This window comes from Protopterus annectens, chromosome 8.part0, assembly GCF_019279795.1.
Source record: "Protopterus annectens isolate FY-2018-M chromosome 8.part0, PAN1.0, whole genome shotgun sequence".
Lineage (NCBI taxonomy): Eukaryota > Metazoa > Chordata > Ceratodontiformes > Protopteridae > Protopterus > Protopterus annectens.
Window position 1 is genome coordinate 744,863,319 of NC_056741.1, and position 72,089 is coordinate 744,935,407.

A 72,089-nucleotide genomic window follows, 5' to 3' on the forward strand; every position below is an offset into this window, starting at 1 on the left:
TAGAAGTTTTGATGCTAAACTTTAAAAACTAGAATTTTATGAAGGGGCAGTTTTTAAGGATTTCCAGATTGCGTACCAATATGTGTACAATGGACCAAGCCTTTGACATTTTAAGTAATGAGTTTGTTGAAATGGGTTATAAGGTACAAGAGGTGTGGCAGGTAGCATCACATGTCAGAGAACTCAGAGATACTATAGGGCAACCATTCTTTTCTGAGAATGGTGGAAAGAGAAATATTAATAAAGAGTCAGAAGGGAAGATTAGGTTGGCTCTAACTTATTCCAACAATATAGTAAACACAACTGGCAAGTCCTATTGATGGATGACAAGATTAAGAGTATCGTTGGAGTCTTTCCAGCATTTGCTTTCAAGAATGCTCCCTCTTTGAAACAAAAATTATGTTATGTGAAAGAATGGAGAATTAGCAGAATATCTGATAGGGTAGGGACATTTTCCTATCATTCCTGTAAAGCATCCCAATATATTTCCAGTAAGAATTATTACAGGAGCAATGTTTAAGTTTAATTTATATGCTGACTGTACCAGTACTGGTTTGGTTTATCTGGCTACATGCATAAAATGTCATGGTTTTCATGTAGGTATGACAGGCAGGAGGCTAAAAGACAGGGTATTAGAGCATTTTGGAGACATAAGAAGTGATGTACCGACCAATGCTCTGAACAAGCATATTAAGCAGAACGAAGGACATTCGTTTGAGCTTATGGTATTACATATTTTTAATGTGAGCCCTAGGGAAGGGGGAGTATCCAGAATAAGATTGAAAAAGAGGAATTGCACTGGATTGTAACTCTGCAGGCTGACAAAAGATGTGGCTTGAATGAAAGTGTACCTTTAAAACCCCTTCTAAAAACACGAAGACTGATTCATTAATAGTTTGCAACTAGAATTGTCTTAACTGATTAATTAGCTGCCTATATTTGTATTTAAGAGTGTTTCTTATCTTTTATGGTCTGATGAAGTTTTGTACGAAAGCGCTTACCTCAATTTTGGATTAAATTAGTATTCTTTCTTATAGCCTTCGTTGTCATATTTTCACCTTGGACTGTATAGAAACTAATGACCTCAGGTCCTACTATATCAGCTTGTGGGTTGTACAAGTCTATAATAGTCACAGCAGTGTATACAACTTAACATATTTTCAAACATAGTACCGAAGAGCATACTAGTGCAGGTATTAATGTGATGCTTTCCACTTTATATCACAGGTGACTTGGGAGGTTGGTCATTGTCCCCTTCACAACCTGAAGCAGTGTCTCCTCAGACTCTGATGATAATGGTGGTGGTGAAAGTGAGGCACAGCTGGGGGTTGTAGGAGCTGAATTTGTCACAAAGGTTTACATCCCTCATCTGCCCTCATCATCACCATAGACAATCAGTATGCCTATGCATACCCAGTCCCCTAAGGCCACAGATATTGGGCAGTTAGAGGGTGGGGACATTGAACAGGGAAGTGTAGCTACTATGGCTGCAGTGAGTGTGGACAGTGGCCATAGCCAAACAGTTGGTCAGATTGATAGAGGTGCTCGTAGGAAGCCTTCTGTCCCTCCACCACCTGTTGCAGGTGTCTCATCATGTGTTACTCGACGTATGTCTAGGGTTCGTCATGGAGGCACAGGCACATTCCAAAAGGAACTCCAGATGAAAGCTCAACATAATGGATGCAGCACAGTCTGACATCTGTGACTGCATCCACCAATGTTGCTGATACCCTGGATCAGTTGACTGACACAGTGGAAAGACATTGGTCTGAGACAGACTGCACAGTATCTGTCTTGGAACACACATTGTCTGTGATGGAACCACTGGTTGGAGTTGACCATCAGACTCATGGACGTAGGTCAACAACTACATCCGCTGAGAGTCTACATGGCCATGCACAATCACACTCCCATAATGGCAGTACATTCAGTGCTGCAGAGGGGAGTGTGCTGTCCACACCAAGACATGGCAGGTCATTGGCTTGTGGTCCTGGGTGGTTCAGTGGGGAACACTGTCCCAGCAGACAGCAGTCAATCTCAGGTAGTAGTCCTGCATCTGACTTTGGGCATGGAGGTGCCAGTGCAACTCCTGGCAGACCCAGATCTCATGTTTGAAGGCAGACATGATGATCTGTCAACTCTAACATGCACGCCTCAAAGCTGTTCAACATACATTCATGTAGGGTTAGCACTGAGCTTGACTGTGTACATGCAGACACTTAAACACCACTGTCACATTCAGTTCACCTACAGACAAACACACCACATTTACATGGTCCATCTTGTCTGCTCCCCTTTCTGACACACACACACACACACATACACACACACACACACACACACACACACACACACACACACACACACACACACACACACACATACTTGACAACCTTTTGTGTCAGCCTAGGCCTCCTGCACTGCCATACAATACCCTGTGCAAGTGATAATACCTGTGTCACATGCCTGTCATCAATCTCAGTGATGCAGAGAAATGAAGCTACGTGCCTGATGCACAGGGTGGCTATCTAAAAATATTTGTATTTGTGTCATCCATTGTTGCCATTGACATGATACTTTTACTGGTCAGTTGCACATATTGTAAGCTGCCATTTGTAATGAGTAAACCACATTATGCTGTGTACAGTAGGTTGGATGCTGTTGTAATGTCTGTGTAGTCACACAGTGAAAGGTGTGTCATGGCACTGTTTAAGTTTCACTTTCAGCATTGTGTAGGACACAGCTATGGATTCACATCTACAATACACCCATCAATGTCAGAGCACAGGATGGAATGACAGCACAGAAGAAAAATGTCATCAGAAAGGTAAAACAGTGTAGTTGCATGGCTCCATATATTGATATGTGTATAATAGGCTAACACAAAAAGGGGCGTCTTTCATCCTAGCCATGAATCCCTAAACTCTGGAAGGTCTGATACCCTTAATAACTTTAAGCAGGGTTTTGGAAGGTGACTCATGGACAATCTGGGCCATGTGAGATGAACCATCTACACTTTATCTGTGTCCATTAGAGACATCTGTCCTAAAGCAGTTAGGATTTTCATGTTTCCTATCCCATCATGTCACTTGCACATGATTTGCATTAGGGCAGAACTGTGCATCACATGCATGGGGAGCCTGTTACATATTGGGTGTAGTGTCTGGGCTACATACCTGTCTCTCTAGCATGTCCTGTTCATAACACAGTCAAGGTGTATAGGACAGGTAGCACTTGTGCTAGTCCTTACTTGGATATGCAGGAGGTACACAGTAGGGTCTGACACCTCTCTGCATGGCAGTCATGCACTTCCTCTCCAAAGCATGTTGTACACTTTCAAGGCAGAATTAATAAATGCAAAGATGAACACGCTTTCTGTGCATGCATAGATATTACATCTTCACTGCACAGAGTGCCTACAGATAGTGGGTTTGAGGTTGTCAACCAGAAGGGGGTTGCAGCATGACTCTAATTTTGCTTAGGTTGAACAGTGTCACATTTTGGGTATGGTACCGTGACCATGCCTAATAACAGAATTATGGTTAATGGTTAATGCAAGTGCCACATGCCTGGTAAAGCATCATACTCAATCTAGCATGTTATGCCACATTGTCAGTAATGTTTTACTTTAATTTTGACAACATACAGGTGATAACATGTTAAAGTTAAGCCTCAGTCTGGCCACTAACTAACCTTGGTCTGTTGTGATGTATAGACAAGCCAGATTCAATTGCTAATGGCATTATCACTGACTGTTGATGAAATGTGCAAAGCATTTCCAGCCCTCTACTCCTACTTCACACCAACACAAAGTGTGATAGATGTGACAATATTACAAACTTTAAGGCCATGCTCTCTCACACAACAGTAAGTACATATTACAATCAGGAGGTTGCCAACATGCACACCTCACCTCCTAATCCACCCAAACCCATATCATACATACCCACATGTATGGAGGTCCTTAACAGACACATAAGTAAACACCAGGCACTTTAGATACCCAGACACAAGCCCGGCACACATAGTCATACCTTTGCAGAACACAATACACATAACAACTCACGCACTACTGTCTCACTGATAAAACACCCAAGGCAAAACACATGACTCATGAGACACATTAATGTGCCTCTCACCAGGCTACATGAGGGAAAGATCACAGTCAGCTGTCTGTGAGGTGCTAGGATATCCCAAATGAGACATGCATTCACATCTGTTAACATCAGGTACTGTTATGAATATATAATTCTTCCTGTTGGTGTGTACGACTTGAGGCATACCTCTCTGGACTGTATGCAGAGACATAACTGAGCTTACAGACTATGTGTCTTAGGCAAGTATGCCCTTGGCCTTCAGATGCATTTTACCATTTAACACAAGCACTCAGGTCACTCCACAGCAACTACAAATATGACTCAGTCATTGTACATGCCGGTGTGAACGACCTGAGATGTACCTCCCTGGACTACATGAAAAGAGACATAGAGGAGCTCTCTGATTATGTAGCCCAGGCCGGTATGACCCTGACCCCAAGCAGCATCTTACCCTCACCAAGAATGATGCCACAGTACAAAGACAAAATGATCAGTTTTAACAATTGGCTTAATTACTGGTGTCATTCTAAGGGGATCCAATGTCTGTCTGCTTGGGATGACATGCTTGACAAGCCACGCTGCTTTGCAAGGGATGGCTTGCACCTGTCACCCCTGGGCTTCCGGATATTGGCCAAGGCTCTTGCCACCCCCATAGTGCCTTTTTTAGGCAAGGCTCAAATGACAAACCTACCTCCCTAGAAAACACAAGTGGAAAAAAACTAAGGGTAATGCTGCTCAATGCCAGAAGTCTAAACCTCAAGATGCACGCCCTCGAAGTGGAGAACATGGATGTCTGTGCAGTGACTGAAACCTGGTTCAAGGCTCCTGAGAGCACCCCAGCACTATCAGGTTTTACCTCATATTATGCTTTCCGGCCCCAAAACTTGGACGACCCATAAAAGGAGGGGGTGTATCCATATTCATCAAAGATACCCACACCTTCAGGTTAGTGGCAACGCACGAAGCATCGGAGACCATCCAGGTGCAACTAACCATAGGCAAAACTGCCTTACAGTTTGTAGCATGCTACAGACCACTCTCTCAAACTCAGGAACCCCACACAGCCTTCCTGAAGACACTGGAGAGTATGAATGTCTCTCCAAATACCATCATATTGGGAGACTTCAACTACCCAAACATAGACTGGGAACATTACTCAAGCCCCAACACACTATCCCAAAGGTTCCTAGAATTCATAAACTCAAATGCAATGGAACAACTAGTCACCATTCCCACAAGAGGAGACAACATACTAGACCTGATCATCACAAACATGGGGACAAAATGCTCCACACCGGAAGTATATCCCTCTTTGGTAAGATCAGACCATAAATTAATCTCACTGGAAATCCACATCCCGCCCCCACCCCCTGCACAAAAGACCACAGTGAAGAACTTCTCAAAAGCCAACTTCACACTTCTTAAGACTGAAGTGGTATCCTTCAAGGCCCCTGGGCCAGTGGAAACCACAACCCACACTGCTGAATCTTTTGCAAATGCCTTCTACGGGCACCTTCAAGAATGCATGGATCATGCAATCCCAAATAAAACCAAGACCCATTCCCCCAAAGGCAGGCACCTGGTCTGGTGGACCCCAGCCATAAACAAACTTTACAACAGGAGGAGGAAGCTAATACATGACAGAGCAAAATCCCTAAAAGGGAAGGCATCTCTGATCAGTGCTAGCAAAAAACTACGATCACTCATAAAATCATCCAAGGCCAACTTTGGGAGAAAAATCGCAAAAGACACAAAAGACAATCATAAGGCCTTCTTTAGCTATGTTAGAAACCTGGGTGGAAACTCCCAGATCTGCTCAGAGTTAGTCCAAAATGACACAAAATACACTGAACCCACTGACATTGCCAACATTCTGGCAGACAGGTTCAGTGCAAATTTCTCCCAAAAGGAGAAATAACTATCCCAGCAGAGTGTAGCCTCCCTAACATCTCGGATGCCCAGGTGAGAGCCGCCCTCTCTAAAGCTAAAAACACAGCGTCAATGGGACCGGACGGTGTCCCGGGCTGTGTGCTACATGAACTCCAAGAGGAACTAAACCCACACATAAGGCTGCTGTTTAATCTTAGCCTTACTACAGGATACATACCCAAAGAGTGGCGTATGGCAACAGTGGTCCCACTTCACAAAGGCGGTGCTTCTACGGACCCTGGAAATTACCGCCCCATAAGCTTGACGAGCCTGGTCTGCAAAGCTATGGAGAGGATCATTATTGAACTCATAAACAAAGACATTGGGGACCTACAGACATTGGGTCCTACCCAATTTGGCTTTGTCAAGGGCAGATCCTGCCTTTTGAACTTGGTCGACTTTTTTGAAACAGTCACTAAGGCCATTGATGAGGGTAAGGCAGTTCACACAGCCTACCTTGACCTTGCAAAAGCCTTTGACACAATACCCCACTCGGGCATCATAGACAAACTCACCAGCTTAAATGTAAACCCATATGTCACAAGATGGGTTGCAAACTGGCTCAAGGACAGAACCCACAGGGTCAGAGTTGCTGGAGCTATGTCAGACTCTAAGCCAGTCACAAGCAGTGTCCCACAGGGCTCAGTCCTGGGACCCCTCTTGTTCGGCATTTATTTTTCCGAGGTACAGGCAAACATAAGAGGATTGTGGCTGACAAAGTTCGCAGATGACTGCAAACTGGGCGCCATAATTGATACTCCAGCGGACACAAACATCCTTCAGAGAGGCCTCATAGAAATGGATAATTGGTGCCAGAGCCATGGCCTTAAGCTGAACGCCAAAAATGTATAGTCATACCCTTTGGGAAAAACAAGGTACCCACAAATTACCACATAGGTGGTAATCCATTAAGTACGGAAGAGGTAATCAGGGACCTAGGGACCAAGGTTGACAGTAACCTCTCATTTGACACTCACATTGCCAAAGTGGTTAGGAAGACCTTCTATATTGCCCACCTTATCATGAAGGGTTTCACATCTAGATCAAGAGAGGTCATTGTGCCCCTGTACTCTTCTCTTATCAAGCCAATGATTGAGTACAATGCCCCATTTGGGATGTATCTTACCCGACACCTGCTGCAGTTGGAAAGACCCCAAAAGTTCCTCACCAAGAGGATAAAGGGTCTTAAACATACGTCATATGCTGCCCGACTGAAAGAACTCCACATCTATTCAGTCGCATACCGCCTACTCAGAGGTGATCTGTGCCTGACGTACAAGGCCATGTCCAATCCGGAATTAATGGACATGCACCACCTCAGAAAATCCAAATCCATCAGAGCCACGAGAGCAAGAGACTTAAACCTCAACACAGAAATAAATAGGACATGCTGGAGGGACAGATTCATAACCCAGAGGCTCCCTACACTCTGGAACAGAATCCCAATCCATGTTAGGCAGAGCCCCTCACTAACTCTATTCAAGAGAAATCTTGACGAGTGGATGGAAGATCGTAGGTTTACCCCAGGGGTCATCTCTGTGTCACTACTAGACAGAGGCACAGTAAACTAAACCCTAAAAGGGCATAGTATTCTCATCCTAAGGGGTGGTGAAAGCCACACACACTCTGGCTAGGCTTATAAATGCCCTAGGGCAAATAGCCTAGTACGAACCTATAAACCTATGAACCTAGGATGATGGCTCATTAAAAAAAGTACATGAGTGACTTTGATAATTGTGTCTGTGTGTGGTGTCATCCACAGGTGCTGTGACCACTGCGCTCTCCTGTCCCCACCACACATACACCATGACATCCACATAACCTGTCCCATACCTTGTATCTTTAAAGAGTACATAGTAAATGGGCTCTCTTTTATGTGACAAACACAGCATGTATTGAACCTGCTAACATTCCATGCTGCATTTTATATGGGATCTACCATGGCTTACTAAAGCCACTGGGAACTCTATGCAATCATAGTGTAACCACTGGCTGCATCACAGCTGACTGGACAATGGCCACTGTTATCCCTTGCACAGAGCTGGTGCGTCAACTAACCATGAGACATGCAGATCTAGTAGCTGACTAACCATATCAGTGAAGCCATTGGGCATACCTTCATGAGCTTTATCAACAAAGACAAAGGTCAACTACAAACACTTGACCCTACACTGTCTGGATTTGTGAAAGGGAGATCATGCATGTTAAACCTGGTGGATATCTATGAGTCAGTCACCAATGACTTGGATGGGTGACCTCTGTACATATAACCACCTGGACATAGTCAGGCCATTTGACATAATCAGCCACTCAGGCATCATTGACAAAACCACCCAGATTGCCATCAACAGTAATATCATTAGTGGGATCACTAAATGGCTAATTGATAGAACACATATTGTGAAAACAGGGGAGTCCAGCTCCCAGTATCAGAGCTGTATCCAGTGGTTCTCCACATTGCTCAGCCCAGGGTACTCTGCTGTTTGGAATCCATTTATCTGAAAGTGTGAACAGAAAGTGAATGTCTGTGGCTGACAAGGTTGTTTGTTGCCTACAAACCAGTAGTGGTCATAGAATCTGCAAATAATGTCAAAATCCTACATGAGGGTATTACGTGAATATATACTTGTTGCTACAATCATGGCCATAAACTACATGCAAATAAATGTAGTATCATTCCTTTTAGGACCAGCAATGTTCAACAAATATAAAATATACAAAAGTTCTGAAAAGACAATCCATATTCAGGAAGCTGGATCCCTGAATTAAAAGTATATAAACATATAAATGTTTTACCCCATTTTTATAATGAAAAACACGTAGAGTTTAGCTCCTCTTAATTTTAACATTGGGGATAAAGAAACCTGATCATTTAACCTGGGGAGACACTAGCATTCAATCTTAACTACCAAAGCAGGAATTATTTTATATAACGTCTTGGTGCTCCTTTTCCAGGGTTCCGTTGTCCGAGGTTTGTGGTAATTAATAGTTTATTCGATATGTTGGTCAACCACAGCTTTTGGTCTTTGGTTGTCAAACATGAAAAACTGTTAAAAGAGAAATTATTTGGGCAATTCTGCAATTGGCAGTAACACTAGAAAAGGTAGAAGAATTTCAGAAGTATAACAATACTGACTTAGAAATGCAGATAATGAAAGGCAATACAGTTAGAAGATGCCACAAACAAGAACCAAAAAACCAAATGCAAACAAAGTGAATTAAAATGTAAGCACCAGTCACCACGCTCCAGCAACAGTAAAACGATCCTTTGTTGTACAAGTTCCACAAATAAACAGTACTGAAAAGTACTTTAAAACACGAAGACAAGGCAAATAAATTATTCTTGTGTGTTATGTTAAGCGCTTTTTGTCCGAATTTTATCCAGACTTCTTCAGAAAATCAGAATACATTCAAATTGTAACTTAAATACCCTCATCATGTAATGTGGACCTATCAGGTCTGTTCTGTTAAAACACTACAAGTTTAAAGGTATACTACCTTGCCGCTCGTTTGAGCATAACCTGAAGTTAATATTGTCTTTATTACAATAATAAACTGAATGTTGACCTTAAAACACGTACTGTATCACTAAGTACATTACTTATCATCTAGTACTGTAGTCTGATTTTATTATACTATGCACGTTCAATTAAATCATGTGTTTGTTTTATAATACTATGTTATGCAGTTTGTGTTATTGTAAAACTGATCCTACTGTCCTAGACATACTCTATAAGTCTATTCAGACTTTGACTCGGCAACCAGTCTACCTCTCCTATAATTGATGTCAAATATAAGTAAATAAATAAATAAAGTACCCTATGTCTTAAACATATCCTAAATAAATAAATAAATAATATACAGTCAACATGGTATTAAACATCTACAGTTTGTCAATATCAATAAATATATGCTGTACATACATAAAAAATAATAATAAAAAATGTTCAATGTGATAAAAACCATGCTACCAATTCTTGAAAGTCAAGTATTCCTTCAAACACTTATAAAATTTTTCTAAAATTTTAATATAACGTTCTTTAAAATTTTTATGAGGTTTTTATGATTTTTTAAAAAATCATGTTTTTAATGATATTTTTTAAAAAAAATAGTATCTTTGAATGGTGTTTTTAAATGGTATTCTTTAAATGCGCCCCTCAGTGTCTATAAACCAGTGTTTGTGTGTATATGTGTAATCTTGTTACTAACTCTAAGTCTAAAGGTGAACCTTGATGACAGACCTAAGAGTTTTCACTTTCACCTGAATAAACTCTTCAATTTCAATACACATGAAATGGAATATGTTTCGTTGAGTCCTGGTTCACTACAGGCATCCAGTCAGAGTTGTCATTTGAGCTCACTTCTTTCTAGTAACAGTATAATCAAACTGTCATCTGTATATTTGTTGTTCACTTCTTGGGTTATGTGAGAAATAACTTTAAACTTGAAACTATGGTCAATGTTAAGGTCACAATGTCTAGCCAGAGCGTTGTCTGTTTTTTTCTTTTTAATAGCGTAAATATGCTCGTAAATCCTGTCCCTCAATCAAAGATCGGTTTTACCAACGTAGAATGCTGGACATTGTTGACATTGGGCTAAATACACAACTGATCTGGTGTTACAGTTGTATTTATCTCTGATATAAAAATTCTCCTTTCTAATGACAAAAAATTTTTCACTGTCTATATATCTGCAGTACTTACATGTGCCACATCTGTGTGTACCCGCATTGTTCCTGTTTGGTTTATAAGGTGTTTCTAGTAAGTTTTTCAAATTGAAACCACGCCTAAAAGTAATAATGGGAGACTCACCTACTTTATTAAACAAGTCTTTGTCTATTGACAGGTAGTACCAATATTTCCTTACTATTCCTTGAATATCTGAGGCTGCTGGACTGTATGTTAAAATGAATGAAAGGGAGAAAATTTTAATGGTGTTTGTAGGTTGATCTAGTCCTTCTGTAGTCCCCCTCACTTCTTGTACTGTGTGTACTTCTTCTACAGTTAAACTGCTTGTTAGTGTGACAATGTGGTTATCCAAAATGGGTTTATACACTCCTGTGCTTCTTTTCACTTTTACTTCATGAAAAATGTTTGATAAAAACCCATTAGGGTACCCTCTGTGTGTGAACATCTCATATAATATCCTACATTCTTCACTAACGTCCTTTTCCATGCTTGTCATTCTTGCTGCACGCACCAGTTGCCCCTTTACTACTGATTTTTTCTGGTGTAGGGGGTGTGAACTGGAAAAGTGCAGGAATGAGTTCGAATAGGAACTTTTCCTGTAAATTTTTGCAGTATATCTACCTTCCTGTATAGTTTTGTACAGTTCCACATCTAAGAAGTGAATCTTGTGTTCTTGGTAGTTTTTAGTAAACTTCAAAAAGGTCCCTGTTTTATTAAAGAATTCCACTAAGCTGTCGGCTGTGGAACTGTCCCCGTTAATTACAAGGAAAATGTCATCCAGGAACCTTGTGTAAAAAACTATTCTTTCCTTCCATTGACTTGTAAATACAAAGTTAGTTTCCCAGTATGCCATCACTAAAATGGAGAAGCTTGCCCCACATGGGGACCCCATAGCTACTCCAATTTTTTGAAGGAACAGGCTATTGTTAAAGGAAATATAGTTGTTTTTCAAAATAATATCCAAAAGTTGTTTGTCAATCTAAGGTCATTGTCAGTTGCCCCTTTATTCTTCATAAATTCAATAACTCATTCTATGCCTAGATCTTGGGGTATAAATGAATAGAAGTCACATACATAAACTGTAAGAAAGTTTAATTCTTCCCTAAATACCATTGTGTTTATTTGTTCCAAAAAGGACCAAGAGTCTTTACAAATTTGTTTTTCTTTACTCACATATCTCTTAAGTATTAAGTCCACAACTTTTGCACAAGGGTATGTAATGGACTGTCTTGCGTCCACTAGTGCTCTTAAAGGTGGATCAGTTAATCCTTTGTGGATTTTAGGTATACCAAATACTTGTGGTAATTTAGGAGATAACATAGTTAAATAGTGGCTTAGATGTACATCTATTAACCAACCAATAAATAGGTCACTAATGAACATTCTAATTCTATTGTATGCTGTGTTTAATTGGTTTATACTAACTTCTTCATAGGTATCCTTTTCTAAAACTGAAACCATTTTCCTATTGTAGTGTTCTTTATACATAACTCCTAGCCCTCCTCCTTTGTCTGGTTTCATAAACCTGATAGGAAGGCTACGGAAGGATGTTAGCAGTTGTTTCTCTTCTTTAGTTATGTTTTCATGTTTTATGGTGTTTTTTATTGTTTGATAAAGTTTGCCTGAACTCATGTTCACATAAATACTCAAACATGTTAATAATAGGGTTACATGGCGGATTAAAGGTACTGGCAACTCTACGTTCATTGTTACCATATGAAGAGTTCCCCATCAGTACAGTCAGGTTCAACTTACGTATAAACAATTTAAAGTCAGTTAGTAATTCTGCAAGGTTACACTTGTTTGTTGGGACAAAGGTTAACCCTTTTGAAAACAGTTCAACTAGTAGTTTGTCAATGTAGCATTCAGTGTAATTGTAAATCCTAAAGACACCGTCAGCATTAAGTACCACATTACATAGTGGAAAGTCAGTTGTTCTTGCTACAGTTATCAACTCTTCTTGTTTCTGTGAGTGTTGTATGTCTTCTTGCAGGGTAAATGTGAGTTGGGGTTCCAATTGTTCCCCCTCCCCCTGCTGTAGTTTTTGTTGTTGTTGTTGTTGTTGTTGTTGCTGCCTATGATGTTGACTGTGGTGTTGGGGAGGGGTTGGACCTTGTTAAGCATGGCCCCTGCTATTATCTGCATTCTGTGTGTCAATAAAATCAACACTTGCATTGATATAATCTTCACTGTTGTTCCCATTCTCCACGTAGTTTAGGTCAAAACCCAAGTTAGAGGTTGTTTGTTGATCCGGTCTAAAGGTATGTCCCTGTGTAGATGGTTGTTCCCCCCTATTCCAAGTTACAACATTCTGTGAACTTGTAGGGTTTGGATATGCGGTACCTTCCACATAGGTTTTTAAATCTCTTTGCAGTTTCTTTATTTTAATGTTTTTCAGTTTGTCCAGTTGTTGAGCTATACTCGTAAAAGTATGGTTATAGTCATATTGTTAACGGTTAAAAACCATGTCTGCCTTAATGTCTTTTTCCAAGATTAAAGTTTCAGAAGCCATCTTATTAACCATCATTTGATAGTGTTTGGACATACACCTTAAAAGGTCCAAACCTTGGTTATTAAAGAGTTCTACCAACTCCTTATGGAAGTCGGACCCTTCTACCAGACCTGTAGGGTACGAACAGTATCTAAGCCCCTTTGGTACTATTTTTTCTTTTATACATTTATTGTATAGAAGATGCCTTCATGAAAAAAATCTATAAGGAAAGTCACTCTTATTTTCTTAAACACAAGAAATAAGTTGTGTCCCATATCTGACAATGATCTATACCACGCAAATTGGGAATTCAGACAATATGTTCTTGAATGAGAATTCAGCCATGGGGCACCTTTTTCACCATTTTTGACAATGGATTGACAAGTGGAAAGAACTGTCAAGACACTGACAAATCTAATGATAAAGAGCTGTAGTGAATTTTTCAATTATAAATATTTTATCTGGTTATTTTATTTCTGGTGTATACTGTGCGATGTCTACTGTTCGCTAGTTGGATTTGTGGAGTGATATTTAGATGCTCCATTTAAAAATCTGATTGGACCCTACGAGAGGCTGGTAAGAAACATTGTAAAGTGAATCCTTATTATTAAGGACTCTGGCTGATGGAAGCTAATTTTTGGCTGGATCCTGAAGACTTTACTTTGATTGACTGTTGGCTTTCTCTAATTTTATTTTTGTGAACTGAGACTTGATACACGCTTTTATAGAACTTTGAGCTGCTAGAAGCAGTTATTTGAGTCAATGGAGTGAGATACCATATGGAATTATTTTAGCTGATATGTTAACTCTTCCGTAAATGTTTTTATCATTTGTATCTTTTTCCTGGTTGGTGTTTTAGATATTTTGCTTTATCCACTTTTAAGAACACTTTTTATTTAATTTATAGCAGTTTTAACACTGATCACTGCACACTAGAATAATGTGAAAATTATTAAACAGACTTGAACACTCCCAGGTTTTACTTGGAAATAATTTTTTGAAATATTTTACAGGATTCCACTGTTCATAGATTTGTTGTAACTTTTTTGCATACCACCTTGGCTTTGTGAAGCGGATTGGCAGTCATTTCTAGGAAGCTTTTCCTCAAGCTCTATGTAATCGATAAACTAAGGGCATAATACTTTGTGTTGTAGGTGAAGCGTATTATTTGGGCTAACTGCTTTTGACTTTTAGCCATATATACTCATATTATTAAAATTTATTTTATTTGTTTTGAGCTTCATTTTGCTCTCATTTTCATACATGATTTTTTGTGCACTTCCAGCTACTCAGTCACTCATAAGCTGACTCCTTGAATACACACTTGCTCTACATCCTTCTAATGCTTTAAGTGTTAAGTCAGCATCTTTCAGTTGTCTGTTTCTGACTTTGTCATTTTGATATAATACACATTTCTGTTATTGATAACTCATGCATGTCACCCAACTCATATTTCATTCAGTTTTTATTTTGAGTCACATAAACATTTACAAACACCTGGATTTCATGATCTTCTAGTGAAAAAATGTCTTACACATGGAATATTCTTTATTGTTTTACAATAGACCTGAATGGACAATTTGTCTTTTTCCTAATCATTAAGGTTATGAATGCTACATACCTTCATGACTTTCTTGCCTGCACATGAAGGAATAATGAATCCTGAATTTTCTGGCTTTGTAGTAGTCACTGCCTCAGTTTTTGAAACTAGAGTTCTATTTTTTGGTCACGTTTCCATACAAGTTCAAAGATGTTGATGATTGCCATAAAGACATTTCAAACCAAAAAAATGAATATTTTTATTTCCACCTCAAATTAGAGTTGAGGAGTAGAGATTTGGTGAGCAGACATCGGTCCTCCTAAAGTTACAGTTAAGGAGTGCCAGATAATAATGGACCTCTTTTATGCTCCTCAACTTAAAGATGAGGGGTGCAGACCTAGCTCCTGATATTAGACAGGAGCACCATATCAGGAGATAGACTGCCAGACTATTTATTTATTTATTTATGCATGCATGCATGCTCTTCAACTTGAGGGGTACCATATCAGGGAATGGCATCGACCCCTAAACAAGCAAGTTGCAGTTCTAATTTTAGCTTGGCTATACAAGAAAAAAATGTACTTGCCTTTAGTCTGATGAAGGCCTCTGCGTAGGCTGAAAGCCTTTATTCTTGGAATTAAACGTTTTCAGATGGATTTTGGCAGAAACCTGGTGCCTTCCTCCACTTTTAGAAGATGTTTTATTTTTTATTTATTCATTTATTTACTTGTTTTTTATCTTCAAGTGGTCTATAACAGTTTGTTGCATAATTTTATATGTAAAAATACTGCATCTTTAGTCATTTTAATGATATACAAATGAAAAACGGAAGAGGAATCATTCATTTTTACACTGAAACTGAAAAATAAATCTGGCATGCTACTACATGCAGATTTGATCCAACACATCCATCTTCTGAAAGATTTTGCAGACTGTATTAAACAGCTTCAGAAGTTTCAGATTCAGTAAAGAATAAAACATAGCATTTAAGTACCATAGTAAGTTCAATGTTGACACTGTGTAGATATGTGTATAGTAAAGTATACAGACACAGACACACACATACAGTCAAGATGATAGACTGAAGACAGTTTAGATATGATGTGCATTTAACAAGCACATTTACTAAACTACTGCATTGAAGTTACATGGCAAACAGACCCAGCTACTGTTAAACTGTCATATGGATGCTTGGATCGCTTATAATAATCAACCTGTGAGGTCAAGATATGGATGTTAAAATCACCTCAAGAGCATGAAGCAAAGCTCCCAAAATGAATCTTGGCATCCATGGTGAGATCACATAATAATAGTTATGATCAGAGAGATCCAGTCAAAATTCTTTGTAGTGTATGCAGTTTTATCTACCAGTCACTGTAAAACAATGTAGGATCTTGACATGTTTTACAGCTTTGAAAGCCATAAAACACTTAGCACTGCCCCATAGATGATGGGTAAAATTGAGGAGCTAATGGATTTAAAAGCTGTCAGATTCTTTGCTCTGTTGCATATTTGTTTAAAACTGTGTCATTGCGAAGTCTCTAACAGCTTTTAACACTATTTTATTTTCTGCTGCTGCTGTTATACTCTGTCATGTGACTAGAGCTTAACAAAGCTTAGAGGTGCTTAATAAAAGTTTAAAAGCATCTTTCTGACACCCAAAAAGAATTTAACAAGCCTGTCTTTCTTCCCAGTTTCAGAGTGTAATCATGGTGTTCCATGCACTACACACACACACACACACACACACACACACACATATATATATATATATATATATATATATATATATATATATATATATATATAATTATTTTAATTATTTTAGACATACACACACACACACACACACACACACACACACACACATACACACACACATATACACATTACATATGTCTGCATATGCTACACAGCTCACATTAGCCTTACCCCAAAACATATGCATGACAGGTCCACTAACTATAATTGGATTTATGACCACTATACCTGGAAGGAGACAGAGAGAGATTGAGGAATTCCATGCCAAAAGTGAGATGCCCTGACCAGATCACTTGTTTAGTTATATATTTTGTTAATTACATTTTTTTCAGCTGGCTTGAGTCACATTTCCAGTGGAGAGCACTATCAATGTATTGCTAAGTGAGTTGCTCAGAATCATGCAGTCATAAAAGTGGCATTTGATAGACTCAAACTCAAAACTGTAGGAAAAAAATTCTTTAACATCTCATAGCCTTAATCCTCTGTACTAGACTATCAGATAACTTCTATGCTAAACTACAAGACAATCATGAAATATAAACCTTTTCAGAAGATAAGCAATCATATTTCTACTCTACACAAAGGTGGATAACAGGCTAAAGAAGGTTATCACTTCCACAGGAAAATGGCTAGGTTTATCCACACCCCAAAAATGAAGATCATCCTGACCTTTGCCACAGCATAATGGATGATCAAGACTCTAGAATTATGTGCAACTAGAGTGCCAGTGTTGTGGCATGTCAACCTAACAGGTTTAAAATATCCTGTATCTAGAAACCTAGCAGTTTCGAAAAATAGGCCAGTATTAACATGGTGCCACTCAATGTTAGAAGCTTAAAGAAAAAGCTGCCTGTCCTTGAAGACTTCCTAACCATTAAAAACATAATCTGCATAATGACAAAAATGTGGTTCTGCTGTAGTGCCAGCACTTTTTCTCTTACTGGCTTTAATGCCTACCACTTCTTAATTAAACCCTCTACTAAGGGTGGCTGTGTTTGCAGTGGCAACATGTTTGTCTTTTTTGTTTTAAATTGCATTGCCTTACATAGAATCCAGTAAGATAACAACCTAGAATGTCTCAATATCTTGGTAATTACAAGCAAGTCCATTTTCCATACAATGAACTACAGAATTCACTCTAACTGCAATGTATGAAACATACATCAGTAAATTAGAATCCCTAACTACTTAACCAACAAAAATAAAACGAATAATCTTAACTATTCCTCATACAGATACAGAGTAGCTGGCTCAACCAGTGCCCTGTGCCACTCCCCATAGCTAGTGTCCCACCCTCCCAAAAAAAGAAGGACTTTTGCAAAACAACGTTCAAGATGCTTCCTGCAGAACCAAATCCATGCACCCATCAACCTGCCCAGTTGAAAAACACAGCCGTACCTTCTACTGGTACACCAGTCAGGTGGCCAGATGCACGACATGCCCACCCAAGTCCCAACCATTCATGTCCCATTTCTGTGCCCTGCCCCTGACCCTCTCTCTGCACTTTTTTTTATTTAATTAAAAAAAAATCTTTTCTTCTTTAAAAAGTCAGTATTGCATTAACTCTTTATATCCGAGTGACATCTCCAGGTGCGTCTGCAGTTAACTCCCATTTAACACCTTCTGATGCCTCTAGGCATCAAGTATTGCTTGTTCATATTTGCATTTATAATTCCAAAACCATGCTATGTACAAGGTTTAAAAAAAATCATCTTAAAGTTTATACAATGGCAAATTCAACTGTATTAATATTAGTCCTCTCTCTAGTGCAGGTAAATAATATTAACTGTTGTTTTTATGATATTAATTTATATAAATATAATTTTCATATTTTTCTAAATATCTCAACAACCAAGTAACAAAGACAGAACTCCTTAGCCTCATATGAAAGCTCTCAGCTAGATGAATAAAATGCTGCTGACAGTATGTGTGCAACTAGAATTGTTACGGAGATATTGTAAGTGGTTTACAAAATATTACAAATGTTACTGTGTTTACTATGACTTATAAAATTTGATTTAAGACCTAGAACCTAAAGAATATTACCACTATAAAAATAGTTTGTGTTGAAGAGTTTGCCATTTATACTTCTTTCATAACCTGTATGATTCCAGAAATATAAACATTTGTTTGAAATTTGAGGGAAAAATTTGATTGTGTCAAAAGGCTTAGGCTCCGCCCATTGGAAGTTACACTGCAAACTTCATGAGCTCCACTGGAGTTAATGAGTTAAAGAGAGGTCAGAATCAGCTGATTGTGCCCCCCACCACACTTTGTGCCTAGGAAAGTTGGCCCTCTAGCCCTGCCCTAGCTATGCTAATGCAAATATTTACAATGATGCCTGAACACCATCAATGCCATCTCTCTCATCCAATCAGTGACCTCCACCTCTAGCCTCTCAAACCTACCAGATTTAGTTCTTATGAATATGGACCACTATATAAAATGCCTGTAGTTATTCCCTCTTTGGTCAAATCAGACCACTATGCCGTAATATTTTCCCTAAGATCCCAATCTAAAGAAGCCTTCAAATCCCACTGTCTTCAGATACTTCTCCAAGGCAAACTTTTTAAATAGTTTCTAGCCTAAGAAGATTTAAAAGATCTCTGTCACATGAGGACCCAGTAACTAAAACTTAGCCCCATAGCTATTCTCTCTCCACTCTCCAAAATACTAGAGAGATGCACACACTCTCAGGTCTCAGACTACCTCCTTACTAACAACCTCCTTTCCAATACTCAGCATGGTTTCCGATCAAACCATAGCACCACCACTGCCTTACTCTCCTTTACTAACACTATCCTTCAGCATAAAAACAATGGCTATCTCTCCTCTGCTACTTTCCTAGACCTATCTAAAGCATTTGACATGGTCCCACACAAACAACTTATCTCTGTCCTCAATAACCTATCCTTCTCTCAATCAGTCACCAACTGGTTTCAGAGTTACCTGTCTGACCGCCAACAATACGTTGTATGGCAGAATGACATATCTCCCCAACTACCTGTCTCCATAGGGGTTCCCCAAGGATCCATCCTTGGACCCCTACTCTTCTCTGTTTTCACCAATAATCTAGCCTCTGCCACCAAACATGGCACACTCATACAATACACAGATGACTCAACCATCATCTGCTCAGCCCAGTCCCTACCCAAACTGCAAAAAGTCACACATGAAGCCTTTTCCTCTGTTGAAACTTGGTTATCCGATGCCCAATTAATACTCAACCCAAACAAAACTAAACTACTCATCTTCCAAACCACTAAACATACTCAAAACAACTCTCACTTTAACATCACAGCAAAAGACAACACCACTATATACCCAACTGAACACACCAAATTGCTAGGAGTGGAAATAGACAATAAACTAAAATTTGACATTCACATATCCATGACCATAAAAAAAGTCCACAAAAAACTAGGAGCATTATACAGAAATAAGCAACTTCTCACCAAAACAGCAAAGATTTCAATAGCAAATTCCACCTTATCTCTACCCTACTTTATGCCTCTCCAATATATACCAACCTAAGGCAATGTGATCTAAACAAACTAGAGACCTGCTACAACAAAAGTGCCAAATTTGCCACAGGGGCATCCTACCGTAGTCACCACTGTCTCTCACTTGCTGAACTGGGCTGGCTTGAACTCCCTCACCTCCTTCAATGGTATCAACTCTCACTCGCCCACAAACTAGTAAACCATCCACTAAATGTCCCATCCCTCCAGAATCTACTCCAACCCTATCGCACCACCAGACCACTAAGATCCAACAACAAAAATCACTTGCAGATCACTAAAGCCAATAACTCTGCTGGTGAAGCACTATTCTCTTGCACCATAGCCAAATTATGGAACTCCCTCCCACCCACAATTACCTCCGCACCATCATGCACCCACTTCAAAACTTTACTAAAAGCGCACCTAAAAACATGCTGGCTATGCTCTTGCAACTCCCACTCTAAAATCACCCACCCCATCCAACCACTACCTTTCTTTCCACTCCACTAACTACCTTGATTATAGCAAGCTCAGATGCTCATGTTTAGTACTTATTATACAGCAGGAACTTCTTATTGTAACATTTGTTAATGTCTGTTATGTACTTCACAGATAAAGATTCTAGTTGTCTACTGATGTACTATGTTCTTCATCTATAAATATGTTGTAAGTAATTGCTATGTTATATTGTTAATCGCTATGTAATCCTATGTAACTACTGTCTGTTTATTTTAACTGTGGAGCATTTCTCCCCTGGCCTTCGCTGCAAATGGCCCTACGTCCAGTTGGACACTCCCAGTCAACAAATGTAAATAAAAATAATAAAATAAATAAAACAGCTGCTTATATCATAAACTTATGTTTCCACCTAAACTCCTGCACAGATGATTCTTTAGCTGTTCATCACAGATACCATATCGAGTTCCGAATCAAACCACTTTATTGGAAATACAGCATCAACAAACTCTGCAAGTGAAAAAAAAAACTAACATCCCTAAGTTTCCACTCTCCAAAAGATACCCTAACAGTGTAAATAAAACACTAAAGCAAAGACTGGCAAAGCTACACATAAATTAAATATTGTTACTGCATTCAAAGGTAACTTATGTCAGGAACTTCAGAAAGTAGATATCCAATGGCCCCACCCATTCTGGCCCTGAGAATACAACAAAAATAGTACCCAAAAAATAGCTGATATCTTTCCCCTCTGCTCCCTCCATACTCCACACACACACACACACACACACACACACACACACACACACACACACACACACACACACACACACACAGACACACACATCCAATCAGCCCCTCTTCCCATCATTATCACAGAACAAGAAATAAAAGCCCTCTCCAAAACCAAAAAAAAGTAGTTTTATGGATCCAGACAACACACCAAACTGTTTTCTTGTTGATATGAAACATGGCTTCACATGGTTCCATGTAAATTTATTCACTGTCAGCCTCTACACTAGTTTTATACCAGATTAGGGAACAGTTGTTGTAGACCCCCCCCCCCCCAAGATGACTCTGTTAACTACAGACTGATTAGTCTTAACAGCCTCATTTATAAGGTACTAGATTATATAATTATGGGATTCATGAATAAGGATATTGGGAGCTTACAATCTCTTGACCATTTGTAAAAGGCAGATCTCTCCTTAACTTTGATGATTTTTTTACAAAGAGCTGCAGAAGCAATGGATAAAAGCAAATTGATTGCATACTGCTGGGATGCAGTCTATCTAGCAACAGCTGGTTCTTCAACTTCTGATAGATTGGAGACATTGTGCCAAAACATCTTTCAGGGACAGTGGAGATTTCCCTGTTCTGCATTGTTGTGTGACCACAGAGTGTATACATATAATTTCTGTAGTGATGCAGTGGGTTTGTTTCCCTGCAAAAAATCTTTTTGAGTATTGCTGAAAGGTGCTTCAGCATAATTTTTCAATCTACTGGCAGTTGACAAAAGAGCTGTTGATAGAAAGACATGAAACCAATACCACCTACCTAGACCTCGCCAAAGCTTTCAACAGTGTACCACATTCTTTCATTATTGATAAACTGTCCCAACTAAATATATACTCTAATGTAACTCATTGGATTGCAGACTAGCTAACAGAGATAACCCATTCAATCAGAGTTGGTGGCACGTTTTCCTCAAAAAGACTCATCACCACTTCCTATATGGAAAGGGAGCATGTGAGGAGTGTTTGAACACAGGCCCTTTTCCTTCCTTGATTAAAACTGTAATTTTAAAGCCACAAGACTAAAGTTGTCAATATAACTTCATCTCTTAGGCTCTGGTGATGCGTTGGTTTATTATTCCTGCTTATATGATGAAAGGAAAGAAACAAAGTAAAAAAAAGTTGATTCTAGCAAGTTAGAGTTGCCACAAGGTCAGGCTGAACCCTGGCCTAAGGAGGACTGTCTTGAAAATAACAGTAGGAATTCACTTACTAGAAAGACTGAAAGCAACATGGAAGAAGAATGATTTGAGTCAATATTGTCCAAACTGAGCAAAGTTAATACTAATTTATCGAATTATATTAAGAGGTCAGGCAAAAAAATGGAAAAAGTTGACGCAACCTTGACTTCTCATTCTGACAAGTTGGTGGATTTGAGGTAGAGCATGAAGGAGATGAAACACATGACAACAACCTCAGAATCCATGCTAGAACTTTTAGAGGTTAAAATTGTGAATATAGAAGATAAGCAGGCATGAAAATTTTCACTTCACAGGTATTCCTGAAAAGGCTGAGGGGCTGAATCGTGGCAAGTTCATGAAAGATTTGTTGGTGGAATGGACTGCTCTGCAAAGAGAAAAGATAGGACTAGAGTGACCCCATAGAGATTTTCTCTCACAGTCAGTTCAGGCAAAGCTTTCTAGACTCTTTTTGGTTCACTTCCACACCTATGAACTTACAGAAAGTATTTTGTCAAACTCTGTTGTTGCACTTTCATCTCTAATACATATAACAAAAAGGCTTGAGGTTTTGTTCAGATGCTTTAATATATACAAACACATCAGGATTGATAGCAGCATCATTAAATATGACCGAACTAGTTAACAAACAGAGCTAACATACATACATGTTCACATCTCAACAGCTAATTACAAAATGGCAGTCAGACTCGCACATGCTCGGTATTTATACTCTAGTGCAAGCCCTTGGATAGCTTCTTAAAGGTATATACACACTCATTGACCTACATCCTTTCTCTTAAAAAGATTGCCCTTTATGCAAAAGAATATCAGAGATAGGCATGCATTACTATGTATATTAGAAACAAAACACAATGTTCATGTCCAAGTTGCTTCATATTTGCTACAGGGTTAGAGATTTGACCATATCTTGTAACATAACTGTTGGAACTAGATTTAGCAACAGGGACACTCTGCAGTGCACAACTCATATCAGGAACGTCTGGATTCGTCATAGGAACAGGAATGTCCTTTGGAACTTCCTCTGGAATTGGAGAACCAGACAACTCACTCTGAGATAAAGAGTCTTTCTCATATGCTGTCTGCTGTGGTATAGGCTCAGACACCAGTCTCAAATGTTTCTGATTCCACCTAAAAGTTGCTCCTTCTGATTCTGTAATGTACGATCGCAGCTCTGGACCAATATTCTTTACAACATCGATCCAGTCATGACCTTTGGATGCCTGCATCGTTACCACTTCTCCCTCTCATAATGGGTTGAGCGGTTTACTGGTCTTATTGTAGTAGGACTTTTGGGATAGGTGCTTCTTCAACACACTGGCTTTCACTCACCGGCTGTTCTTGACACAAGGAACCAACAATTGACTACTGATTGGTAATGTGGTTCTGGTTGGTCTCGACAGAAGTCTCTGAGCAGGTGAATCAAGGTGTTTATCATGAGGAACATTTCTGAGATTCAAGAGATTCAAGAAAACATCACTATTGTCTCATTTAGACTTCTCAAGTAACTGTTTTACACTTTGCACTGTGCATTCTGCCAAACCATTTGGCTGTGGGTACTTTGGACTACTTGTGACATAAGTAAAGTCCCATTCTTTAGCAAATCTTTTGAATTGCTGGCTTGTAATCTGTGTGACATTGTAAGAAATAACTTTGTGCGGACTTCCATGAACAGCAAAATGATGCTTCATCTTAGTAATGACAGTACTATATACTAGGTTAGGAAGTAAGTCAATCTTGAACCAATTAGAGTAAGAGTCTACTAACACCAAATAATGTTGACCATTCCACTCGAAGATATCTGTGGCTACTGTTGACCAAGGTAGTTCTGGGATCTGGTTAAGCTGAAGTGGTTCTTTCTGTTGATGAGGCTTAGTACTATTACATGCTAAACAAGATAAAAGTGATCTCTCAATGTCTTGTGACATAGAAGGCCAAATTACTAGTTTTCTCGTCCATCTTTTGGTAGTTTTGGTTCCTGGGTGACCACGATGCAAGACAGTAATGTATGCAGGTTGCAAGGACATTGGAACAACTACTTTCAGATCTTACCTTTGTCAGACAAAAATTTCATCTCTATATGGAAAATAAGGTTACACTTGTTGAGGTAAACTAGATTGCTTTGACAGCCATCCTTGATGGATAAAGTGGTTAAGCCTTTGTAAAACTGGATCTGTGGCTGTGTTCTCTCAGCTCAAGATATCCTGGAAGAAAAATGATGCACTTCCATGACTTCAAAATCATTAATTGATTGAGAATATTGATTTTCATTCTGTTCAGTGGTAGATCTGGGTGATCTGGATAATGTATCAGAAAGAAAACAAAACTTACCTACCTCACATAGAACACTATATTCAAAGAAACAATTTAATCCCCAAAGATTTCAAACAGAACTCTCACAATACAATTGGACCCCTCTAAAGCACCTCTCTCTCAACAAAGCCGTAGAATATTTCAACTCAGCATTCCTTACAATCCTAAACCACCATGCCCAAAGTCGTACCATTAGAATAAAGACCAGAACAGCACCCTGGCTTACCTCTAATACTAAACAAAAGATCAGGCTTAAAAATAAATCTTGGAAGAAATGGCTCCTCTAGAAACCCAACAGACTATCAAACCTTTAGAGAGCTGAGAAACAAAACCAAAAATGCTATTATTTCAGACAAAAAGAACTACTATGTAGAACTTCAGCAATCCACAAAAAAAGAACCAAAAAGGTTCTGGTCTACTATCAATCATCTACTTACCCCAGGTAAAATAGTAACACCTAACCCACAGAATCTAGACCCTGATAATCCCTCTTTAATAGCCAATAACTTCAATAGCTTCTTTACTACTTCCATACAAACACTAGCAAGCCATTTATCCCTGATGCTTCCCAACTGATCTTAAGTAACCCCAACAACGTCATTCCTTCCCTTCAACTTCAACCCATACCCACCTCCTACATACAATCTCTCTTACAAAAACTTAAACCCACTACCCCTCAGCAGATAAGCTTCCTGCTGAATTCCTTCAGGTAGCAGCAAAAGCTATAGCCTACCCTGTTTCGATCCTAATAAACAGATCCATAAAAGAAAGTGATTTTCCAGCAATCTGGAAGATATCACACATCATACCCTTACATAAAGGAGGCAAATCCACTGACCTCTCTAACTACCAATAGCACTATTATCTCCACTAGCTAAAATCATGGAAAAATGTATACACAAACAACTACTTAACCATCTCCTTCAAAATAACCTACTAGCAAACACTCAACATGGATTTAGACCCTCACATAGTACGACCACTGCACTACTTTCCTTTACTAACACAATAAACTGTAACCGTAATAATAACAAACTAACTGCTTCTCTTTTCCTAGACCTGTCAAAAGCCTTCGACATGGTCAACCATAAACTTCTCCTACACATACTAAACTCACTTGCCTTGGATTTTTCCTCCTTAACGTGGTTCTCATCCTACCTTGAAAACCGACAACAAGCAGTACTCTGGAAAAATTCTCTATCTGCTCTACTACCTATCTCCTTAGGAGTACCTCAAGGATCAATATTAGGCCCACTCTTATTCTCTATCTTTATTAATGATCTTCAATCATCTATCCATAACACTACCTGCATACAATATGCAGATGATTCTACCATCATCTGTACAGCTCCCACCCAATCTGAACTCCAGTCACTCACACAATCTACCTTTTCAACTGTTGAACAATGGTTCTCAAAAGATGTCTCCTTCTCAACTCCAAGAAAACAAAACTATTACTATTCTCACCTACCCACAAATCTCCTCAACTACATTTTACTATTACTGCAGCTGACAATTCTCTTATCTCCCCAGACTCTACTACCAAACTGCTTGGTGTTACTATTGATAATAATCTTAACTATGATTGTCATATCAATAACACTATAAAAGCAGTAAATAAAAAGATAGGTTCACTGTACAGAATAAAACCCTTCCTTACTCCAGAAGCACGGACCACCTTAGCTCAATCACATCTTATCTTCACCCTACTGTATGCTTCCTCTATTTACACCAATCTCTAAAGGTAACCTAAAAACTAACTACATCCTATCATAATATAGCCCGTTTGCCACAGCATCCCAGTACAGAACTCACCACTGTAATAACTTAAAACAATTACAATGGTTAGAACTACCTAACAAGCTTATCTATCAACAACTCTTAATTACACATAACATTCTTTATCAACCAACAAAACACCAGCTCTCAGTAACCTCCTTACTCCCTACAAAACTTGAAACAGTTGATCTGCGAAAAGATACAAGTCACCACAACTAGAATTACAAATTCAGCAGGTAACTGTCTATTTTCAAACTCCATAGGGAAAATATGGAATAACCTCCCCACACATTACCTCACTAGACTCCTTTCAACTTTTCAGAAAACAACTTCTATTACATCTTAACAACTTCTGGCTCTGCTCCTGTACCAATCCAGACTAAATGACTTCTTCGCTCTTCAGCCATACCTCCCTACGTTAAAATCACTATCTTTCCCTGCTATTTCAAATGACTAAATTACTGTACTGTTCTAAAAAAAAAAAAAAAAAAAATATGAATATATAGCTTAGGCTATTTGTTTTTTACCTGTTTTTTTTCGCTGTATTTTCTACTACACTAAAATGTATGCATTGTTGCTTAAATGTTTAACCTTGTTTTAATTGTGGAGCTTTTCTCCCCGGGCCTCCACTGAAAATGGAAATTATCCAGCTGGACTAGCCCGGTCAACAAATGTAAAATAAATAAAAAATAAATAAATTTTCCTTTCTTGTAGACAAGATTGAAATTGTACTTTTTCAATCTCAGCATCACATGTTGCAGTCTGGTTGGAGATGAATGGATTGGCTTTCTCAGAATAGTGACTAATGGTTGGTGGTCTGTTTCAATCTGGATAGGTCTACCATAAACATAATCAGGGAACTTGGAACATGCAAACACAATTGCCAAAAGCTCTTTCTCTGTCTGGGCGTACTGCTGTTCAGTTTGGGTAAGAGTTCACAATGCATAGTCAACAGGTTGATCCTCTTGTAGAATAACTGCACCGAGTCCAAATTTCGAAGCATCACAGGAAAGTGTAACAGGTTTGTGAACATCATAGTATCTGAGTGTTGGTGGACTAGCAATTCTCTGTTTCAGGACATCAAATGCTCTTTGGTGTTGCTCTAACAAAGAGCAAGATACATCTTTACGTGTCAGCTCTCTGAGTGGTGCTGATGGTTGACTCAAGTCTGGAATGAACTTGCCTAGGTAGTTGACCATGCCAAGAAAACATTGCAGGGCTTGAACATTGTCTGGAGTTGGCATCTCGAGAATGACTGTTTGTTTTGAAGGATCTGGTCATAGGCCTGAACTCGTGAATAAATTACTAACATAAGGAACTTCTTGAAGCCTGAGTTTGCATTTCTGTGCTTTGAGCTTAAGATTCACTTAATGTGCCCTTTCTATTTGTCATGTTCAGCTTCATTGTGACCTCCTACTAGTATGTTATCTACTATAATAGCACAAGGATACCCAGAAAAAATTAGCTCCATTGCACTCTGAAAGACTTCACTTGCAGAATTTATCCCAAATGGAATTCTCAAAAATCTGTACCTGCAAAATGGAGTACTGAATGTAGTGAGCATTGAGGATTTTTTGTCAAGCTGAATTTGCCAAAATGAACTCTTTGCATCTAAGACAGAAAAAATAGTGGCATTTGACATCAAGGCTGAGACTTCAACTGTGCACATTGGATGATGAGGTCTTTTTAGCACTTTGTTCAAATCTCATGGATCTATACATATTCTGATGTCATCTGAGCTTTTCTTATGAGCTACCACCATGGAATATACCCATTCATTTGGAGTTTCCACTGGACAAACTACACCTTGTCGCACCATTTTATCTTACTCAGCTTTGACTGTGTCCTGCATGGCTATTCGAACTTTATGTGCTGGCCTGATAACTGGGCTGACCTCTGGGTCTAACTTCATGGAGTACACAACTGGAAGTTTGCCAAGTTTGTCTTGGAAAAGATCCGCATAGGTAAAAAAATGTGCTGGGCAAAATTAGAGTAGTGGTCTTTCGTGCTAACATAATGGACTTCCTTTTCTGCTCAGAGTTACAGCACAAAGGCATGAAAATTACAGAACCAACTGATATTGCCAACATCCTGGCAGATAGGTTCAGTGCTAACTTTACCCCCCCTCACCCCCTAAAGGGCCCATATCTATACAGGAAGAATAGTCAGATCAATAAAAATTATGTCTCAAATACACACCACTGTGCCCTCGAACTTAATAAATGTAAATTATAAACCAAAAAGACAGACGGGCGCAGTTGAGGCAGGAATCAATACATAAACAGGATTCCTTGTAAAACTTTTCAGCTGATGCACGATTTAGTTCATAGATAGAGCTTACAGGCACCCAAAGCTCTATTACTCAGATTAATTAAATTATGCTGAAGTTAAAAGTCACCACTCCACCGAACCATAACTTGCATTCAAACTCCAATCCAATTGAATTATTGGTATATAAATGTATGTATTTTGGTGTTAGTTTTATCGGCCTGAGGAAGACTAAGGTTGAAAGCGCTTGCCGTTTGGTACTAAATAAACCTGTTTTATACGTCTCTGCCTAACGCTTGTTCCTTTGAATTGGATTGGAGTTTGAATGCAAGTTATGGTTTGGTGGAGTGGTGACTTTTAACTTCAGCATAATTTAGTTAATCTGAGTAATGGAGCTTTGGGTGCCTGTAAGCTCTATCTGTGAACTAAATCGTGCATCAACTGAAAAGTTTTACAAGGAATCCTGTTTATGTATTGATTCCTGCCTCAACTGCGCCCGTCTGTCTTTTTGGTTTATAATATACAGGAAGAATGCAGAGTCCCTGTAATTACAACTATGCAGGTAAAAGCTGCACTCTTTAAAGCCAAAAACACAGCATCCATGGGACTGGACAACATCCCAGGCTGTGTTTTACATGAACTTCAGAACGAACTGGCTCCCCACTTAAGCATCATGTTCAGTAATAGCCTCGCATCAGGCTTTGTGCCCACTGAATGGCACACAGCAACAGTTATCCCACTCCACAAAGGGGGAGCCACCACTGATCCCATCCTATCGACCTATTAGCCTGATGAGCCAGGTCTGAAAGGCCATGGAACGTATCATCATGCAACTCATAAACAAAGACATTGGTAACCTCCAAACTCTGGATCCCACCCAGTTTGAGTTTGTGAAAAGCAGATCATGCCTCCTGAAACTGATCGACTTCTTTGAGGCAGTCACCAAAGCCGTAGATGAGGATAAGGTGGTTCCCACAGCCTATCTTGACCTCGCCAAGGCTTGCAACACCATCCCCCATTCTGGAATTATAGCTAAATTCACTAAACTAGGTATAAATTCCTATGTCACAAGATGGGTTGCCAACTGGCTCACTGACAGAACCCACACTGTAAAAGTTGCAGACTCCAAATCTGACTTCAAAGCAGTGACAAGTGGAGTACAACAGGGTTCCGTCCTGGGACCTCTCCTCTTTGGTATGTACTTCTCTGAAGTACAGGCTAACACAGAAGGCCTCTGGCTAATGAAGTTTGCAGATGACTGCAAACTAGGAGCCATAGTCAAGTCCTCAAATGATGTGGACATCCTACAGAAGGGCCTCGCTGAGACAGATGCCTGGTGTCAGAGCCATGGCCTCAAGCTCAATGCCAAAAAGTGCAGTGTCATCCCCTTTGGTAAAAATTCTGTACCCATGAACTACCACATAGGCAGCAATCTACTTAACACTGAATGTGTGATAAGAGACCTTGGGACCCAGGTGGACAGTAGTCTCTCGTTTGATAGTCACATCGCCACTGTAGTCAGGAAGTCCTTCTACATGGCACACCTCATCATAAAAGGGTTCTCATCCAGGAAAAAAGAGGTCATTGTTCTCCTCTACTCGACACTCATTAGACCCATTATATAGTACAACGCCCCTTTTGGAATGTACCTCACAAGACATCTGCAGCAGCTGGAAAGGCCACAGAAGTACCTCACAAAGAGGATTACTGGCCTCAACCAAATGCCCTACATGACTGCCTCAAAAAACTCCAGCTTTACTCCGTAGCATATCACCTACTCTGAAGTGATTTCTGCCTAACATATAAAGCTATATCAAACCCAGAGCTGTTGGACATGCTACACCTAACAAAATCCCAATCCCTCCAAGCTACACGCTCTAGGGACCTAAACCTTGTCACCACAATAAACAGGCCATGCTGGAGGGATAGATTCCTGTCCCAGAGACTTCCCATACTCTGGAACATGCTACCCATCTATGTCAAGCAAAGTTCTTCATTAGCACTCTTCAAGAAAAATCATGATGAGTAGATGGAAAATAGGAAATACACCCCAGGGATCACTTCTGTGTCTCTGCTCGACAGTGACACAGGAGAATAACTTTCCTGGGTGGCGTAAGGCAGGGAACCTTGTTGGCTAGGCTTATGTAGACCCTTGGGCCGATAGCCTAGTACCTACCTATGAACCTATGAACCTTATTAAATGAAAGCAGTCCCATTTTCAAAGAGTGTCTGAGCCCTAATAATGACTGAACATGCCTCTTGACCACATAGATCTGACCATAAACAAATCACTTTGGATATCCACATTCTACCCCTACCCCCAGACAAGAAAACCACCGTGAAAAACTTTTCAAAAGCAAACTTCACGTTACTTAAGACCGAGGTGGAAAGTTTCAAAGCCCCCATGCTGAAGGATAATGCTGTCCAAGCTGCAAAATTCTTTACTAATGCTTTCTATGGGTACCTACATGAATGCATTGATCATGCCATCCCAAGCAAAACCAAGACTCATTCCTCCAAGAAAAGGAAACCAGTCTGGTGGCCTCCTGCCATAAACAAGCTATACAATAGAAGGAGGAAACTAGAACAGAAAAGAGTAAAATCCCAAGAAGGGAAGACATCCCTGATCAGTATCAGCACAAAACTACGATCCCTCATAAAATCATCCAAGGCAAGCTTTGGAAGAAAAATTGCCAAGGACTCCAAAGATAACCACAAGGCATTCTTTAGCTATGTCAAGAATTGGCAAGAAGTGGCAATGCTCAGATCTGCTCGGAGTTAGTGCAGAATGGCACAACATACACTGAACCGACCGATATCGTCAACATCCTGGGAGACAGGTTCAGCGCAAACTTCACCCCCCCTCTCACCCCCAAGAGGGCCCATAACCATACCAGAAGAATCTAGAGTCCCTGAAATCACAGACACTCAGGTTAAAACAGCCCTCTCCAAAGCCAAAAACACAGCATCAATGGGACTGGATGGTGTCCCAGGCTGCATCCTACACGAGCTCAAAGACAAACTAACCCCTCACCTAAACACACTGTTCAAACTCAGCCTCTCCACAGGCTACGTACCCATAGAGTGGCACACAGCAGTGGTTATTCCACTCCACAAAGGTGGAGCCACAACAGACCCCGGGAACTATCACCCTATAAGCCTGACTAGATTGGTCTGCAAGGCTATGGAGTGCATCATCATGGAACTCATTAACAGAGACATTGGGAACCTCCAAACACTGGACCCTACCCAGTTCGGCTTTGTTAAGGGCAGATCATGCCTCCTAAACCTGGTGGACTTCTTTGAGACAGTTACCAAGGCTATAGATGAGGGAAAGGAGATACACACAGCCTACCTAGACCTCGCAAAGGCCTTCGACACCATTCCCCATTCTGGTATTATAGACAAGCTCACCAGCCTGAACATAAACCCCTACGTCACAAGATGGGTTGCCAACTGGCTCACGGACAGAACCCACATGGTGAGAGTTGTGGGAGCTAGGTCCGACTCTAAATCAGTTACAAGTGGAGTTCCCCAGGGCTCAGTCCTAGGACCCCTCCTGTTTGGCATATACTTCTCAGAGGTACAGGCAAGCACAGGAGGACTATGGCTGACCAAGTTCACAGACAACTGCAAACTAGGGGCTATAATTGACTCTCCAGCTGACACAGACATCCTCCAAAAGAGTCTCACTGAGACGGATACCTGGTGTCAAAATCACGGCCTTAAGCTAAATTCCAAAAAGTGCATAGTCATCCCCTTTGGAAAAAACAAAGTACCCACAAACTACCACATAGTTGGTAGTCCCCTAAATATGGAAGATGTAATAAGGGATCTGGGGACTCAAGTATTTAGTAATCTCACCTTTGATAATCACATTGCCAAAGTGGTTAGAAAATCCTTCTACGTGGCCCACCTAATCACAAAAGGGTTCGCATCCAGATCAAAAGAGGTCATTGTGCCCCTGTACTCATCACTCATCAGACCTATCATAGAGTACAATGCTCCATTTGGGATGTACCTTACAAGACACCTGCAGCAGCTGGAAAGACCACAGAAGTACCTCACCAAGAGGATCACTGGCCTCAAACAGATGCCCTATGCAGCTCGACTGAAGAAATTACAGCTGTACTCAGTTGCATACTGCCTACTCAGAGGTGATCTCTGCTCTGCCTGACATATAAGGCCATGTCCAACCCAGAATTGATGGACATGCTCCACCTAAAGAAAACCTTAACCCAGTGAGCCACATGCTCTAGGGATCTAAACCTCACCACAACAATAAATAGGACATGCTGGAGGGATAGAGTCCTGTCCCAGAGACTTCCCATGCTTTGGAACAAGATTCACTGTTGTGCTTCACTGAGACTGTGCGAAGTCTGGAATATGCTAGAAAGTTTCTGGGGTTTACCAGTATGTGCTGCAGGGGTTACAGCTGCCATGTGCTTGGGCCTGTTTCTTTTAACCATGTGCTTCATACTATCAACATGAGCTTTATCACTGTGCCTTCTAGAGTTGCTCTCATTTGTAAGCATATTTGTGTGCTTTTCTGTCAGCTCGTACATATGACAAATCTCAATGGCCTTATTCATAGTTAAATCACTGTCACAAAGCAAACTCTTTCTTACAACATCATCTTTTATACCACACACAAGTCAGTCCTTTATCAAATCATCCCTTAACACACCAAATCTGCACATTTTAGTTTTATTTCTCAGTTCAGTTACATATGGTGCAAAAGTCTCACCAGGCTTTTGATTCCCTTGTGAAAATAAGTGCCTTTCCATTGTAACATTTGTCTGGGGGTTATACATTTCTCTAAATTTACTTTTTAAGCACTCTGGGTACTCCCTTGACTCAGCCTGTACAACAATATGATGGTTTTCCCCCTCTCCAGTATAAATAGTAGGTGCATACACAAATGAGAATTCTCTATCTATAGCTTCTAACCCAGCTAAATTAAGTAGAATGAATGCTTTTGTTCTTTAATCTTTATCAGAAAATGCAGCCTGTATGAAAATGTCATACTCTTGCTCAAACACTCTCCACCTCTCAGCAATATTACTGTCAAACACACGTGCACTAGATTTTCAAAATCTGTCTGCCATGCCCACAAAGTATACACAAGCACACTAAAAATATAGCCCTTGTAATTATGTACAAACAGACTGTTCTGTGAGCTTGTAACAACATCCAAATGTACAATAAACTCTCTGAAATACTTTACTTTGTGAAATTTGCTCTGTTATGGCTGTATTTTGTGAAATATACCTTGTATTGGCTGTAATTTGCGAAACAACTTGATTGTAACACTACACAAACATGAAAACACTTTATACACTTCTGATAACTCAGGTATCTTTGCTTAATACGAAAATACATATGCTTTGCAAAAATGTGGTAATTTCCCTTCATTTTATTTGTTTAATGCAATACAGACTTTATTTCAAACATTTTCCATAGTAGTTTGAATATTTTTTCAATATTGTACATATTTGCTTATGCAAATGTTATTTAGAGTGTTCTGTATGGCCTGTTTCATATTATATGAAAAAGAAATAGTGCTGAGTAAGTTTTATACCTGAAATTCATTTATGACCTATTTTATGAGGTATGCACAGTTTTGGGATGATCCAGTGCTGTATATTCCACCAACATGTGGATAAGTGGCTTAAATAATTTTCGCCAAGCCGTTTTAAACTTCATGTCCCTTTGGTATGCTGGTTCTGACTTCAGGTCCTATTAGATATGCTCCATCTGTTACCATGTCTATTAGATATGCCGCTTCTGACACCATTTTAGACATGGCACTTCTGGCACCATGTTGCTCATTTGTCTCTAACACATATAACAAGAAGGCTTGAGGTTTTGTTCAGATGCTTTAATATATGCAAACACATCAGGATGGATAGCAGTATCATTAAATATGAACAAACTAGTTAGCAAACGAGCTAACATACATACATGTTCACATCTCAACGGGTAACTGCAAAATGGCAATCAGGCTCACACGTACTCAGCATTTATACAATAGTGCAAGCCCTTGGATAGCTTCTTAAAGCTATATACGCACTCACTGATCTACATTTGGGTTCTTAGAAAAGAAATAATGGTGGTGGAGATGAGCATGTACTGTGATCATGAGTATTTAGCTCAAAGAAAACAAAGTGAGCAGCTTGTTTTAATGTAATGAGGCTGTGTAGGAGAGGAAATTCTAAACCGTTGTATCCAACCTACTTCAGAGTGAAACTTGCTGATATTGTAGTCACAGGTTATGTTCCTGTAGATGTAAAAGTTAAGTTCCATTCACTGCTACAAGAGAGAGAAGAGGGCTCATCTCATGTGGTAAGTATTGCAGGAAAAGAAGCGGAGCTGACAAGGAAAAAAATGGATGCTTTCCTTGTCTTTAAGAGAAGAATGGCAGACAGTAGCTTTTACAGTGAATCAGAAAGGAATTAATACAGAAAATTTATAATCAACACTACAAAATTCTGTAGGGTTGAGGATTGATATAATGGCTATGGTGTTTACCTCGCAGACACAAAGTACAAGGTTTGATTCTTACCTTTGAAATGTAAATTGGCAAACTTTAAAATAGCCTACAAGGGCAGTTAGCATACTACTTACCTATGAAAAATCCTATCTGAAAATAAATTTTGTTCATGGGTATGATATAATTATTGTTTTTCACCTTATAGACATAAAGTACAGGGTTTGATTCTGACTGCAGGTTATTGGTTAGGCTTTAAATGGCCATTTAGAGCAGTTAGTCTAGTATTCACTTATGAACCTATAATGAAGGCTGACTTAAGATGATGACTGCATTACTTGAACATCTTTTGGGTGATTGCACCCTTGAGGTATTGTGATATCCCTGAACTGAATATAGGTATAATATTTATCATGCCAAAGCTATATGTCTAACTTTGAAAGAACTGTATGTATATATATATAAGGTACTGAGGACTGACTGATTTCAATATAAGTACACTTTTTCTCTATACAAGGTTGTTTGTTTGTCTTTTGGCTTTTCCCGGTTAGAGGTCGCCACAACGGAACTCCGGTCCACTAATGATTGGCAGTAGATTTTCACGAATGTCGAGGTGCCAGCTCAACGTTCAACCTTCAATGAAGGCATGCCCATTTACGCATGTCTTTTGAATGCCCACCCAACCGTGGGGAGGACATGCAAACTCCACACATAAGGTACTCCCCGCACTCCAGCTAAGAAACGAATGGGAGGACCTCTTGCTGTGAGGCAACAACGCTACCGCTGCACCACCGCGGATCTACTTTCTGTATACAAGGTAATGTGCATAATTTTAGATAGAATACCAAATGCAGAGTTTGGTGTGTATAGTGTTGCTTCCCCTTTAAGATTCAATATTCTAAGATAGTTTTTGTGTCTACAGTATCAGTAGCAGTTAAGGGAAAATACTGTGAAAAGGAAATTGTTGTCTCCACCTGCCTACATGGCAGGCAGGTAAAATTCTTTGGTCAATGAACTGAGGAAATATTTAAAGGAACAATATGTTTAGCATAAGTGATAACTCCCTCAAGAGTGATACTGTCATTATAGACCTCAGCATATTTTTGGACAATGAACTCTACGTCAGCTATCATATATCAACTGTTATTAAAAAATCTTTCTAGCTAACCCACCTAATTACTAAAGACATGTCCTTGGGGTCCAAGGAAGTTATTGTCCCACTCTACTCCCTTATCAGACCTATGTTAGAATATGATTCTCTCTTTGGCATGTACCTAGGCAAACATATGGTCCAATTAGAAAAAAACGTTTCCTCACCAAAATAAAACACAAAATCATAGGTATAAGCACCTTAAGTCATACAGAACACTTAAGACTGTCACTGTATTCTGTCCCTTATAGACATCTACATGGCAGTCTCTGTCTGCCCTATAAGTCTGCAAATGATCTTGTTGTGCTTGGCCTCCTGCATGTCCATAAAACTGGAACATCAGAAATACTCTCTCTAGGGACCTGTTGGTTGGACAGATATCGCTCCAAAAAATTACTAATAGATCTGAGGTAGCTTATAGGCATGCATTCTAGCAGGACACAGAGGAGTTTAGGATAATTACTCAATTGCCAGAGAGCACTTACTGGTTAAGTAACTTGTTAAAAGTCATACAGAGGAACATGGAAGCTGAGGGAATCAAACTCTGGACTAAAGGAAGCAGCTTGTTACCAGCTCTCAGCCTTATCCTCTGTGCTAATTCCCAGGCTAAGGTACTATGAATTATTTTAGTAACCCCCAAACCAAACTACCACTAAGAATAGGAATGGGAATATGGGCATTGTGGTCATTGTCCTATTATTTTACAGTCTACCTCAGAAAAGTAGGAAAGAAAAGCATAGCTTACTGCTTGTTAAGACATCTGGAAAATAGCACAGAGAGTGGTGAAAAATATACAAATGCAACCAAAAACTACATTGGCATGACAGCTGTATGTGTAGTACCAAAATCATTAAGGGTAAAAGAAACAGAGAATGAAGCAGGCCAGGACTGATAAGACAGTGCTGCATTATGAAGATCTGAAACAGGAAAGAAACACATAGCACAGATTTAGAAGTAAGAAAGAAATATGTAATTGGAAGGATAATATGACAGTACCAGTTAGAGGAAATATCACTGAAAGACAGTACGTTAATCATCCCATATTTACAAGGATACTTCACTGATAATGTTTATGAACCACATGTGGGGATGTATTTATTTACCTTTTGTTAACCAGTGTAGAATACTGCTCCAGAGGATTTTTTTAAGTTCAGCCCAGGAAAAGACATAGTACAAAGAGGAAAAATACAGTAAAAGGCAGAAACAGTAAGTGTAAGCAGTACTTAGGTAAGGTAAAATGGTTAGCAATGCGTTCTTCAACAATATATACACACAGACACACACACACACACACACATATATATATATATATATATATATATATATATGGGTCTAGGACATTTCACTGAATGCACATTTCACTGAAAGTCAAATTAGTGTGCACTTTTCACTGAAAGCTCAATTCACTGAAAACTCAATTCACTGAAACACATTTCACTGAAAGTTATATATGGCCTTTTCCCCACTGTAGTGTGACCCTGGAGTTAGTATATATAGTAAGGGTGTGTGGGGGGCACCTGCCCCCACATCGGGGGGGGTGGGGGCATAGCCCCCCACATATTTTAAATATTTTGAGCTATATATATGGATTCTTGCAATTCCAGTATATTACTCTTTTCCGAACATAATATATACTTAAAATATGTGGGGGCCTATGCCCCCACCCCCCCAATGTGGGGGGGCAGTGCCCCCACCCCCCTTACTATATATACTAACTCCAGGGTTGCACTACAGTGGGGAAAAGGCCATATATAACTTTCAGTGAAATGTGTTTCAGTGAATTGAGTTTGCAGTGAATTGTGCTTTCAGTGATTTGTGTTCAGTCATTTGAGTTTCACTGAAATGTGAATTCAGTGAAATGTCCTAGACCCATATATATATATATATATATATATATATACACACACACACACACACACACACACACACACACACACACACACACACACACACACACACACAGGCACACACCAGATATTTTTTTCTTGTTATGATATTTTCTTAAGGAGTGTAACAATGCAGGAGTGAAGAGGAGGGTACAGTGCTGTAATATGGAAGGGACAGCATGAGATAATGGGGGGCACTGACTACAGGGAGGAAAGAATGAAAAGGAGAGCTGAAAGGATTTGGGAAGGGAGAGAGTGCAGGGCAGAGGTCAAAGCAAACACAGGGAAGTGTAATGTTAGAACCCAGTAAGGATTTGAGAAGTACTTGTTTAGTGTATGGTTTGAGCACTTAGTAGAGAACTTCTATTTTAATTCACAATTTGGGTGAAAAGGAATGGTGAATGCCACAGAATTAGTAACAGATTAATGACTGAAGAAAATATGGTTCCCAGGAATGGATTCTATAAAGCAGAGCATGATAATTGACTATATACTTTGTAAAAATGTGAATATTTCAGTTCAGATATCATAGTTGTTAAAGTCAGATTGTTCAAATATCACTGTGGAATTGCTATGGACCTTTCATTAATATATAGTTTCAGTTAGTCCTCTACAATGAACAGTCAAAGTTATTAATCCTTTAGCCTGTTAGCTGACCATTATCAGAGACAGTTGTCCTAGTGCTAGACAAGTTCTTCTCAACATTTAGAGTATCAAAAACTATTAGATCAGACAGTAGTCTACCATTTAATAGTTTCCATTATAAACAGTTTTGTATTAATTTGGGAAAGTACCATATTAAAGTAAAACCATTGCAGCCACAGGCAAACAGGCAAACAGGATATTGAAAAGGTTTATGAACATCACTGAAAAAGTTGCTGGAACTGCTAATGTGAAAGTTGTTGCATATAGGTTACAATTTTTCATGATGCTAAGAGGTACAAGTGTGTTGTTATGTCCTACAACAGCAGGAGCTTCAGCTAGTCTGAGTTTTAGATACATCAAAGAGAATGAAATTCAGGGTGGAGCCCAGATGGCCAACTGATAGCAGCATCTTTTTAGAGTTCCACAAAACTATACTAGAAAACAGGAAAAAAAATCAACTTCATCAAATAGAAACAGCAAATCCTTATCAAGGAACTTTCTAACTACAATCTTTCTAATTTGAAGAAATTCTGTTAAGAATTTCCTGTCAAAATAAACTGGATATTATTTCACCTGTATAGAAATGGCCAGCTCAAAGAACTCTTACTCAGAAACTACTCTGAAGAAGGCGATCCAACTGATGTCTTCCACACTACATGAACTGTCCTTGAAAACTGATAGATTTACAGACAACCTGGAAAATCTCAAGGAAAACTGCCAAAAACAAACTGATGTTCTCAGAGAAATACTGCAGCAACAACAAAATAAAATACTAGATATGGAAACGTCACTGAATGACATAAATGGGAGGCTCAAGGAAGAGGAAAATCAGACTGAATTCTTATTACACCAGAATAATTGGCTAATCAACAAAATGGATGATCTGGAGAATAGAATATGGAGAGGAGAACAAATATAAGAATCTTTGGACTCCCAGAGAAATCTGAAGGTGAGGACATTATTACATTTCTAAACTATTGGCTACCTGAAGTATTAGACTTAAAGGAGGGACTATCAAATAGTATAGAGACAGCACACAGAGTCATAGGAAAACCACAACTCTCTTCATCTAAAGCTCCTCCAAGATCAATTGTGGTAAAATTTCTGTCATATTTAGATAAAAAAACTTGTACTAAAATCAGCCTGGAGAAAAAGTCCCCTAAAATACAAACAAAGTCAAATAAGGTTTGACAATGACTGCTCTGCAAGAGTGTTAGAACTAAGGAAAAAAACCCGGACATTGGTGAAACTCCTCAAACAAAATAAAATAAAAGCACAATTGGTCTATCCTGCTAAAATCAGATTTTGTTATTCAAATGACACGAGGACCTTCAACAACTTCGAGGAAGCATCTTCATTTATCAAAAATAACAACATCATCACAATTCCTGAAGAAATGGAATGGTCAACAACTACCACCTTGAAAAGATCTCATGTAAAATAACAACTGGACTGATGTGAGGAAAAAGAAACAAAAAACTGATCTTAAAACCACAGAAACTCTCAAATCTCTCAAAGACTCAGCTAAGATATAGTTTACATGTTCATGCAACCAAAAAAGTATGTATTTTAACTTATTTCATTGACTATAATATATCATAGAATTCTTCCTTTCCACTGATATTTATAAAATAATATTTAATACAGGCTTAACTCTACCTATACTAATGAAATAAGGTTATGAAACCTAAATGAAAGTCAGTTAATTAACATAACTTTAATACAATGACAAACAGAATACAGAAAGCATTAACTGACACAACACAGATTATTTAGTAACTTGTGAATAATATATTTGAATTATTGCATTTCCATAAAGACACTGGTTAACAAATATATTTATTCTAATAATTCACAGAAATGTAAAAAAGGTCCCTCTTTATGCAGCTTTGCTTGGTTTCTCAGGAACAAGTATTTAAATTAGTTAAAACTAATGGCTTCTTTGCTTCAAAAAAAAAAAAGTCTTATGTCAGATTTTGAATGGATTTGAGAAGCCGTACATAAACAACTTTCTGACTACATTATCTGCGTGCATTCATTTATGTTTTTTTTCAACAATCTAAAAGATATGAGCACCTTTCACAAATATATACTTAAAGCATTTACATTAGAATACACAGCACTGTGGGTAGTGTGAGGATTATACTGTGAGAGAAAAGGAAAGCCTCAATAAATTTACATACTGCTCACACTTCTTTATTATTTAGTATTCCATTTGAGGCATGATACACAAAAAATGGGGATTGCAATATTTTCTGCTTACATATGTTTCTCTAATCAGGTAGAGACAGAGATTAGGTTTTAGATTTACAGAAGAATCAATAACAGTAGTGGAAAGGCATGGGAAAGTGTACTAATGTGCACACATACTTCCCCTTCCTTTCTCGCACTACCTAGACAAGCAAAAATATTTTTAAGGTGGTAAACGTCTCTCTTTAATTTAAACTGACAAATAGACACTAAGAGAGATACTAGATCATAATAAGACTAAAATCGAAAGTTTGATATCCTTTGTATTAATAGTTTTCTTGCAATATGCAAGAGATGTTTATAGATGACTGCAGCTTCCTGGGGACTTAATTGACTAGACTGAATAAGGTGGGCATAGAGTAGCACAGTGGAGTGAATCTCATTGAAACTGCTTTATAAGGGAACAGAAACCAATTAAGTCATCTCCTATATCAATAGGAGCTCATGGTTTACTTACTTTAAAAAAAAGAGGAAACTATATCATTTAAAGCTGATGGAGATACAGTTAAACACTAACAACTTACTAGTATTATACTTTGAGCAATTTTATGAATAGTTCTATGGATTAAAAAAAATATATATTTTTGTTTTTAGACCTGTGCCTTCAGTGTCTTATGATACATGTATTTAATATGCTCTATGATTGCATCACAGTATGCAAAAGTACAAAGCACAAGAAAAGTGACTTATTGTTTGTGCGCTAACAGACAATGCACTGACAGTGATTTCTAACATTGCAGACTCATCTGCTATTACAAGTAGAGACATTTTTGATAATTGTTTATGCCAATAATTAGAGCACTCAACAAAGCAGTAGGTCACATTCTGCTCTCAACAAAAATGATTATGTGTATAGGACTGCTATCATATCATGAATATAGAATGACTTTAAAAGTCAGCACATGAAAGATTGACTAAAACATGTTTAACATACAGTTTACTAACAGTGCATATTATAGAAGATCAAAAGATCTCAAAGGGAAAATAAATTCCTTATACAATCTACAAACCATAATCCTGGCACACCATTCTGAACAAATTTGATTGAATAATGGTAGTGTTACAGAAGTTTTTTTAAATTAAGGTGTATAGTTAAGGCTATGGTAAGCACATTGTAATTAGACACCGAGAAACCTAGGGATTTTGTGCTATGAAAATTCTTTGAATGTAAGTGTATGCTTACCAATGTGGACACTGTCTTAACTGCAGCTTGGTAGGAGATGTTTTTCTCACCAAACTTATTACAGGATAGCCTAGAAAAAAAACACTTAGTTCCTTAGAAGAAGAGGAATGCCCTAGGAGACAGAAATAAAAGCTATGGATCACTTGTACTCTAATTATAACTAACTTGGTATTTGGGAGGACGGTTCAATACATAGAGAACTGGGACTCAGTGGAGATGAGATTGTTCTCTATAACCAAATACTTATTAATGAAGTAAAAACAGACATTACATCACTTACAAAGGGAGTAAGATTCAACATAATTAAGTAAATAATCATTCAATAATACAGTAAATTAAACCCTCCCTTTCTGTACGCCTTCAATAAAGTAAGGTTTACTAAGGTGATAGAAATTATTCTCTAATAGAATCAGATCTGTAGATAGTCTACTATTATAAGTTCACTGATTTACAAAGTTGCTATGTGTAACTCAATAGAAAAAGAATATGGGAAATAACAATAATACAAGAAGGAAGCAACAAGGTGTTACTTCATATGAGTTCTAAATCAACACTGTATTACATATAATATCCCACTGGTTCACATATGTATTATAAACAGAAACAAATGAACTGTTTCACCATATTTACTCATGACTGGTATTAATCTTTAATAGAACTGATGACATTTCATGCACAGGATACAAGAAATATTAGTATAAAAAATGATTTTCAGTTAAACTCGTAGAGTTGTTATACTTATGCACAGTCTAACACTTATCAAAAGTGCATTTAGAAATTGTTTTTTATGGGAATTTCAACTGTTCATAGAATGTTTGTTTACATGATGAAAATTGTTTTTAACTAAAGTTTAAGACATATTACAAAAAGGACAGTACCTGTAAAAAGTTAAGAACTATACTTAAGAAGGTGTACAATTTCCATACTTTGTGTACATTTAATTTTAGATTATATGACACATATTTAATTAAATATTGTTACTCCTTTTGAAGCCATCATATCTCCAGAAAAACTCATATTGGAGCTCGGAGTGTGGCAAATTTTCTTTTTACTTGGTAGATATGAAAAATAATCTGATAGAAGTTCTTTTTTCTATCAGATTAGAAGTGTATATCATTTTATGTTTACCAATGGGATTATCAAAATGTTTGATTACTTGGTATTATGCATTTAATCTTGAATCACCTATTTTTTTCCTTTCTTTATTGGCCTGAACTTAGATATAACTCATATTTTTCAATTAAAAAAGACAGTCTGTTTACAATAACTAAAATTAATAGAGACGTTACACAATTTATATATTATAACACAACATTAAACATATTTTCACCAAAAATACTTTATAAAGACAAACAAAAGGAATGGACTTAACCATGCTATCTTTAAACACCAATGGTTTAAATAATCCAAGGAAAAGATCAAATTTATTAAGATATATGAAATCAAATAAAGCACAAGTGGTATTTCTTCAAGAAACTCACTTTAAACTAAATGATAATTATATATGGAATCCTAATGAATACATAAAATTATCTCACTCTTCTCATAAAAAAAAGACTAGAGGAACATTAATCTTATGGAGAAAAAATGCTACTATTCCTCAAGTCATCTATAATTATGAAGACAAGGAAGGACTTTTAGCTGTTGTAATAGTAAAATTTAATAATAGAATCTGGACACTAACAAATGTATACTGGTTCCCAGGCATCAGAGTTGGGACAGCTAGAAAACATATAGATCTAATTACCAGAGTTTTTAAGGGAAACCTGATAGTAGGGGAAGACTTCAACTGCATTTTGGATAATTCTGAGACCACAAACAAAAGAAGTTTCCATATTAATCCCATAGGGAAGGCCTTTAAAATGGTGTGAACATTTAAATCTAATTGATTCATACAGATATAAAGAGAGCAACTCATTATTATTCTCCCATCTAGATCATAGATATAATACTCAAACAAGAATAGACAAAATATTTATATCTCAAGAGCTAACAACGATAATAACAAATTTCTCTATAACTCCATGTCCTTTTTCAGATCACAACTAATTAATTCTTAAAATACAAACAGATTATAATAAGTTAATTTTTATGACAAGAATACTGGCTTATAGTACAAGAATAAACAATTCAAACCTTGGTTAGATTCAGAAATACAATTTTTTAGATACAAATAATACTAAAGAATCAAATATAGTAATCTTATGGGATACCTTGAAAGCCTATTTGAATGGAAAAGTCCTTTCATGGTTTAAAAATAACACAAAGGAATGGGAATCAGAATTACATAACATCCAAAAGCAAATCATAGAGCTTAATATCAATGAACCTAGAAACGCATCTAACAACAAAAAAACAATTGAGGAACTAAACAAAAAATATAATGAAATTCAATCTCATAAAACTAACATAGCAATAGAAAAATTAAAGCTTAATCATACGCTGTATCACCCAAACACATACATAATCTAGCAATCGGAATTAAAGGACAATCTGTTGAAAACAGTATCACAAATGTCATACATGAGGGGAAAATAAAAAATAAAAAAGTATCAGATATAAGTGATATTTCTGATGCCTTTAAATATCACTACACTGAACATTATAGAGATGACACATGCCAAACTAGTCTATTAAATATAGACTTAAATTTTACAAAAATAAAAGAAATACCAGAAAAACTAAAACTAGATATTCAAAAATAAAGATCTCTAAAAGAAATTACTAAAAAAATCAAGGAAATAAAAGTAATAAGGCACTGGGGAATGATGGAATAATTAATGAATTGTATAATATATTCTCAACCTCAGCATTACCATTATTTCATAAAACTATAAATGAAATACAATCACAAAACACAAAACCACCCTCATGGAGATACTCCCTAATCACCCCCATCACAAAAGAAAATAAAGATCCTAAACAATGTAATCTTACAGGCCAATTTCATTACTTAATGATTATAAAATCTTTACTTCAATACTAGTTAGTAGAATTAAAAAAAATCATTAATACTTATCATAAATGAGGATCAGACAGGATTCATATACAATAGACATACTCATGACAATATCCAGAGAATTTTAACACTTATAGATTTCTTAAACAGAGATTATCAGAAAGCCCTTATAGTTGCATTAGACATAGAAAAATACTTTGATACACTCAGATGTGACTATCTTTTCAAAGCTCTAGAATTATATGAATTTCCCCACCACTTCTTTACACTGATAAAAAACATATATGAAAACAATCTTGCGTATGTAAAACTTGGAGCGTTTACATCAGAAGCCATTGAGATAACTAAAGGCACAAAACAAGGTTGCCCCATGTCACCTATTTTATTTGCACTAGCTATAGAACTATTTGCATCATCAATACATAATGATCCCAAAATAAAAGGTATTGACATATATGTTCAACTTAACTCAAAAATTATGTTATTTGCTGAAGATGTTTTACTCACCTTATCTGTATCAGATGCATCTTTACAAGAACTAGATGAGCTAGTGGAAAAATTCTATCTTATCTCTGGTCTCCGTTTTAACAAAACAAAGTTTAACTATATGTTTCTGAATAAAAAGGTGGAATTTCCATCAAATACAAATCATATAATAGGTAAACAGATTCCTACTATAAAATATCTAGGAGTAACACTAAGTGAAAATATGGAATCAACTTTAACCATAAATTACAATAATATAACAAATAACATAAAAATGCAAATAGCAAAATGGAATAAAATGTACCTGAGATTTGAGGACAGATTGCAAATAATAAAAATGATATTACTCCCCAAAATAAATTATATAGCACACGATGTTCCCATGATACCAAATACAAAAGATTTAAAAGAAGTAAATAAAATCCTATTAAATTTCATTTGGTTTCCAGAAAGAAATAGGGTAGCTTACACACATCACATCAGGCTGTGGGAAATGGGTGGAATTAATTTTCCAGATATAGAGACATATATAAAAGCTTCTTTTTTCAGAAGTATTATACATTGGATAGATCCTAATTCTTCAATTTGGAAAACTCTACATACTAGTATCTTTCTAAATGAAAACAAATTAATTAAAAATATTATGCTAAATGAACAAAATACTAGGCTTTGGTATATATTGATTGTCAGCATTCAATATAATATAACAAAACCAACTAATTTAAACTACATAAATAACAGTTATAACCTATTTAGAAGATTCATTCACACCAATACAGACATAAAAATTTGGATAGCATTACTAGTACCTTTCAGCTGCACAAAACTTTTTTCAATAAGATTAATAAAAATACTCTAATTGGGAAATAATTAGTATCAGATATAAGTGATATTTCTGATGCCTTTAAATATCACTACACTGAACATTATAGAGATGACACATGCCAAACTAGTCTATTAAATATAGACTTAAATTTTACAAAAATAAAAGAAATACCAGAAAAACTAAAACTAGATATTCAAAAATAAAGATCTCTAAAAGAAATTACTAAAAAAAAATCAAGGAAAATAAAAGTAATAAGGCACTAGGGAATGATGGAATAATTAACGAATTGTATAATATATTCTCAACCTCAGCATTACCATTATTTCATACAACTATAAATGAAATACAATCACAAAACACAAAACCACCCTCATGGAGATACTCCCTAATCACCCCCATCACAAAAGAAAATAAAGATCCCAAACAATGTAATCTTACAGGCCAATTTCATTACTTAACAATGATTATAAAATCTTTACGTCAATACTAGTTAGTAGAATTAAAAAAATCATTAATACTTATCATAAATGAGGATCAGACAGGATTCATATGCAATAGACATACTCATGACAATATCCAGAGAATTTTAACACTTATAGATTTCTTAAACAGAGATTATCAGGAAGCCCTTATAGTTGCATTAGACATAGAAAAATACTTTGATACACTCAGATGTGACTATCTTTTCAAAGCTCTAGAATTATATGAATTTCCCCACCACTTCTTTACACTGATTAAAAAACATATATGAAAACAACCTTGCGTATGTAAAACTTGGAGCATTTACATCAGAAGCCATTGAGATAACTAAAGGCACAAAACAAGGTTGCCCCATGTCACCTATTTTATTTGCACTAGCTATAGAACTATTTGCATCATCAATACGTAATGATCCCAAAATAAAAGGTATTGACATATATGTTCAACTTAACTAAAAAATTATGTTATTTGCTGAAGATGTTTTACTCACCTTATCTGTATCAGATGCATCTTTACAAGAACTAGATGAGCTAGTGGAAAAATTCTATCTTATCTCTGGTCTCCGTTTTAACAAAACAAAGTCTAACTATATGTTTCTGAATAAAAAGGTGGAATTTCCATCAAATACAAATCATATAATAGGTAAACAGATTCCTACTATAAAATATCTAGGAGTAACACTAAGTGAAAATATGGAATCAACTTTAACCATAAATTACAATAATATAACAAATAACATAAAAATGCAAATAGCAAAATGGAATAAAATGTACCTGAGATTTGAGGACAGATTGCAAATAATAAAAATGATATTACTCCCCAAAATAAATTATATAGCACATGCTGTTCCCATGATACCAAATACAAAAATTTTAAAAGAAGTAAATAAAATCCTATTAAATTTCATTTGGTTTCCAGAAAGAAATAGGGTAGCTTACACACATCACATCAGGCTGTGGGAAATGGGTGGAATTAATTTTCCAGATATAGAGACATATATAAAAGCTTCTTTTTTCAGAAGTATTATACATTGGATAGATCCTAATTCTTTAATTTGGAAAACTCTACATACTAGTATCTTTCTAAATGAAAACAAATTAATTAAAAATATTATGCTAAATGAACAAAATACTAGGCTTTGGTATATATTGATTGTCAGCATTCAATATAATATAACAAAACCAACTAATTTAAACTACATAAATAACATTTATAACCTATTTAGAAGATTCATTCACACCAATACAGACATAAAAATTTGGATAGCATTACTAGTACCTTTCAGCTGCACAAAACTTTTTTCAATAAGATTAATAAAAATACTCTAATTGGAAAATAATAAAACTTTGCATGTTGGCAACACTCTATAAAGACTCAAAGAGTACCAGACATTCAACAAATCCAAAATAAATATTATATATCAAACACAGACTGGTTGGTACTCCAAAGCATACTATCACATGCTGAAGATCTATACAGAATAATTATTAATTCTTCTTATAAAACCAGCCCCAAACTTATAAACTACATGTTTGAAGTAATATATAATAATTATATTTGGACAAATCAAATTTCAAAAATATGCAAAATTTTAATGAACTATAAAACTAAACCCAATCAAAATGTTTGGAATTTAATTACAAGAGGACATAAAATGAATTTATGAATTGGAAGTAAATCTAGTCTTCTGTACTCTGTTAAATTAACATTTAATTTTCAAGTGTGGAAAATATACACTTGGAAATTTTTACACAGAGCATTTATCACACCTGATAAATTGGACAAAATCAATTCATCTGAAGATACCACTTGTTGGAGATGCTCACTAAGATGCAAAGCATACTGGATACATATTTTTTATGAATGTATTAACATTAAACATTTTTGGGAAGAAATCACTAAATTTCTCCAAGCTATTTTTACAGATTCCTTTGTTTTATCTAAATCTCTAATTTTCCTGAATGTTAATGACAATACAGAAATGAATAAAAAGGACTTATATCTACTTTGGTCCATACTAGCAGTAGCAAGAAAATGTATAACAAAAAAAATGGAAATCATCACAAGAACCCACCACTGAAGAATTTTTGAGATTGATGGAAGAAACAGTGTTACTGGAAATTAAAGTCAAAGAACTGAGAATTACCACTAAAACTTGGATCAGCAGTCCTTGGAAAAAAATTTTAGTCTTATTGAGACACTAAAATTGGACACAAACTCGTAATGTGTAACGTATATATTTTCAATAATTGGTCTTTTTTTCTCTCATAATCATTCATGTTCAGGCCAAATGTAAATACTGTATATAAAATGTTATAACATTTGTCTACACAAATGATTGTAATTCTAACTATTGTTACATATGAAAAATAATAAAAAAGGTTTGATCAAAAAAAAAAGAGAATAAAATTCCAGCTATGATACAAAGACAGTTCCTAATGAAACTGTGAGGGACAGAGTATTAAAAGAAATGTAAAATGAAAGTATGTGCAGGATAGAAGAGACAGGCAAAAGACTGTATTTTTGAAATATGACAGAGTGCTGCAGAATTTTTTTTTTCTATTTCCCAGAGCCTTTTGGAGTTAAAGGCATGAAAAAGTTCTCTGAAGTACATTTCAAATAACAGACAGTGATGAGATGCTGTTAATTTTTTAAATGTTTTGGTAAAGATCAACAAAATGCAAATGTGATATATAATCCTGTTTGCAATTTTATATCTGAGCCAGACGTTAAAACTGAAATAAAGTATTTAAAAATCATCTTTATTCAATCACAACTAAAACAGAAAGACATTTACCCATACATTAATATAAAAGAAAACAAACCATAGTAACATTTTTCATGTAGTATATGTTTCCTTTTTATTAATTATCATTTACTCCATTACATAAATTGTTGAATTCCTTTTTTCTCTTAAACATCACAACTCTTTGTGAACATTATTCTGCATGTATTACAGAATACTTAAATGACACAATGAGTGTCAGTGTTAGGGTTTTATGACAGCAAGGACTGTACATTTCTTATAGCTGTTCCCTTCTCATTATCCCAGATACATACTATAAGAAATGCAGTACCCTATAATTTAAATCACATACCAGTCCTTTCTTTCATTATTTTTGTTTCATCTTTTCGTAACCCGCTCTGTAGAAACATTATTTTATATGAGAGGCTGTTTGACAGAAAACTGAAGTAAAGTCTTGCTCAGAGTCATTGTGCATAAATGGCATGGATGAAATTTATACTGAAGAGTCCAGCTTTTTTGCCTTAAACCTAAGTAGATATCATTCCGAGTAATGCAGTCTACTTTTGTGGTGTGTTTTTGAATTTTGAATATATTTATTTAACTTATCAGATGCCTTCACTAGCTATAAACGTGTATGTTACCAACAATCAATGTGCTTTTACATCATTGCACTTGCCACTGATGCAGGCACATTAACTGTACAATCTATCAGCAAGAAATATCAACAAAAGTCACCAGATCACAAAAAGAACACATACACTGTTCTTCTGCCACTGGTAAAACAAAGTCCCAGAAATTCCTCAAACATGCTTTATGCAGGGAACTCCTCCAACACCACATCTTATATACATTAAGTCCATGGTCACACAACCACACGTGAAACTCCATCAAGTAAACAACAGTGGCTGTTGCACAGACTGATCACTCCTGTATGTGGCAGGAGTATATATGACAGCTTGTGGCAGTCCACAAGCTGTGCAAACAGTAAAACGCCCTATACCCCTATGCATAGATAGGTATAGGTAGATAGAAATAGATATATATTTCTGCACCCCACACACATACTCTCTTACTTATATATAGTAACTCCATTGTTGCATAGCCATGGAAAAAAAAAACACCACACATAGTGAATCAGTGCTGGATAGAAAACAGACATCTACAGATCTGGGGGCACAAAATTATGCTGACCACCGCAGTTCACATATAGCCTGCTAGACTCACTTCACTAATAACTCTTATGATAAGAAATGACACCATTGCATACTTTCTACATACTTCTACACTTTTCTGTGAAATGGGTTTTCTATGAAATGATTTCAGCCATTTGACTTTCAATGAAATGACAGGGGCTGATATATGTATATATATATATATATATATATATATATATATATATATATATATGTGTGTGTGTATGTGTGTGTGTGTGTGTGTGTGTGTGTGTATGTATATATACACACACACACACACACACACACACACACAATCATATAATAAGAGAATTACTGTAGTCCCCAATAGCATGGCACTTTTCACAGGATGGGGCTATCCATGGTCCCATCACAGACTAAGCTCTTAGGACTCACTCTTCTGGAGTTAGAATTTAGAACCTTTATATTTTACAAACATATGTTTTATATACTGTGTTTCTATAGTAATAGCTTTCCCAAGCTGTTTCAATCACTTTCAGTTGCATCTAGTGTGAGTCTCAGGTCAGGCTGCGGGAGCAGCTATAATAATTTAGGGATTTTATTTCCAGTGATGTAATTATTTCCCTGTTTACTTATTTATACTCATTTGTGGTCTCCTTCTTCACACTGCACTGTCAATCAGCTGTTGCATTATAATATGCTTTTCACTTGCTACTGCTGATTAGTTAAATACCAGTATGGCCTAGAGCTAGGCAAAGTCCCTCTATGGAAGTAATTGCCTGACTAACACACACATTTAATGCATAAACATGTTTTAATGTTTTGTTAAAGGTATTGTATAACTTGGCTGCATGCACTTACACTTTGCATCTTTTAAAATACAGCTGCTATGTTTATGTACATAAACAAAGTATTTTTATAATAAAATATTTAACACAGCTGTTGAACACTGGTTTAAAATCAAATCGTACATTATCTTTTTGATTAGTTGCTGGGGAATTCTGACAACATCCAAGAGTAATTTTATACAGATATTAAAATTGCTATGTCAGAAGATTAATGGTGGGTAGTGAAAAGTTGAATACTGTATATTACTTAATCAGTTAGAATAAATCCAGCATTCCTTCAGTATTTTATGAACAAAATATATGTTACTATTTAATTAAAATGCTTCTATTGCAATGCTGTTAAACACTGTTACAGTGTACTTTATTATAAAACCTTAAGAGAAATAATAAAACATCTGAAAAGTAAATTTATAGTATATGGATACACTTGCTTTATCAGTGTCACTTAAATGTTGTAAAATGCTTTCAAGCACTTCATCTTGTATTTCTAACAACTCTTTATCCCACTCTTTCATTTTATTACTAGTCCAGCTTCCCATCCTATCTTTAATATGCATTTTAAGGAGTCCCATAGTATGACTTTGCTAACATGACCATTACCAGTCAAAGATAAAAAATTCTCAATCTGTTCCTTAAGGTAACTCTTAAATTCTTTTAACTTCATCATATATACTGTGATTCTACAAATAATCTGAAATTTCCTTATATCCATTAATATATTTATACTTAGTGCATTATGATCAGATAAAGGACAAGGAATAGTTTTAAAATAATTCATTTTGGCTTTGTCAAGGGGAGGTCATGTCTGCTAAATGTGGTTGACTTATTTGAGACAGACACCAAAGCCATGGACCAGGGGAAGACTGTGCACACTGCCTACCTTGACCTGGCCAAAGCCTTTGACACTATTCCCCACTCAGGCATAATAGATAAATTCTCTCAAGTAGACATCAATCCATATGTTACCAAATTGGTAGCAAACTGGCTGAATGATAGAACCCACAGAGTCGAAATAGGGGAAGCCACCTCATGCAGCAGACCCATAACAAGCATCATACCCCAGGGTTCGGTCTTGGGGCCTCTGTTATTTGGGATATACTTTTCTGAGGTGCAGGCCAAATCCAATAGGTTATGGCGGACTAAGTTTGCAGATGACTGCAAGCTTGGTGCTGTCATCAATTCCTCTAGTGATATGGATATCCTCCAAGAGGCTCTCACTCAGACAAATGACTGGTGCCAGAAACATGGCCTCAAACTGAATACCAAAAAATGCAGCATCATCCCCTTTAGGGAGAGTGACATCCCCACAAATTATCACATAAATAACAACATCCTAAGCACTCAATAAGTCATGAGGGATTTGGGCACCCAGGTTGATAGCAATCTGACTTTTGACCACCATGTTGCTTCCATGGGATGGAAAGCCTTCTACATGGTGCACCTTATAAGTAAGGGTATCACATCCAGGAAAAAGGAGGTCATAACATCCCTGTTTTCTTCCCTTATAAGATCCATTATTGAGTACAATGCACCTTTCGGCGTGTACCTCGCAAAGCACATGCAGCAGCTGGAGATACCACAGAGGTTCCTCACCAAGAGAGCCAGGGCCTCAAACATCTAAAATACACAGATAGGTTAAAAGCCCTATCCTCTACTCAGTTTCATACAAACTCCCCAGAGGTGACCTCTGTCTGGCATACAAGGTAATCATGGACCCCACCTTGATGGGACTGCTGCATGTCCGCAAGTCAAGCTCCACTCAAATAACCCACATGCATGGCCTCAAACTGGTCTGTGACATCATCAACAGGACTTTTTGGCAGGACAGATTTGTGTCCCAGAGACTCCCTCATCTATGGAATAGACTCCCTCTCTACATCAAGCAGAGTACCTCTTTACCCCTTTTTAAGTGCAATCTGGATAACTTGGATGGGAAACAGAAAATATACCCCTGGGATTCCACCCATGTCTCTGCTGGACAGGGGCATTGGGTGCTGATTTGTCTAAACATAGGCTAACCTATTGGCTAGGCTTATAAGGTCATCAGGGCCAATAGCCTAGTAACCTTCTATGATCCTATGAGATATATATATATATATATATATATATATATATATATATATATATATATATATATATATATATATATATATGTATGGGTCCACTTCTTAATTTTGAAATCTCAAAAAAAATCCCAAACATCAAAATCCCGATGTCTGGATATTCGAAATTTTGAAATCTCGAAGTTAAACAATTGAAATCACCCAACAGTGCGGAATGGTAACTTTGCCATTCTCATCACTGTAGTGCAATCTCAGAGTTGGTATATTTAAGTAGCAGGTGGTGTGGGGAGTGCAGGAGGGGTTGTCTAACTTTTTTTGTTTTAATTTTGTTCTGTTTTAATTTTGAGATTTCAAAATCTTGAAAATCTGAACATCGGGATTCTGATGGTTGAGATTTTCATTTTTTGAAAATTACATAGTGGACCCATATATATATATATATATATATATATATATATATATATATACACACACACACACATTTTGTATATATATATATATATATATATATATATATATATATATGTGTGTGTGTGTGTGTGTGTGTGTGTGTGTGTGTGTGTATATATATATATATATATATATATATATATATATATATATAATATTATATATATATATGTGTGTGTGTGTGTGTGTGTGTATATATATAATATATATATGTATATAGATATATATATATATATATATATATATATATATATATATATATATATATATATACACACAGTCTGATGGATGGCTCTTCATGGCATAAGCCCTATTTACCTTGTTTGGTGTATGATAACTAAAGAATTCAGTTCATAATGGCACTTTACAGGCAGTGGCAGGATTTGTTGGCTTATGGCTTTTGCAATCAAATCATTTTAAGACCATTCAGGAGGGCTTTATGTCACACTACCCAATAACAGGTCTGTGGTTGTATTGGTGTCAGTAGCTTATCAGTTGCCATGTTATTTAGCATTCTCATATATATTACAGTCTATACAGATGAAATTTTACAAAAATTGGTTATCAGTGCATTTAGTGGTCACTCCTGCAACAACTGTGTTGTGAGTTTTATTTGAATACATAGGCAATATTCCTTAGGGTCTCAAAATAATGGAGTTATTGTTCTAGTAAGACCAGCATGTAATATAAATATAAGTGGTATGTGCTTTTATTTCCTTTGCTGAGCCCTTTGATATCACATGCCATCACAGCTAAGGTCAAAACCATTTCACCAATCTTCAAGGCACCTGGTACAGACCCAAATGAAGGAACAAGTCAGTGAAATTATTGCAGTCAGCATCCACTATTATTTTCTTTTCCACTCATTAGCTTGTATAGAGTTCATGTGGTGTGTGTTCCTGCCTGTCATGTGGATGTCAGTAGTGATGTGCGTAAGTGCGCACATGCTTTTACACTAGGGGATTACATGAGCAAGGTGGGTTGTAAAGGATTTGGTCTAATGTACAACCTCATATTCATGCATTCTCCATTGTGAGAGAATCATTGGATAGTCAAAGTTTTGATATAAACTATTTATTCACGTTCGACATTCATTTACAAATGGAGAAGTTCAAGGAGGTATTTTATTACAAGAAGCTATTACCAGTAATGTAGTTTTCTACATATAAAACAGCTTTAGTTACACATATATGTATATTTATATATTTCTGTAAGTGAAAGCAATTTTGGCATCATTGGATTAGGTACGTATTAAGTTTTATATGGTTAACAGTTACAAATTCAAGTCAATGTTTCATAATGTTTTAACATAACACAATTTGAGAAAAGGAAAGTTTTTTAAATTAGTGTAATTTGTAAAAAACTTTTTTTATATAAAAGTGTCATTTGAGTGTTTTTCACTTTAATACCTGAAATATAACATCAATGTTTAAGAGAATAACATCATTTCCTGTACAATGACTATAAAACCAGGATGTAGGGAGGCGTCCTGTTTTTTTCTGAAGAAGTCCACGTGATATTAAAGTGGAAGAAAGCTTAAAATACGATCTGACTGTGTGGCCACTTTCTTTTTCACCTCCGGTTGCTGACAAGTAGTTTGTATAAAGATTGCCTACATTCCTGAGTTATTACTCTACTAGGACTGTTATTGTATTAAACATCAATAATCTTGTATAGACTTCTAGATGAATATGCTTATTTCTAAGAACCTTTCATACCATGTTAATATCATTTGGACAGTACAGCAGTACAGCTGAAGTTTCTTCAATACAGAAGTTGTATGTTCTTACCGTGTCTGTTTGGGTTTGCATGGAGTTTCTTCCCGTATCCAAAACTCATGCAGGTAGGTAAACTGGAAATACTCACAAATGTCCTCAGGTCTATGCACGGTCTGTCTACATCTTGCAATGGATTTTCACCTTGTCCAGGACTATATGCAATGTGTCTACATTATGCAGTGTATTTTCACCTTGTCCAGGACTATGCGCAGTGTGTCTACATCATGCAATGGATTTTCACCTTGTCCAGGACTATGGGCAGTGTGTCTACATCATGCAGCAGAGTTTCACCTTGTCCAGGACTATGGGCAGTGTGTCTGAATCATGCAGTAGATTTTCACCTTGTCCAGGACTATGTGCAGTATGTCTACATCATGCAGTGGATTTTTACCTTGTCCAGGCTGGGTCCATTCCTTATACCCTTTTATTCTTAGAAGAGGTGGCAGCTCTTCCATGAACCTGAACTGGATAAAGCAGGTAATGAAAATGAAAGACTAATTGACTGAGCATTATTGCTTTTGCCACAATTCTTAGCTGAAAGGCATCCCTTGGACTAGACCACTTACCCAGTTAACAAATAAATAAATAGTATGTTAATAAATTAAACATGTACTGAAAAGCAAATCCTTACAATAACTACTGATCCAACAGGCAAAATATCTGAAAGCATAATAATTACAAATCAGTTTACATTTCATATAGGCTGCACTGCATGTATTTTTTATTCAGACATTCAGTGTATTTTAGGGTGTTCTTCATCTGTGCCTTTAATTTGCTTGTTGCCTATGGTAATGTTCCTTTGCTGTGACATCATGATCTGCAGACACATGTCACCAACTTGTCCCATGCACCACACTGTGACAGAAGATAGGATAATGGTATAAGGAATGAGCAGGTCAAAAATGTTTTTGGGCCTATAATCTGAGTGACAAGCTGAGTAACAAAAAACATAAAGGTAATACATTCCGCAAGATATAATGTTAAAGTGTGTGAAAGAGCTTATTGGTACAGTCTCCCAGAAAGTGCCAGCTATTGTTTTACAACCTTTTTCTACAGAAATTTGGTGAAGGTATCAATGACTCTCACTGCATTGGAAGCCAAGGGTTGGATTTAAAATACAGTGCACATAGAAAAGTATAAAATTTACTGCTACAGTGACATTAAAGAAATTTATAGAATTATAATGTACATGGTACAGTAAAGCTGTGAAACACACTATATATATTCAGCATTTTGCCTGAAACAGTTCACAAGACTAGTGCATAACAGCCAGTGTCACATCTATGGAAGTAGTTCATAGGTTAGTACTAAGCTAACTGCCCTTGCAAGCCATTTTAAGCCTAGTCAATTTTCCCTTGTGAGACTCAAACCCTGCACCTTGCATTTGTAAGGCAAACACCTTAACCATTAGGCCATCTTCCCAAATATTAGAATGGTGAAGGCACTTCATACACCACTGTTATACCTATGGAAGTAGAATGGTGATGCACTTCATACACCACTGTCACACTTATGGATGTAGGATGGTGATGGCACTTCATACACCACTGTAACACCTATGGAAGTAGAATGGTGATGCACTTCATACACCACTGTCATGCCTATGGAAGTAGAATGGTGATGGCACCTCATATGCCACTGTCACATCTATGGAAGTAAAATGGTGATGGCACTTCATACACCACTGTCACACCTATGGAAGTAGAATGGTGATGGCACTTCATACACCACTGTCACACCTATGGAAGTAGAATGGTGATGCACTTCATACACCACTGTCACACCTATGGAAGTAGAATGGTGATGGTACTTCATACACCACTGTCACACCTATGGAAGTAGAATGGTAATGCACTTCATACACCACTGTCACACCTATGGAAGGAGAATGGTGATGCACTTCATACACCACTGTCACACCTATGGAAGTAGAATGGTGATGGCACTTCATACACCACTGTCATGCCTATGGAAGTAGAATGGTGATGGCACTTCATGCACCACTGTCACACCTATGGAAGTAGAATGGTGATGCACTTCATACACTACTGTCACACCTATGGAAGTAAAATGGTGATGCACTTCATACACCACTGTCACACCTATGGAAGTAGAATGGTGATGCACTTCATACACCACTGTCACACCTATGGAAGTAAAATGGATATGGAACTTCATACACCACTGTCACACATGTGGAGGTAGAATGGTGATGCACTTCATACACCACTGTCACACCTACGGAAGTAGAATAGTGATGGCACTTCATACTCCACTGTCACACCTATGGAAGTAGAATGGTGATGCACTTCATACACCACTGTCACACCTATGGAAGTAGAATGGTGATGCACTTCATACACCACTGTCACACCTATGGAAATAGAATGGACATGGAACTTCATACACCACTGTCACACATGTGGAGGTAGAATGGTGATGCACTTCATACACCACTGTCACACCTACGGAAGTAGAATAGTGATGGCACTTCATACTCCACTGTCACACCGATGGAAGTAGAATGGTGATGGCACTTCATACACCACTGTCACACCTATGGAAGTAGAATGATGATGCACTTCATACACCACAGTCATGCCTATGGAAGTAGAATGGTGATGCACTTCATACACCACTGTCACACCTACGGAAGTAGAATAGTGATGGCACTTCATACACCACTGTCACACCTATGGAAGTAGAATGTTGATGGCACTTCATACACCACTGTTACACCTATGGAAGTCGAATATTGGTGCACTTCATACACCACTGTCAAACCTATGGAAGTAGAATGGTGATGGCACTTCATACACCACTGTCACACCTATAGAAGTAGAATGGTGATGCACTTCATACACCACTGTCACACCTATGGAAGTTGAATGGTGATGGCACTTCAAGCACCAGTGTCAGACCTACGGAAGTAAAATGGTGATGTTACTTCATACACCACTGCCACACCTATGGAAGTAGAATTGGTATGGAACTTCATACACCACTGTCACACCTGCAAAAGTAGAATGGTGGTGCACTTCATTCACCACTGTCACACCTATGGATGTAGAATAGTGATGGTACTTCATACACTACCGTCACACCTATGGAAGTAAAGTGGTGATGCACTTCATACACCACTGTCACATCTATAGAATTAGAATGGTGAAGGCACTTCAAGCACCACTGTCACACCTATGGAAGTAAAATTGTGATGCACTTCATACACCACTGTCAGACCTATGGAAGTAGAATGGTGATGCACTTCATACACCACTGTCACACCTGCAGAATAGAATGATGATGGCACTTCATACACCATTGTCACACCTATGGAAGTAGAATGGTTGTGCACTTCATATACCACTGTCACCCCTATGGAAGTAGAATGGTGATAGCACTTCATACACCACTGTCATGCCTATGGAAGCAAAATGGTCGTGCACTTCATATACCACTGTCATGCCTATGGAAGTAGAATGGTGATGGCACTTCATACACCACTGTCACACCTATGGAAGTAGAATGGTGGTGCACTTTATACACCACTGTCACACCTATGGAAGTAGAATGGTGATGCACTCCATACACCACTGTCACACCTATGGAAGTAGAATGGTGATGGCACTTTATACACCACTGTCACATCTATGGAAGTAAAATGGTGATGGCACTTCATACACCACTGTCACACCTATGGAAGTAGGTGATGGCACTTCATACACCATTGTCACACCTATGATAGTAGAATGGTGGTGCACTTCATATACCACTGTAATGCCTATGGAAGTAGAATGTTGATGGCACTTCATACACCACTGTCACACCTATGGAAGTAGAATGGTGGTGCACTTCATACACCACTATCACACCTATGAAAGTAGAATGGCGGTGAACTTCATACACCACTATCACACCTACACAAGTAGAATGCTGATGGCACTTCATACACCACTGTCACACCTATGGAAGCAGAATGGTGGTGGACTTCATACACTACTGTCACACCTATGGAAGTAGAATGGTGATGGCACTTCATACACCACTGTCACACCTATGGAAGTAGAATGGTGGTGCACTTCATACACCACTATCACACCTATGAAAGTAGAATGGCGGTGAACTTCATACACCACTATCACACCTACACAAGTAGAATGCTGATGGCACTTCATACACCACTGTCACACCTATGGAAGGAGAATGGTGATGGCTTTTCATACACCTCTGTCACACCTATGGAAGTAGAATGATGGTGGACTTCGTACACCACTGTCACACCTATGAAAGTAGAATGGTGGTGCATTTCATACACCACTATCACACCTACGGAAGTAGAATGGTGATGGCACTTCATACACCACTGTCACACCTATGGAAGTAGAATGGTGATGGCACTTCAAGCACCAGTGTCAGACCTACAGAAGTAAAGTGGTGATGTCACTTCATACACCACTGCCACACCTATGGAAGTAGAATGGGTATGGAACTTCATACAACACTGTCACACCTGCAGAAGTTGAATGGTGGTGCACTTCATACACCACTGTCACACCTATGGATGTAGAATAGTGATGGTACTTCATACACTACTGTCGCACCTATGGTAGTAGAGTGGTGATGCACTTCATACACCACTGTCATATCTATAGAAGTAGAATGGTGAAGGCACTTCAAGCACCACTGTCACACCTATGGAAGTAAAATGGTGATGCACGTCATACACCACTGTCAGACCTATGGAAGTAGAATGGTGATGCACTTCATACACCACTGTCACACCTGCAGAATTGAATGATGATGGCACTTCATACACCATTGTCACACCTATGGAAGTAGAATGGTTGTGCACTTCATATACCACTGTCACCCCTATGGAAGTAGAATGGTGATGGCACTTCATACACCACTGTCATGCCTATGGAAGCAAAATGCTGGTGCACTTCATATACCACTGTCATGCCCATGGAAGTAGAATGGTGATGGCACTTCATACACCACTGTCACACCTATGGAAATAGAATGGTGGTGCACTTTATACACCACTGTCATACCTATGGAAGTAGAATGGTGATGCACTCCATACACCACTGTCACACCTATGGAAGTAGAATGGTGATGGCACTTTATACACCACTGTCACACCTACAGAAGTAGAATGGTGATGGCACTTCATACACCACTGTCACACCTATGGAAGTAGGTGATGGCACTTCATACACCATTGTCACACCTATGATAGTAGAATGGTGGTGCACTTCATATACCACTGTAATGCCTATGGAAGTAGAATGTTGATGGCACTTCATACACCACTGTCACACCTAGGGAAGTTGAATGTTTGTGCACTTCATACACCACTGTCACACCTATGGAAGTAGAATGGTGATGCACTTCATATACCACTGTCACACTTATGGAAGTAGAATGGTGATGGCACTTCATACACCACCGTCACACCTATGGAAGCAGAATGGTGGTGGACTTCATACACTACTGTCACACCTATGGAAGTAGAATGGTGATGGCACTTCATACACCACTGTCACACCTATGGAAGTAGAATGGTGGTGCACTTCATACACCACTATCACACCTATGAAAGTAGAATGGTGGTGCACTTCATACACAACTATCACACCTACACAAGTAGAATGGTGATGGCACTTCATACACCACTGTGACACCTATGGAAGGAGAATGGTGATGGCATTTCATACACCTCTGTCACACCTATGGAAGTAGAATGGTGGTGGACTTCATACACCACTGTCACACCTATGAAAGTACAATGGTGGTGCATTTCATACACCACTATCACACATACGGAAGTAGAATGGTGATGGCAATTCATACACCACTGTCACACCTGTGGAAGTAGAATGGTAATGCACTTCATACACCACTGTCACACCTACGGAAGTAGAATGGTGATGGCATTTCATACACCACTGTCACACTTATGGAAGTAGAATGGTGATGGCACTTCATACACCACTGTCACTCTTATGGAAGTAGAATGGTGGTGCACTTCATACACCACTGTCACACCTATGGAAGTATAATGGTGATGGTACTTCATTTACTACTTTCATACCTATAGAAGCAAAATGGTGGTGCACTTCATACACCACTGTGACACCTGTGGAAGTAGAATGGTGATGGCACTTCATACACCACTGTCACACCTATGGAAGTAGAATGGTGGTGCACTTTATACATCATGATATGAAAGCATTTTATTAATTTGCTAGACAGGTAAGCCTATTAACCACAAGTACTGTTTATCAAAGACAACTTAGGAAAACTCTCATTAACTGGAATCATACCATTTGCAAAGGGAAATTAAATGAATCAAGCCCAGAATTAGAGGAGGAAGCTCATAGCTATGTATAGACTGTACTCTTTATGCTAAACTGTCTGACAAAAATGCCAGATGTAAAAGAACAAGCTGCTATGGAGAATGTGCTTCTCCATAAGACTTATAAAAATTTGGAACAGAAAACAGGCCACCAGAAAGATATGAATAAGTATGGAGTAGGATCAATTAGCATGCATGACAGAATATAAAGGCTACAACCAGCTGCTGTACAAGCAGGCTATTAGGTGCACTGCATCGCTTGTAAAGGAGGAGGAAAACACTAATGGGAGATGGAATCCACAGACATAAATTATGTGCAACAGGCATGACCTCACTAAATTCCCTCATCCTTATTACTAAGCCAAAGGCAGGTCATACCAGCTTAAGGGACCCATCAGTTGGCATCCCAAATGGACAGTGATGAGTCACCATTTATTTGTTATTGGCAGGTAGTACTCCTGATATAAAAGTCAGAAGATTTAGATGTTGCAAGAAACCTGAATTTTTTGAAGGGTTTTAGAGAGTAGTTGTGTTATGCTGACAGTTTAAAGTCTCTATAAGCAGAGCATATTCTAGCTTTGAAACTAGCTGACTGAGCCATGTTATTCCAGCTTCTGATGTAATTTCATTGTTTCCAATGTTACTAGATAATTTTTGAAGCATCTAAATGGTCCACTACCAAAGCCTTTCTTATCCAGTTTCTTCAGTGCACGGAGTGATTTACCAACTGTAAAGTTTTCTTTAATTCACAGAGGATAGCTCCTGAAACTAATCTCTTTTCCAAATTACCTCATAACTGTATCTGTCATATAAATAGCAGTTACAGTAGTGGAACCATTTCCAGACCTATGTTTTGTACACTCAACTAGCCAGGAAAAGTAAATTTTTTCAAGTATTTTTCCCATAGCCTTAAATAAGAAATTGACCATGACTGATTTGAGAGTGAATATTTTTTTGTCACTGGAGTTATGTTTCCTTGTCCCTCAAGTGATTCTTCAATGCAAGGTGAGTGTATTTATTACTGAATCTCCTGATATCCTGTGCAGGTTTGGGTCTCTTTTCGTGGAATCAGAAGTATACCAGACAATACAGGCAGACAGGCAGCTGATGGTAAAAAAAAAAAAAAAGAGATGCATATTTTCGCAGCGTCAGCTTGCAATCTTTGTTTTTCACATTGCTATATATGCAAGAAGAAATATTTACGGTCATTAAATAAAAATCAAATGTTACAGAGGCAAACTCTGAAACCTAACTATTTCACTAGCTGAGAATAACTCCATTGTTTTCCATTCACCAGCTGTTGTTTATGTTTCCAGTCTCTCACGTTCTTCCTCCTGTAGTACTCTCTCCATCATCTCACTCTATTCATGTCTTCTCCTTCCTCTGGCTGTGCCTGGTTCATTAAATCCATCAGCACTTGTGTCTCCATTCCTCCATTTTCCAACTCTGTAACAGTTAATTCATCTCCTTCCTTCAGTAATTTTTTTCACCTTTTCCTCTCTCCAGCTCTGCTGCAGCCTCCTCCATCTTGGAATTCTCAGAACTGCAGTAGCAACCCTTCAGTGCCACCTAGCTTCTCCAGAGAATGTTTCACCTCCTCTACTTGAAAGATTTGTTTAAGTTCCATGATGCCCTGGCCAAAGTTCCCCTAGTAGCATAAATGCCAAAACATGTCTCTCCTGAAAAGAGGCTACTGCCTAAGCGGGACTAACTTAGTCAACAAAGGAAAAAAAAAAAATAAAGGTTTGCTGGGCTGCACTGGTTAGACTTCTGAACTGTTACCTAGACTACTTACATAGCTATGAAGTACAAAAATATAGTTAGTGTTGCACCTGTGAGTTCCTTCTAGAACCTTCAAAGAAAAAAAGATGATAACAAGGACAGGAATCTTACATGTCAGGAATACCTGCTATAAACAGCAGAGATGTGTTAGAAAAGTCACCTGAATGATACTCTCAGTAGAAAGACATGAACGCATGAAGAAGGGATTCAGAAAGCCCGTCAACAGCAACTTCACCAACTCAATGTACCAGTAGATTACTGATGCACTGTGGTCTGTGGAGAACAATTGTGAAATACATTTTTGTGAAAAATGAGTTGAAAATGAAATCAGTACTACCTCTTTCAGACTGATGGTGCAACTAAAAATAATTTAAGTTTGACTGCTATACATTTCATCTTTGTTATATACCACAATGATCTCCATGTTGCAATGATCAATATCCATGAAGCAGATCTCATAAATCCCTAAGTAGTTCTTTTATGGCAATGCAATTCTCACTTAAATTCATTAATATGATGATTCTCTCAAACTAATTTCATGCTCCAACAGCATTGACTTGTTTCCTACAATTTTTATCTGCCACTAAAAAATGAAGGTAAAAAGAAAACAATCACCAGGATGCAATAAACTCCTTGCAGGAATAGTGTTATTGCTGCGTGGAGTGAATGGTGTTAGTTTCCGCATAATCTTAACAGCAGTGCACCTTACATATTCATGAAGGCATGCTACTGATAAGGCTAAGTGACCACGAACACTACTGAGTGCAGGGAGCATGTCTTAGTAGTGCCCACGCATCCAACATGCCTCCTGCACTCTGAAAGTGCCATATGGCACTTTCTAAGTTCTTTCAGTGTCTGCGGACACTGAAGGCAGGAAATGTAGACAGCACCTGTCACACCCCCCCCCCCTGCATTGTCAAAGTGCCATATGGCACTTTCTAACTGCTGTCGGTGACCGCGGACACTGAAAGCAGCTATTTAAATTGGAAGCAATGTAGGGGGTGTGTGACAGGTACAATGTAGGGGGGGGTCTGTGACACCCCCTGCATTGTCAAAGTGCCATACAGCACTTTGTAACTGCTGTCAGTGTCTATGGACACTGAAAGCAGCTATTTAAATCAGAAGCAATGCAGGGGGTGTGTGACAGGTACTGTCACACACCCCTTGCATTGTCAAAGTGCCATACTGCACTTTGTTACTGCTGCAGTGTCCACAGACACTGAAAGCAGGAGTTTAAATTGGAAGCAATGCAGGGGACACACCCCCTGTAATGCGAAAGTGACATACGCCACCTTTAACGTGTCCTAACCTCTTAGAGCAAAAAACTGGCCAAAGCCTAAAATGATGGGGGGACAAATATGGACAGATCATAAATATTGCCCTTACAAACTTATAAAGTTGATAGAGGAACAGGGTTTGTATTTACATAACAACATGTAGGGAAGGATTAGAAGTCTGAAACCTAAATGTATGCCATTATGTAATTACTTCAGTCCTGATATGTCCCAAACATACTTAGACAGTTGATAGAATGACAGGTAGTGCATTACCAAATATGAAAGCCACAAAAAAATGGAAAAACACAGATACAGAACCACAAAGGTAGAAACCCAGTAAGAACACAAAATTTATTAACTCTGGGACCTCGGCTATGAACAAGCCTTGAAGGAGTACACAAGCACTGACAAACATTCCCCTTATATATATACCACTAAAACCAATTAAAAACAGCCAATAAAAATACATACAATTATATGAACACATAATAGATTAATTAGACAATTGCCTTTCAATTACAATCCACATTCAACACAAAAGGGCACAATGTATTGAATTTTTAAATGTAGACAGTTTCTTTATAGAATAACTTATTCAGAAAAGCTTTTTCTGAACAAAAATCATTGGATTTTTTTTAAAAATTGTTGCCTTAAGCAAATCTGGATTAGAGTCATGAAATTATGCAAAGTCGCAAGCTATAGGAATATCTAATCTATTCTTATTTATATATCTAATGAGTTCTTGCAGCCTAACCTTAAATTTCCTTTTACGTTCCCCAATATATATTAAATTGCATGGGCATTTAAGGGCATAAATAATGCACTCGGTCTCACAGTCATAAATATTGGATGGAGAAAAGGAAACACCATTCATAACATCAAATTTCTCAACAATATTATTACAGCTGCAACAATGTCTTCAAGCATATGTGCCATAACTCTTATACAGTGAAGGCACAGGCAACAAACAAGGTAGCTCAAAGTATCTATGCACTAAAAAATCTTTTAAGTTTCTTCCCCTTCTACAAGAGACACAGGGTAATAAACATAATAAATCTGACAGCTCCTTAAAATTTAACAAAAAGCCCCAATACCAAATATGACTTGCAAGTAGTATTGATACATGCAATTAAAGTTCTTTTATTTTTTTTTTCATTCTAAGTTCAGTTTAAGTATAGCTGAGTGGGTTTGTGCATTATAGCCTTCTGCTCAGTATTGCTTAAACATCTCATAGGAGCTAAATACAAATTTATAGCTAAAATCCTTAATGAGGAGATAGCATAGTGGTTACAATCAGGGCTTTGTATGCAGGAGTTCACAGTTCAAGTCCCAAGACAGGCACTTTCCCTTTTACATGGGAAAGCATCATTAAAATTCAATTTTTTATGTTAAATTATGTAGTAATTGATATTTGTTACCCAGGGTAGTGTAGCTGATTCAATATAGAAGTGTGAGTGCATATAACATGGGAAATCACCCATGTATACACAAGTGTCCCATACAGTATAGTACATACAGATCACACTACAGTGGGGAACAGGGGATATACCTTTCAACAAAATGAGTTTCTGTCAAATGAGTTTTCAGTGAGGTGAGCTTTCAGTGAATTGTGCTCATCCAACTGATTTTCAGCTAAATGAGTTTTCAATTAAATGAGTTTCAGTGAAGTGTGTTTTCAGTGAAATGAAGTAGACCCATCTACATATATATATATATATATATATATATATATATATATATGTATACTTGACCTCTTACTGCAAGATATCTGCAAAAAGCCTGACAAAGTAGGGGGATAAAGGAAAAACGATAGTGGCATATTTGAAATATGGCTGTTATAAGCGTATATGATTGCTAGAGTATCATGGTCTGTTTTAACATATATTTTCTGATAGATTTCAGGTCTGAAACACAAATGATTGTCATCATTTACTGATGTCAATGGCCACATCATCCCAGTGATTTGTGAGAAACCCACAACTGTTATGGGGAACAGACCAAAAATATGAGCCATGCATCTGGACAGTGTATAGATGAATGGACAGTGGAAAGGTATGACTGCAGTCATGTAACAGAAGGGAAAAACACTGAAAGCTGCCAACCCAGCACTTTGTGAACTACAGTTAGGCCAACATGACACTACCCAAATCAGCTCTGGGGAATTACTCATGCATATGCAAATATATCATGCATTAGAGTGATGTAACTGTAGGGTAAAGCAGACATCAGTGAGAAATTGTCCACCCACAACCATTTGCACCACAGTCACAGCAACATACCAGTACCCTAACTGAACTCTAGAGTATAACGACTGAACAAACATATCCTGATTGCTAGTCACACACTACACTGACATATACTGTCCCACGTCACAGTCCACTGGGAATCCTGAGGTGTTACAGGAGATTTCTTAATCTGTCCCTACAAACATATACACCTGATAGACCACCAGCAACTGTAGCAGCATCCACAGTTAGACAGAAAAGGATCTATGACACTCACATATGTCACTCTCCCTACTCAGCCCAACAAACATTTACACACTACACTGCTACACAATCTTGACAGTTTGTTAACAATGACCAGACATACATAACTCTCAAATGTACAGATTTCCACAGAATGTGCAGGGTGTGGGACCATATCTATGGCCACTGCCTCATACCACTTCTGGGAGTCTGCTAAGTCACTGGGATGATATCAGGAGTGAAGTCACTAAATAATGATGTACCATACCTCTGAACATCTTACTGCAAAACATCTGGACAAAGCCTGACATATTTGGGGGACAGGGGGCCGAAAAGAGGGACATATCGCACATAATGGTGTTACAAACTGAAACAGTTGCTGGTGTTACAGGGTTTGTTGTAACATAACATCTCTGAAAGATATGACATCTGCAAGACAAATGGATGGCAACATTTACTGACTTCAATCCTCACATTATCCTACTGATTTCTCAAAACCAGAAATTGTCTGAGGAATAGACCAAACATAAGAGGCAAACCTCTGGGCATTCTGTGGACATTTGGACAGTTGAGAGGTATGTCACAGACATATCACTGTCAGACGTCAAGTCACACAGAAAATGCAAGTCCAGACAAATCCTGTTAATCTAGCAATCTTCTACGTGTATAACAGCAATACTTACTTACAATCTGTACATAGTTCTGGAACTTTGTCCCCCATTTTGTTGGGCTGTCTCCACATTTCTTGTTCTAAGAGGTATTTCCACCTACCTTCTGTGAAGCTGTAGCCCTCACACCTCCATAATGTTCTCCTCACAGGCATGGAAAAGGGCAAAGGCCCACATGAAGGACTTAATTATAACACTGTGCTGCTATGGCACTGGCTAATGGAAAGACAACACAGCTGCTCTGGATGCAAGTAGCAAGTGGGAGACACCAATTGGTGCTTAAGTCATCACCTGCTCATGAGCATTACTTACAAAAGGCAAGCTGCTGGCTATGCAAAACAGATCTGAACCCATCTACACAAAGACAGACTGTGACTACACAAACCTAAACAGTTGCAGTATTCTGAGGAAACTCTTCAGCACTATAACAGATATGTCAATCAATAAAGCATGTCATGGAATGCAGAAGGGGGATGCAATAATGTGAAATAGGAAGTTAAACAATAGGTCTCAACAAGACTTGCTGGACTTACATGTTGCTGTCGAGCACCTATGGCCATTCTTGCTGGTCCTGTCTGCAATGACATACATCACAGCTCTGGCACCTGAGTCACCCCAGCAAAGGTCATCTCATATATGACTACTACTGGAGTGTCTGTTGTCCAATACTGACTGTGACACTGCTAGAACCTGGGATGTTGTAAATATTCATATGTCACCTGTGGATGCTACTATGATACATATGCTTGTCTTACAAATGTAAGAGACCTATATAGGGTATGTGCATACTAAACAATTGGCACCGAAGTCTTTGTTGAACTGTATGTTATATACTGGGCTCATACCTTTCACCTGTCAAGAGTTTTGCAGACTGACCACAAGTTTGCCTCATATGTGTAGTCAATGCCTCATACAGTTTTGTATTGTCTGGCAAATCACTGGCAACCCAGTAAAGACTGAAGTCATAACATAACATACATTTGAATGTCAGATGTCATATCCTGTTGAGTATTCCTGTGAATACAAAACTGTCTTTGCTAGCAACTAAGTGTGTTACAGCTAAATATATAAAGTATCACTATTTTCCGGCCTTTGCCCACCATTGATGTGTGCCTTTGTCCAGATGTCTTGCTCTAACAGAAGCTAGGAGTCTTAACATGAAACTAATGTCATTGCAAGAGCACCTTGTCCTGGAGGATGCTGACATTTGTGCAGTCACTGACACGTGGTTTGCAGCTGTAGAGAGCACACTAACCTTGCAAGGTTACTCATTCCACCATACTGTTATACCCCAAATGGGGGGCTGCAAAGCCAAAGGAGGTGGAGTTTTAAACACTATCATACACATACCTCCAGGCTGGCCAAACGGTATGATGCACGGGAGACATCCCTAGTGCAGTTAACTGTTGACAAAACACCTACTGAAATCATAGCTAGCTACAGACCTCCAACCATGACTCTGGATACCCACTACACCTATCTGGACTTGCTTGAATCTGCCAAGATTCAACTCTTTACCCTGCTCCTGGGTGACTGTAACTACCCAACAATAGTGTGCATGACCTATTCTACCTGAACATGAATGCACAGAGATTCCTTGGCTTTATCAATGCCGATGCATTGGATCAGCTGGTCAACACTCCTACAACAGGTGGAAATATCCTGTGCCTGGTCCTAACCAACATGACTAGCCACTGTAGCACTCCTACAGTGTCATCCTCCTTGGTAAGATCTGACCAAATAGCCATCACTGTTGATGTCACCATCTCCCCTGCCCCCCCTCCTGTCAGGGTCAAACAAAAAACACTTTCCAAAACTGATTATAAATCTCCTCAGAGCAGGTGTAAGTAGCTTTACAGCCACAGTCCAGTCAGTTGGAACTAGTAGTAGTGTCCAAGCCTACACCACAATACTATGTGGGCACCTACATACCTGTATGTAATCAGCAATTCATGAAAGGACAAAATCATCTCCCTCAAGGTAGGGTAAACCTCTGTGGTTGACAGCAGCAATACACAAATTCCATGATAGGTGGAAATAATTGCTGGACAGGGCCAATAAGGTGCAGGTGCCAACTTGGAAGCAATGTCACCTTTATCTGAACAAGCAAATAAAGTCACAGGTTAATTACCCTAAGGCTAACTTTGAGTGCAAATTGGACACATCCACCAAGACGAATCACTAGGCCTTCCACACATACATCTGCTATCCCAGAGGCAACACCCAAATCTGCTCTGTAGTGGTGGTCAATAACACCACATACACATACAGCATAGATATAGCGAACCTGCTGCAGACAGGTTAAGTGTACACATCACCCCCTGCCCCCCCATCGGTACACATAGACATGCGCAGCACCTGCCCCCCTCCCCTCATCATCAGGAAGCAGGTCCATAATGCCCTTTCAAAGGCAACAAACTGAAGTCTCCATAGGCCTGATACCATCCATGGCTGCATCCTACATGAACTCAGGCATGAGCTCTCAGCTCCATTACACACTGTAGTCGACCAAAGCCTGAGCATCAGTGTAAACACATCTGCACAGAGGACAGCCATTGTCTTCCCTATACAAAAAGGTGGAGCAATCCACTGACCCAACCAGTCCAGACCCATCAGTCTGACAAGCCTTATCTGCAAGGCCATGGAGCTTATTATCATGGAACTTATAAACAAAGACATTGGCAACCTTCAAACACTGGACCCCACCCAGTTTGGTTTTGTGAAGGGCCGATCTTGTCTCCTGAACCTGATTGACTTCTTTGAATCAGTCTCCAGAGCCATGGACAAGGGTAAGGTGGTCCACACAGCCTATCTAGTCCTTGCCAAGGCCTTTGACACCATCCCCCACTCTGGAATCATAGATAAACTTACTAAGTTGGGCATTAATCCCTATGTCACCCAATGGGTTGCTAAATGGCTTACTGATAGAAGCCACACTGTAAAAGTGGCCGACTCCAAATCCAGCTCCAGACAAGTGACAAGTGGAGTACCTCAGGGTTCAGTCCTGGGGCCGCTCTTGTTTGGCATCTACTTCTCTGAAGTACAGGTCAACACTAAGGGACTCTGGCTAACAAAGTTTGCAGATGACTGCAAACTGGGAGCCATTATTGAATCCCCAAATTATGTGTATACTCTACAAAAGGGCCTTACAGAAACAGATGCTTGGTGCCAGAGCCATGGGCTCAAGCTCAATGCCAAGAAATGTATTGTTATCCCTTTGGGAAAAACATGTATCCATGAATTACCATATAGGTGGCAGTACACTAAACACAGAAAGTGTGATAAGAGACTTAGGGACACAGGTGGACAGTAGTCTCACCT